At 38.9% G+C, this 60,948-nt stretch overlaps 1 protein-coding gene and 1 long non-coding RNA gene across 7 annotated transcripts; one reads left to right on the top strand and one right to left on the bottom strand.

Annotated features, from left to right (window-relative positions):
- Nucleotides 1–5,332: 5,332 nt before the first annotated feature.
- Nucleotides 5,333–38,601, bottom strand: CEP78 (centrosomal protein 78). 6 transcript variants are annotated; one of them, XM_038527033.1, is made up of 17 exons: nucleotides 38,325–38,601; nucleotides 35,180–35,352; nucleotides 35,011–35,083; nucleotides 33,876–33,979; nucleotides 32,023–32,197; nucleotides 29,846–29,959; nucleotides 28,472–28,536; nucleotides 28,142–28,253; nucleotides 25,547–25,682; nucleotides 24,132–24,177; nucleotides 22,682–22,810; nucleotides 15,561–15,638; nucleotides 14,069–14,235; nucleotides 13,399–13,570; nucleotides 13,035–13,082; nucleotides 12,050–12,311; nucleotides 5,333–7,641 (listed from the first exon to the last, which is right to left on the bottom strand). In XM_038527033.1, exons 1-17 carry the CDS (start codon nucleotides 38,575–38,577, stop codon nucleotides 7,631–7,633), a joined length of 2,118 nt encoding a protein of 705 aa, XP_038382961.1. In that variant the 5' UTR covers nucleotides 38,578–38,601; the 3' UTR covers nucleotides 5,333–7,630. The 6 variants fall into 6 exon arrangements, with proteins under 6 accessions (XP_038382961.1, XP_038382958.1, XP_038382959.1 ...); XM_038527030.1 differs by lacking the exon at nucleotides 5,333–7,641 and having other exon boundaries at nucleotides 11,687–12,311; XM_038527031.1 differs by lacking the exons at nucleotides 5,333–7,641; nucleotides 13,035–13,082 and having other exon boundaries at nucleotides 11,687–12,311.
- A 314-nt stretch (nucleotides 38,602–38,915) lies between these two features.
- LOC111096628 lies at nucleotides 38,916–59,521 on the top strand. Its single transcript, XR_005353171.1, has 3 exons — nucleotides 38,916–39,166; nucleotides 58,206–58,465; nucleotides 59,295–59,521. It is a non-coding gene; the product is annotated as an uncharacterized LOC111096628 (long non-coding RNA).
- The last annotated feature ends 1,427 nt before the right edge of the window (nucleotides 59,522–60,948 follow it).

Genomic DNA, 60,948 nt, shown 5'->3' on the forward strand with positions numbered 1-60,948 from the left:
CTCGTGTTCACCCCCACAGCAGTTTGGTTGGGAGTAGACAGGACAAATATCTGAAGCATTCTCCCCAGTGTCTTCATACCATAGGTCATGACCCAGTAGTGGATTGTGAAACCTACTTAGTAGGTGGCAAAGAGAATTTCCTTTAAAGGAATCAGAACAGAACATACTAGAGTGTCACTAGAAGGGCAGTTAAGAGCTGTTTGATGAAATGTTCCATTCACTACGTGTGCACCCAAGGCAGCTGTGGGCCAGGACAATTAACCTTTTACTTTGCATAAAATATGATTTTTACTGTGGGTTGTGGTCTAAAAAAAAAAGCAGTTTGAATATACTACGTAGGAAGCCATCAGGGTACAAAACGGAGACATTACCCGGGAAAGCTCATTTTCCACATAGATCACAGGACAGGCAGATTTTGAAAAATAAATGGACACAGGGAGTACAGGATGACAGATCATCTATTGGTATTTTCCAAGTTCTCTGTGATGAAGAGAATTTAGAAAATTACTTGTCAACCATAAAAAGAGGCTTACTAAAAAACAAAACCGGGGGGGTCTGATGCTTGATATGAGCTCAGATCTTGACCTCAGGTGTGAGTTCAAGTTCTACATTGGGCTCCATGCTGGGCATGAAGCCTACGCTAAAACAAAACAAAACAAAACAAAAAAACAAAACCTAAAGTAAATAGAGTAAAATACAAAAAGCCCCTTTTGTCCCTCCTCACAGTCCTACTGCCTTCTGCAGAGTCACCATCAACATGTATGTATTCTTACCGAGCATTCTCTAAGCACAGACACAGATGCACACCATATATGTGTAAACAGGTGTTTACCCATATAAACATAAACAGTATGGAATAAGTATCATGGCAGAGCTTGTTTTTCACATCAGTACGTCTATTTTTTAAAATTTTTTTATTTATTCTTTAAAAGATTTTATTTATTCATGAGAGAGGGAGAGGCAGAGACACAGGCAGAGGGAGAAGCAGGCTCCCTGTGGGGAGCCCGATGTGGGACTCAATTCCAGGGCCCCGGGATCATGCCCTGAGCCAAGGCAGATGCTCAACCACTGAGTCACCCAGGTGCCCTAAAATTTTATTTTTTTAAAAGTAATCTCTACACACAACGTGGGGCTCAAACTCACAACACCGTGAGAAAAAGTTGCGTGCTCTACCAATGGAGCCAGCCAGACACCCTGTGTCAGTATGCCTTAAAAATACTTCTGTGTCCATACTACAGAGCTGCTGTTTTACCTGCTGCAGAGTATTGCGTCGTGGGAATTGGTAGGCATTAATTCAATAATTTCCACATTTATGTATAATTGTTGTTTCTAATTTTTTATTATTTCAAAAAATGCTTCAGTACACATTCTTATTACTGACTCTTATTACAGACTCTCTTTATGTGAATATTTCTTTAGTCTGGATCCTTACAATCATGGTTATTAAATCAGAGGCTAGACACATTTTAAATATTGACATGCGCTGCCAAATTGTCCACCCAAAAAACTGTATTGACTTACACTTCTCAACAAGGAGCGTGCTCTTTACTCACATTCTCTCCAGCACTAGCTGTTGCCAGTCATTACATATCTGCCACTTCAGGGACTGAAAAATGGTATCTCCTTTCAATTTTTGATTTCTTATGAAATTGAATGTTTATATTTTTCTTTATAAAAAGATTTTTATATCTTTTGTGCATTTTTAAATGATTTGTAGGTGCTTTTATTAGCTATATTTAACCTCTTTTATGTTTTACCTATTTCCCAACCTCCTGTTTCCTATTTAATTTGTGTACAGAAGTTTGACATTATTTTTTAAAGATTTATTTATTTGAGAGACAGAGAGTGAGTGTGTGGGCAAGCACACACAAGCAGGAGAAACAGAGGGAGAGGGAGAGAGAATCGGAAGTAGGCTTATGCTGAGCTTGGAGCCTGATGCAGGACTCGATCTCAAGAAATTGAGATCAGGACCTGAGCGGAAACCAAGAGTCAGAACTTAACCAACAGCACCACCCAGGTGCCCCAGAATTTTAATATTTTTTAACGTGGTCAAATCTACCAATTTCTCCCCCTTTTGTGGATACTGGATTTTGTGTCTTCCTTAAGAGGCCCTTCTTCATCCCATACTTACTAAAAATTGTTTTCCAATACTTCTAGTTATTTTTATATTTCAATTCCCCACTCAGTGGGGAATCTGTTTCTGCAATGTTTAATTCATCTGCATTTTATTTCTTTTCCATAGTGTGAAAGAAGAAAATGTTTTCCAAGTAATCAGTAATCCCACCATCATTTACTGAATACTTCAACCCTTCTTTACCTATTTGTAAGGCCATTTTTCACATATTAAATTCCTATGTGTACATGGCTCTGTTCCTGGTTTCTCAGATGTTCTGGGCCTTTAACCAATTTGATTATTCCTGATATTTTATTTGCTTTGGCTCTATGGGCTGCTTTGATTTCAGAACTGTTTTGTGCATGGTCTTCCAGATGACCTTTGTAATCAGGTTGTTCTATCCATTTTAAGAACCTTGCTTTGAGGGGCACCTGGGTGGCTCCGTGGTTGAGCGTCTGCCTTCGGCTCAGGTCGTGATCCCAGGGATCACAGGTCCTGGGATCGAGTCCCGCCTTGGGCTCCCTGCAGGGAGCCTGCTTCTTTCTCTCTCTGCCTGTGTCTCTGCCTCTCTCTGTGTCTCTCATGAATAAATAAATAAAATCATTTAAAAAATTGCTTTAATTATATGAAATAGCTTTGAATTTGTAAGCTCTTTTGGTAGAATGCACATATTTATTGCATCAGGACTTTCCCTTAGACAGAAACGTGGCATGCTTCTCCATTCGGGGATTTTTTTTATATCCTTCAACATAGATTTTTTTTATTCATATGGGCCTTAACATTTCTCTATTAACTTTATTTCTACATGAATCTTTTCTTCCACATTTCCTAATCGATTATTGCTGGTATATAAAAAAGTTTTTGATATTGGTGTTGGTGCTATGCCCTGCCTCCTTACTGTTTCTTAATTAGTTGTAATACCATGTCAGTAAAAAATCAGTTTCCTTTTTGTCCCAAATCATTTATTTACAATGACAACTGTCTTATTTTGCATTTTCTATACTTTTTACTACTATTTTTGTATCCTCTGTTTTTTCACCAAGTTTGTTTGCTGTAGATTTCTGATAGGTACATTTAGTCAAGCTACAGAAGGTAAAGTTCCCTTCTATTTCTATATTGTTAAGAGTCCCAGAGGATGGGGTGCCTGGGTAGCTCACTTGGTTACAAGTCTGCCTTTGGCTCAGGTCATGATTTTGGGGTCCTGGGATTGAGTCCCAAATCAGGCTTCCTCTCAGTGGGGAATCTGTTTCTGCCTCTCCTTCTGCTCGTGCTCTCTCTCACTCACTCTCTAAAATAATTAAAATCTTAAAAAAAAAAGTACCAGAAGATTTTTGATTTATTAAACGCTTCTTTTAGCAGTGAAGATGGTATTTCATTCTTTAATCTGTTCATTCAGTGAACTATAGTGGTTTTGCCTCTCTGGTGAGATTGGTTTACAGTTTTCCTTGTGTTTTATTTGTGCAGTTTTGGTATTAGGATTATGCTTTCCACATGGAATGAATTAGGAAGCTCTACTTTTTCTTTCCTATCATTTAGAATGGTTTAAAATACATATACCTTGAAGGTTTGTCTGATAGTATTTGCATTTGTGTGTGTGTGTGTGTGTGTTTATTTATGAGAGGGAGAGGATTGAGAGCAAGCACGAGTGAGGGGAGGGGCAGAGAGAGAGGGGGTAGGGAGAGAATCTCAAGCAGCCTCATGCCCAGCAGAGTCTGATCTCACAACCCTGAGATCATGACCTGAGATGAAAAGCAAGAGTTGGACATTTAACTGACACAGCCACCCAGGCCCCTCAGTATTTGCCTTTTTATTTTTATTTTTAAATTTAAATTCAATTTGCCAACATATAACACCCAGTGCTCATCCCATCAAGTGTCCTCCTCAGTGCCCTTCACCCAGTTACCCCATCCCCCCACCCACCTCCCCTTCTGCAACCCTTTGTTTCCCAGTTAGTAGTCTCTCATGGTTTGTAGTAGAAACCTTTTTAAAAGAAGTTCTCATACCTTTTTAGTTTCTCCTAAGTTACTTGGTCTATTTACATTTTCCACGTATCTGTTCTAGAATCTTTTTTTTTTAAGTCATCACACTTCATCCAGTCTTCCAAATTTATTGGAATGAAGCTATATAATCACATTAGGAGTAAATTGTAAATAGTACTCCCTTCTAATTAAAAAAAGTCTCTATATGTAAGTTACCTAAAAATTAATTCTGGTTATATATTTTTGTTAATCACTTCTTGTTCTTTTTATATTTTCCAAAGGTTTGCCTTTTATGGGTTTTCATTTTTTTTTTTTAAGATTTTTATTTATTTGAAAGAGAGCCAGCAAGAGACAGCATAGGCAGAGTCAGAGGGAGAAGTAGACTCCTCACTGGGCAAGGAGCTCAACACAGGGCTTGATTGATCTCAGGCAGATGCTTAATGGGCTGAGCCACCCAGATGCCCCTATTGGTTTTTACTTTAGAACCTTTCATTGATCAAAATATGTTTGCTTTACAATTCATTAATTTCTGCTTTTAATTTTTTAAATCCCTTGCTTCTTTCAGCTTTTTTTTGTTTCTGAAGTTAAGCTTTATTTCACCTATTTTCAATTTTTTTTTTAAGATTTTATTTATTTATTCATGAGAGACACAGAGAGAGAGAGACAGAGACACAGGCAGAGGGAGAAGCAGACTCCATGCAGGGATCCCAACGTGGGACTCTCCAGGATCTAAACCGCTGAGCCACCCAGGCAACCACTCCCCCCCCCCTTTTTTTTTTAAAAGAGCTTACTTCTATGCAATCTCCACACCCAGTGTGGGGCTTGAACTCACAACCCAGAGATCAAGAGTTACATGTTCTAGGACACCTGGGTGGCTCAGCAGTTGAGTGTCTGCCTTCAGCTCAGGTTGTGATTCCAGGGTCCTTGGATCAAGTACCACATCGGGCTCCCTGCAAGGAACCTGCTTCTCCCTCTGTCTGTGAATAAATAAAATCTTTAAGAAAAAGAAAAAAGAGTCATATGATCCACTGACTGAGCCAGCTAGGCGCCCTTATTTTTGGTTTTCTTATTTCTTGAAAAATAAATCAAAATCTATAAAATTTCTTCTAACATCTTATTTGGCAGAATGTCCCAGGTTTTATTTAAATTGTCTGGAATTTGCTTTGATTTCCCCCATCAATGAGTTAATAAAAGGCAATTCAAAAATTTCCAAGTGAAAAAAATTTGCAAGTGGACAGGCCTTTGTTACTAGCTTTATTACATTTGCAAAGCGAACACAATCTCTAGGATCTTTGCATTTTGCAAGTTTTTCCCCCTCCTATCAATCATTTTTATAGATGTTCCACAGGTCTTGCACAAGAATATGTTTTGTATTCATGGTGGATACAAGATATTATGAGATAACTAATCAGTGGGAGGGGGTGGGACCTGAGTGTTTTGCTTTAACATTATTATACAGTAATGACTCGGAGGGGGTTGCAGTTCCATGATTTTTGACATATGTATGGGTTCATATTACCACCACCGCAATCATAATCACGATTTTTTTAAAAAGATTTTTATTTATTTATTCACAAGAGACACACAGATAGAGGCAGAGACATAGGCAGAGGGAGAAGCAGGCTCCCTGTGGGAAACCCAACGGGGGACTCGATCCCAGGACCCTAGGACCACGCCCTGAACTGAAGGCAGACGCTTAACCGCTGAGTCACCAAGGCGTCCCATAACCACAACTATAATACAGAAGTCCATCACCAAAACACAGACCCTTGCACAGCCCCTTTGTAATCAAACCCTCCCCCTCCCAACACCTGACAACCACAGATCTAGCCTCTATCACTATAGTTTTGCCTTTTCAAGAATGTCAATAGGTGAAATCAGAGAGTATGTAACTTCTGGGCTTCTTTCCCTTAGCATAGGACTTTGAGATTGAGTTGTTATGAATGTAATTCATTCCTTTTTATTACATGTGTGGATACACTATCATTTGCTTATTCACATGCCTGTTGGAAGACATTTTGGGGATTATGAACGGAGCTGCTATAAACATTCAAGTACAGGTTTTTATGTGAACTCGAGTTTTCATCTATTTAGGGTAATCACCCAGGAGTGATGGCTCAGTCAAATGGTATGTTTAATGTTTAGAGACACTGCCAAGCTGTTTCTTTCCTGAATTCCCTTGGATTTTTAAATTCCACCCCCTGTTCCTGGTAATTGGTAGCTATTAAAATTTGTTGACATATACTTACTTCTCTTTCCTTGTCTTGGCACATAATAAGTCCACACTGCGTTGAACTCAGGCATGGCATGTAACACTTTGGCTAATGACATGTGAGAAGCATGTGTGCTGAAGCTTTAAGTCAGTGAACATTGCCTCACTCTTTTTCCTGGGGTCTTGCAAGCAGCAATATTCTAAATAGTGATGCTTTGTCAGCTGGCTTCCTTGCTGAGGGTGATATGGAGCTCACTTTATTTCCCCATATGCATTAATAGTCAAATAGTCTTTATCTGATATAGGTATTTCATGATTATAAAGGGGAATGGCATGTCCCATGGCATCATGGGTTGATTTAAAATCTTATCATGGATTCACTGTTCAGTTTGCTTAGTAATTCTTAGCGAAAAATTTCTTTTAATTGTTCAACAAGAAGTCTGATACTGAAATCTGTGTTGTCTCATCAATTCCACAAGTATTTGTGTACCTACTATATGCCAATCAATTACTATTTGTGCAATTACTATATGCCTGAGTTGGTGGAAGACTCACATTTTTCTTTCAGAATATTTACCTATCCTCCCTTTGTAGGGCATGTTAGGGGCATCTCTTAAATCTTCCTTTCATGGATTTAAGCTCAGCTCGACCCATCTTCTGAGTGTTTTTTCATAATCCTATTTTTAATTTCTAGGAACTAAGTATTTTTTTCCTAGCATCTTATTCTTGATGGATACAGTATCCTTATGCCTCTCTGAAGACCTTAATCCTGTTAATTTTTAAATTTCTTGTTTCTTCTACTACTTTCTTAGGCAGGTTAATTTGTTTTAATTTGGCGTTTCCTTTTACGCTACTGGTTTTCTTCAAATCTGATGCTTCTTGGCACATTTATAGATGCCGACCTAAGGTTACAGTCTGACGTGGTTTTCCTCAGCCAAATAATCGTTTCACTTTCAGTGAACACAAACTCTGATCCTAGGTGCCTCTGGTGATTAGAAAGGGAGTGGCTGGTCACCACAACCAGAGTGAGTGGGTGAGCAGCTGATTATCATTTCTTCCTTGTAGTCATCTGGATAGCACTTTCTCCAATCCACGGGGACTGTGTCCTGCATCAGAATTCCTACCTCAAAGAGCTGCTTTCTTAGCCTTAGCTTGGTGGTAAACTCCAGAATTAGGTGCTTCAAAGGTGTGCAGAATGGCTTGGCTGTTTCACTCTTTAATTAACTGATCCTTCAATAATCTGCTTTTTATCTTCTAGGAAATCCACACTGTTCATTTTCTGGTTTTCCAGCTCTATTAATCTACTTTTAATTTTCTCCAGTCATTTCAATGAGATTCTGGAAGAGTAAAAGAATGTGTTCAGTCATCTCTGTTAAGCAGTCAGCTCCAGAATGTAGTTTATAATCAGAATCTTTAAAAAAAAATTAATCATTGTCGCCTATCTTGACAATCCTCTGAAAATCTTGAGATCAGGGATGATTCTGTAAATATCCATTTGAAATTAGACTGATTGCTGGACACAGTACTGGATAGGCATAGAAAAGTAATTATTGCAATAGTAATTAAGACCAATTGTAATTAAGACCTGGCTTTAAGGCAGGAAGGACTAGGAACTCTTTGCTACAATATCACATCTGACACTGTTTTAAAAACCTCAAAAACTCTTTGCATAGACTGCATATGCTTAATAACTTGGCAAAGGTCCATAGCAATTTCTCAGTAAAGATAAACACTTGTAACTTTCTCTAACCCAGATGAAAATACTGTATTTCAGTGAAGTGACATTGCTTCAGGTGCAGTATTGCAGTTTAACATCAAATTTCTAAAATCCTCATGTTAAGTGACAAAATATCCATACTGATTTTTTTAAAAAAGATTTTATTTATTTATTCAGGAGAGATACAGAGAGAGAGAGAGTGTGTGTGTGTGTGGCAGAGACACAGGTAGAGGAAGAAGCAGGCTCCATGTTGGGAGCCTGGTATGAGACTCGATCCCGGGGCTCCAGGATCAGGCCCTGGGCTGAAGGTGGCAGCGCTAAACCACTGAGCCACCCGGGCTGCCCGATAATTCTTTTTTTTTTAAAGATTTATTTATTAGAGAAAGAGAGTGTGCATATGCACAAGCAGGGGTGGGGGGCAAAGGGAGAGGGAGAAGCAAACTCCCCACTGAGCAGGAAGCCTGATGCAGGGCTCGATCCCAGGACCCTGAGATCATACCTGAGCTGAAGGCAGACACCAACTGAGTCACCCAGGCGCCCCAATGATTCTTAATGGAATCATTGTTTCAAATGATTAAAAACCACATAAACTATGCAACAATTTTAAAACCGTAATTTCTGTAATGTATGTTTTTAAAAAATCTGTAGTAAAAGAAAACAGGTTACTAGTACAAATGATTTAATTTCTACCTCTTCCCAATGCCACTTCCTCCCTAAAACATGCCAGAATTCATCCCACATTAAGAATACAAGTCATTCTTGTATCATTGGCAATGTGAACTGTATGTTTTTTCCTTACCATATTTCCATGTTTTCCCAATTCTCTAAATTACTTATCATTTTGCACTGCATGTATGTGGGCGAGCCACCTCAAATTCACCGAGCAATCAAGAAACACACATCCGCACCTGTTCACATCTCTTTCTTCCAGTCTTAAGAGCACTAACTCATCTCATGCTCTGGCCTCCCTGGATCCTGCTGTAAGGGCAAGCCTCTCACTCCTCAGCATCTTCACAATCTCCTTTAATCGGTTCCTTCCTTTCAACCTATAAACACTTAAGTTGCTCTCATTCTAAAAAAATTCTTTAACTCACTGCTTCCTCTTTTCATCTAAACTCCTTCAAAGCGCAGCCCAAACCCACGCTTCACTGTCCTCAGGGCAGCCCTATCCCCTCAACTTGTCTCAATCTGGCTCCGTCTACCACTTCACTGAATCACTCCCGCTAAGATCACCAGGGACCTAAGAGCCAAATCCAAACACTTACATTGTCTGCAGCATGACACTGTTATGTCTTTCCTCCTCCTTGAAACGCTATTACTTTTCCCCCGCAAAGTCTTTCCTCTGCTTCTGACTTAAACTTTAAGTCCTCACAGGTCTTTGTGACCTCAACCATTTTTACAATTTTAACTACTACATACTCGTGCTAATGCCATTCAAATTTTTATCTTTCCGTGTTTTCACATGCACATTCAGTTATCTACCCATCATCTCCTGGATTCTGCAGGTGCTTTAAAATTCAACACATCCAAACCTCAATTCTTCTCCCCAATACAGTTCTTTGTCCCCAATTGCCAACCTCAATGATATCACCACCCAACCTCAGTCACACAAATGGGAATCCAGCCCCTGCCTCCTACTTCCCACAACCAGGTCTTATTTCATTTCCTAAATAAAATTCACAGACCCTTTTTCCTCTTGCTATTGCCTAATTACCTAAGTTACCAAACTGGTATTTGGTGGAACCAGTTGTTAGACGTTTCTTTTGAAAAAGGACTTTAGGGGCGCCTGAGTGGCTCAGTCAGTTAAGCATCCGACTTTTGATCTCAGCCCAGGTCATGATCTTAGGGTTTTGAGATTGAGCCCCAAGTCAGGCTTGGTGCTCAGTGTGGTGTCTACTTAAGATTCTCTCTCCTTCTCCCTCTGCCCCTCACCCTGCCCCCAACCTGGTACACACACATGCACTTTCTCTCAATTAAAAAATAAACAAAAACAAAAAAGTCTTCTATAATCAAATATATTTGAGAAGAGCTGCATACCCCATGCTTGTCTTGGAAATTCAGAATGACTGGTAGCTTGTAGTAGCCCCGAGAAATCATATAAAGAAACCTGCTTAACTTTATTTAAGCCAGGGTTTCCCTTACTTTTGTCTCAGAACTATTTCAGTAAGGAAAGTGGAGGAAGTTTTTATTTTTTATTTAAAAATAAAAAACAATGCTCCTCAGAAGAGTGCGGCATCATCTTTAATTCCCATGCTTCTTCAAACTGCTGTTCCATATTGAACATTCATGATCTAACATGCAACCGTCAACATGTTTCCATTCTTCAACCTTTTATTAGCTATTCCCTGAGGAAAAAAGAACCAGCTCCATGCAACATGGCTTTTAAGACCTGCTCGCAGTCTTCTTGCTGCCATTGCCTGATGACATTCCACCAATCTGAATCTGATTCTGGCATTCCCCAAGCATATCTCTCTCATACCCTGGGCTCTACTTTTGCTTATGCAGTTCTCTCCACTTTGAGGACCCTTTATCTTCCTCACCTTATTCACCAGTTTCCAACTAGTCCCTCAAGACTTAGCTTAGGTGTTAGCTCTTTAAAGGACTTTTGACCCCGGTTCTCTCTTCTTCCCCAAACACAGGCTACATTCCCTAAGCAGTCCTGTCACAGAATGCAAAATCCAGTATTAAAATCTCTGCTTGTATGTCCTCTACTCTCATTCTACTATTAGTTAAGGGCTCTTTCTTTACTGTTTTATTCCCATAGCACTCAAGCCATAATTTATGAACTCAAGTGGTACTGCAGTGGTCCTTTGCATAACAATCAGGCAGGGTCTTCTAGAATAAATCTGACACCTCAGCTTTCCTCTGATTTTACCTCTCAAGTCACAGTCTGGTTGAACTCAGGACTTATCTATGCATGTTTTACCAGGGAGGCATAATATAGTCTGGAGATGCACATTCATATGCTCTTAAATATCCGACCGGGGGCGGGGGGGGCGGGGGGGGGGAGGCGCACTTTCTGATAGCCCCACTGTGCACTTGCAATGCTCACTGGCTTTTCTCTCCATGGCTTCCTCAGGCTCTTCTTCTCTTAGCAAGGTAATAGGACAACAAAGGTTGTAGATTCTGGTTCAAAGCCCAGATCTACCATTTATTTAAAGATCTGTAATATTGGGCAACTCACATGTCTCCTTGGACTCATCTATATATAAAATGGGCCCAGTAATGGCTCCCTACCTTATATGGTTGCTGTAATCCATAAATATGGCTAAGTACCTCAGTAAATATTTGCTGCTCCAGTTATCATGAATTAGGATATGCCGATGGCTTCCGATCAAGTGATTTATAATATTTCCACATTTAACCAAATGTTAAAATGCTCCCATTTATTATCCATCTCTTTCTAGTGCCTTATCCTGCTCTGTTTATTTTTCTCTCCCTCCAGAGAATATTAGTTCCATGAAGGTAAAAGTTTTGTTTTGTTCAGTGCTGAAAGCAGTAGCACCCAGAATAGTATTGTACATATTAGGCCCTCAGGAAATACTTGTTGGAGGACAGTGGAGAGTAGCAAAAAGAAATCTCAATAGTTTCATTACAATAAAAAGAATGAATAATCTTTCTCTAGTGGCTCCCAATATTATATTTTAAAACACCATGTGCCAGAATGAAAATGTAAGAAATTTATTAAAATTTGAAGGCAAAAACATAATTTCAAAATATTTAGACCTATGTCAGGTGTGATACAGTATGGATGCTTTCTTGAAATTCAAAATCGGATCCAAGAGTATCACTTTCAGAATGTTCTAGTAGATTCAGTTTACTTTTAGTTGTCTTGGATGAAACAGTCACTATTCTACTTTCTTTCTGGACAGAAACGTGTTTTTTCAAAGACTCACTTTTAACTGGTTCATTAACAAAGGGATCATTTTGCTCCATTCCTTTACTTCTCCGATTTACAAGTGAGTCAGAGCAGGAACGCAGGTCCTTTCTGGGCTGTTTTTTAGCATAGCATTTTTTGGTATATTCACCTGTTTTGGTCATTTTCTCTGAAGAAGATCTGCTATTTCTAGACAATTCATCTTCTTTTTTTTGGCTTCCAGTTCCAGACATCACATCTGCTGAAGGAGAACATGTTCTTGCAATGAATTCTTTGATAGAGTCCTGCCGCTGCTCACTGACTGGGACTCCCAGGTTGTCTCTAGAAGTTTCTAAGGGCTCCTGAGTGGAAACAGGGACACGGAAAGAGTCGAGAGGCAAAGGAATTCTAGCATCACCTGTAATTTTCTGAAACTGGAGGGAAAAACAAAAGGAGACAAAACAAAAATTCAGTGATGAACAAAGCCAATCATTAAAAAAATAGTCAATGACTTCAATGCTACTCTGTGATCTTATTATTAAGATAGTCAACTGATTAATCAGAAGAGTTTAGATCCAGTGTTTTTCTAACTATATTTTGCCAGTTGATTCCCAACCTAACTTAGCTTTATCCACAGCAACGTCTAGTACATTTTTAGAGTTTGTGTTTGGGATGATTATCGCCCATTTCCTGTTCCTTCATTAAAAATAATAAAGCCCAGGGCACCTGGGTGGCTTAGCGGTTGAAAGTTTCCCTTTGGCTCAAGGCGTGATCCCGGGGTCCTGGGATCAAGTCCTACATCAGGCTCCTGCGGGGAGTCTACTTCTTCCTCTGCCTATGTATGCCTCTCTCTCTCTCTCTCTCCCTCTCTTTCTCTCTCGAATAAATAAATAAAATCTTAAAAAAAAAAATAAAGCCCTATTCCCTAAGAAAATTCATTTCTTTTCTATCCTCCAGGAACATGTAAGCAGTATCCAATTTGTGAGGAGACTGAAGCTAGCCAAGATCGGAGAGGAAGAGAAGTCTCCAAGGAAGGCCAGGAGAAAAGCAGATGGGTTGTCCCCTCTTGCTTCCATAACTGGGAGGTTAACTATAACATATGATTGCTTCTGTTGGGATTACTTATTTTAAAGAATTATCTGTATCTGTACTTGTACCTTCATTAGTGTTCCTTCATTGTAAGCTGACTGCATACAAATAGAAACCTAGATGAAATATGAATAGAATAGACATTTACACAATTTAAAATTTGGAATGTTTTCTCTAATGTTTCATTTCTTTCTTTACTGAGGATAGCTTGCTTTAAATCGTAAATTTTCATAACACCTTCCAACTTTCTTATTTGTAACTATACAATATCATGAAGTGGGTATAAATGTACTGATTTCAGACTTGGAAAGGACCCCAAGAGGCTCCCAAGCATGCGAGTTATTAGAGATGGAGCATCATTATTTTCTGACTTGGTTATTCCCTTTTGGTTAGTAACTCTCAGGATCATTATGTTCTGTCCTGTCCACTTACCTGGATATTTTGCATCTGTCCTAAGGGGTTCTGCTTTGATTCTGGTTTTTCTTCTTCAAGTGCCTTTTTTTCGTCCTTAGGCGGACTACTAATGGTAGAATTCATCTGGGGACGACCCAGTAAATGAAAATCTGACTGATCTATACCAGCTATTGTGGCAAGCTGCCCAAGCCTGGACAAGAGGAAGAAAGAGGGAAAAAGCAAAGGTTATTATAATTGCATATGAGCAACTTAGATTTCCCCATACCTACAATCATGAAATACCTCTAAAATCTTAAAAGCCAAGACCCTACACCAGACATAAGCCCCCATTCTCTCTCAATCCTCAGCCCTTTCAGATTCATGCTCTGGGATATCAGCCTGTGCGATCGTTGAAGCACCCCCTTTCCTTCCCCAATAACGTAAATGTGTCAGCTTCTAGTACACACCCAATGCATCACCTACCTTTCACCTTACCTCTTTTTTACCACCTTTCCTCCTGTTTCCAAAAACGTGTTTTCCCCTAACAAGCAGCTTTACCATTTTGCATTTCTTCTAATTCTTCATCTTAATAAAACCCTAAATTACATGCTAAATAAGACTATGGAAACTATGAAAATTGCTCATGTTCCTTAGCAAACCATCATTATGGATGTAAAGAGAATAATGCCATCAAGTGAAATTAACTAACCCAGCATCTTTAAGAAGGTCTAAGAAAGCATGGAACTTCTGAAAAGAATTCTCAATGCTGCCCAGAACACCTTCATCATCCAGGATCATGTTTGTCAATGACTGTGCATGCAGGGCTTCAGACAAAGAGAAGTTTATATTTCTTAACTGGGCGTTCTCATGTTCCAGCTATAAAAGAAGGTTGAAAACGTCTGACATGATTATCTTTCAGTCATCAAAAGAAAATAGTTTTTAAGCAACAAAACTTAAATAAGACATTTCAAATGTGACTAATTTGTAATTAAACTAACTTTCTGCTAGTAAAAACAGAGACCATATCACATAATAATCACAATCCAGAGACACTCAACAAAGTTTCCTATCTAACACTCAGGTGGTATATCAATAAACCAAAGTTACTGTTTTATTAAGGATCTTTCAAAAGATCACTTTTTTTCTAGTTGGTTATACTCAAAACAGACCCTCACTTACATTAGAAAATTATTTGCTTACATTTCCCTTTAAATTAGAAATACAGTCTGATTTGAGCAAAGCATATTCTAACTTGGCTGGATGTTTAAGGATTAACTTTACTGAGCAAAATATTAAATGTCTAAATTTAAAAGTCCTAAATCATCCCCAACTTATTAACTCTACGATGACCAATATTCTCCTTGGCTTCTTGAAAACGTTTCCTCCCTTGCATGGCCCCTCCCCCTTACCAACTATTCATCTAAAACTACAGATAAGCCAGACTCTAGTAATTTCTCAGAAAGGCCCTTTTGTTCATGGTGCACCTTTTACCTTAACAGGTGCTCAACCTTTACTGAATGAGGTAAGCATCCTTCAATTCAATACATGCACCTGCAGAAATTCCTCCCTAAACTTACCTTATAATAATAAATTATATTTATATACAACTTTTGAGCTATGTCCTGCACATTAGCTTAATGTAATTCTCATAGTATTTTTTTATCTTTCACTGCATTCTTAGCAGTTTTCTAATACTCTATACTTATTTAAATTATTCAGTGCCAGTAAAGAGTTTCACATCTCACATGTTACTATATATGCAGTATAAGCCTAAGTGCTTTCTTGAATTGAAACATCATGAACAGAAAATAAGCTAATGTCATATAAGAATACATACACACCAAAAAAACCCCTAAGAATTTTACTTTTTTTTTTTTTTAAGTATGCTCTATGCCCAGTGTGGAGCCCAACATGGGGCTTGAACTCTGAGATCCAGGAACTGAGCTGAGATCAAGGGGCAGATACCTAACCCTAAGCCGACCAAGCCACTCAGGTGTCCCTGAGAGTTTTACATTTTAAAAACGTTTTCTGGAATAGAGATCACATGACCACTAAATAACGGTAAATACAAAGGTTCATATGAATGGTACAACCAATTTGCAATATGTTAGTTTTAAAGTTTATAACCTGCATGTGCATGGCTTAAGATCAAATAAAAATAAGACCAAAACACTCAAAAAAATAAGAAAAAACTTGTTTACCTCACTGACTCGTTTATCAGCTTTAAGCCTTATTACTCTTTCTTCTTTTAACTGTTTTAGGCACTCCTCCAGTTTTTCCTAGTGTGAAGAAATACAGTATGTATTACAAACAATTCTTAGTATAATATCCAAAAGCCTTTCCAGTTACAGATCTCACCAAGGATTCAGGCGCAGAGCCAGAAGTAAACTCAGACTTCAGGATTATAGTTTATTATGATATCATACCATGCTAGTGAAATTAATTACCCAAAATACAAAATTAACATATTAAAAATCTATTTGAATCCTATGCTTTCCAAAATAAGTATGTGGCATCTCACCATAAAAGGTCTATGTGTAAAATATACTAAGTCAGAAATAAAAAACTAAGGCCATGAAAGGAAAGTTCTACTTCTATTTATGGGTCCCTTTATAATAGAAAGCCTTAATTAATATAGTTGACCCACCCAAATTATGTAACTATAGATTCAAATGTATTTTTTAAAAAGCAAACATTTATAAAGCACTTTACTAGGGATCCCTGGGTGGCGCAGCGGTTTAGCGCCTGCCTTTGGCCTAGGGCGCGATCCTGGAGACCCGGGATCGAATCCCACGTCAGGCTTCCGGTGCATGGAGCCTGCTTCTCCCTCTGCCTATGTCTCTGCCTCTCTCTCTCTCTGTGTGACTATCATAAATAAAAAAAAAAAAAAAAAAAAAAGCACTTTACTATGTGCCAAGCCCTGTCCTAGTAGGAATTTCCTGAGTATTAAATCATCAAAACCCTACAAGGAAAGAACAATTATTAACTCCATGTCATTTTACAGGTGAGAAAACAGAGACAGAGAGTAGGACACCTAAGATCATGTCACCTAAGATCATTAAGTGGTAGAGCCACATTTTGAACTCAGGAAATTGGGTGCCATGCCTGTTCACAGAAGTGGTAATCTTCCCATTCACTGATGTCAATAAAATAGAAGGCACGTTGGTAACCCTCCTTTGATTGCCAAGAACAAGCAAGTCCTTACAGTGGGGAACATTACCTGTGGCTGGCAGTCCCCCGACTGACAGCCAGCAAAGAAAGGAGGTTCTCTGTCCCACAACTCCAGGAACTGAATTAGGCCAATGAACTGTATCAGTTAGGAGCCGATTCTTTCCCAGAGCCTTATGATAAGAAAGAACACAGCCTGATTGACATCCTGATGTCAGCTTTATGAGACTAAGCAGAGAGCTTCGTCATGCCATACCCGGACTTCTGACCTCCAAAACTGTGAGCACATCAATAGGTGTTTTTTTTTTTTTTAAGATCTTATTTATTTACACATAGAAAGATAGTGAGCACAAGCAGAGGGAGCAGCAAAGGGAGAGGGAGCAGCAGCTCCCCCTCTGAGCAGAGACCCCAATGTGGGGCTCAATCCCAGGACACTGAGCCATCCAGGTCACGACAGGCATTGTTTCAAGCCACTAAGTTCACAGCAATAGAAAATTAATATACTATGCAACCCCCAGGTTCATGAACAAAATAAATGATTTTTATTGTTTTAAGCCACTGTTTTGGGGTGGTTAGGCAGCAATAAATAAATACCTATATTTATTAAGACAACAAGGTATATTTATACATTTTAAAGGCTTTTGAACAATCACTTAAACAAAGAATTTCAACTTAAAGTTTAGTTTACCCCTGGTACGTGTGGGTTGAGGGGGAGGGGGAGAACTCTATTATATGCTGTCATTGAAAGAGGAAAGTAGTAACAGTTTCTGGACAGTGATTTTTAGTACATATCAACAATCCTACACCCAGGAATTTACCAAGGAAATTCCCAAACATGTGGGCAAAGATTTATCTATCAACATGTCATATAGAACTGTTTATAACTAAACCCTAGAAGCCAAGAGCTTCCAAATTCAGTTGCTTTAAATAAAAACAGCATTCTCATATGAAGGAATGCTCTACGAAGCCACTAAAAAACACTGACAAGAGGTCTTTACCAGAGTTAATGAATGGGTTTCAGGAGTTCGATATTCAAAATGTATCTGTGTGTTTTTCTTGGGAGATAGTCCATAAGCTTCATCTAAGAGTCTCTGATGTAGAAGAGTATTTAGCGACACAATAAACTATTTTTGATACTTTTTTAAGACAAAAGGGTAGATTAGGTGTGTGTATAGAGAGAGGTGGTTTTTATTTTATTTTATTTTTTGTTTTTATTTTCTTTAATAAGTTTTTAATTGTTTTAAAAAATTTGATCAGCGAACATACTTTTTATGCTCAGAATATATACTCAAAAATTAAAAACTAGCCTAATAATTTCAAATTCTTTAATGTTTAATCACTAGTTGAAGCCAGCCAAAATTTTAATGGGGACAAAAGAAAAAAAAATTGTAAAACTCCTCTACTTATTTATATAATGGTTTTAATATTTAAAACTTATTTCACAGAAATTCTAAACATAATTTTAGAATAAGTATACATACAAGAAACTCTCACCACAATCAGAGAAAGTGCAGACTGAAATGCTCCATTCTTGACTAGCTCTAACATACAAATAGTACAATGTGCAATTACATGAAATAGCTTCTCCCTCTAGTGGAGGGAGTGAGAATATCATGTTGGATTCTTTTTTTAAATTATTTTTTATTTTTATTTTTTATCATGTTGGATTCTGATAAAAGTATATATACTCTCCTCCTACAAAGTAATTTGTGCTCCTTAAAAAAATATGGGACCAGAACATTAGAAAGTAAAATTGCTTGACATTCTGTTACGTAAATTAGACTAATGATCAAGTTTTGGATAAATTTTCCTTCTTGTCATCTGGCTTTGCTTCCTCTTCCATACAATGGCTAGTTCGATTTTTTTTCTGGAATAAAGCTCCTATCATACTGTATCTCTAATTTTATATTCAATTTTTTTCCATTTAACATTGGATCGATCATTCTTTACATAGTCAGGGGATTCATAACCTTGATTTTTTTTAATGGCCTACAAAATATTCTATTGAGCAGGTCTGTCAGTTCATGTAATCATTCCTTTATGGTCAAACATTTAAATTCTTTCCAACTTTTCAGTATTGTAAAACAAAATAACTATTTTTATGAACAAAGGCTTTTTCCTATGTAGAATAACTGTCTTTCAATAAGTCAATAAAAATGAGTTTGAGCTCAAAGCAAATGAACATTTTGCAGGTTCTGTGATACTGATCTCCACACTGCTTTCCAAAAGATTCCTAAGATTTCATTTTATTCTTTTTTTAAGATTTTATTTATTTATTCATAAGAGACACAAAGAGAGGCAGAGACACAGGCAGAGGGAGGAGATGCAGGCTCCACGCAGGAGCCCAATGCGGCACTCGATCTTGGAACTCTAGGATCACATCCTGAGCCGAAGGCAGATGCTCAATAGCTGAGCCACCCAGGTGTCCCAATTTCTAAGATTTTATTTATTTTTTTATTTTAAAAATTTTTAAAAATTTATTTATGAGAGAGAGAGAGAGAGAGAGAGAGAGAGAGAGAGAGAGAGAGGCAGAGACATAGGCAGAGGGAGAAGCAGGCTCCATGCACCGGGAGCCCGACGTGGGATTCGATCCCGGGTCTCCAGGATCGCGCCCTGGGTCAAAGGCAGGTGCTAAACCGCTGCGCCACCCAGGGATCCCCCAATTTCTAAGATTTTAGACTGCTTTCAGCACTGTATCACTTGGTATATAACTTCTACTATGACTGTTGGCTTGCTTCCTCATTTTAAAATACAAGAAATCTAGGGGACAGGGCGTATTTTATCCCAGCACATGTCCCTAGCACAAAGCACATTGGTAAGTAATCGCTGAATAAGGAAAACCTGTGTCAAAACAAGATCTATGTGTATAATTAATAGTTATATTTTTCTTTCAGAGTATATTTTAAAAATTCAAAATCTCTGGCGCTACCCCTTAGCTATATAGCCTTGGACAAGTTCAGTAACTCTCAGCCTCAATTTCTTCATCTCTAACAAGAAGATAGGTTCCCACATCACACAGCTTTTTTGAGGATTACATGAATTAATGCACACCTAAAACTCAGAACTGAGTGCTTGGTATGTAGAGTATGTTCAATTAGTGCTAATGAGGGATGCCTGGCTGGCTCAGCAGTGGAGCGTCTGTCTGGCTTTGGCCCAGGGCGTGATCCTGGAGTCCCAGGATCGAGTCCCAAGTCCAGCTCCCTGCAAGGAGCCTGCTTCTCTCTCTGCCTATGTCTCTGCCTCTCTCTCTGTGTCTCTCCTGAATAAATACATAAAAATCTTTTTTTTTAAAAGATTTAAAAATTAGTGCTAATGAATATATGTGAATGCAAATAGCAGTGAAGGACTCAAAATGAAATAATCTCAACTCACACATCCAGCCTCCTAGACGCAACGTTTCTTCAGGCAGGTTTGATTTTTTTTTTCTTAAGTCATCTCTACACCCAACATAAGGCTCAAATTCACAACCCTGGGATTAAGAGCTGCATGCTCTGCCAACTGAGCCAGGTGCCCCCATAAGCTGGTTCTAATTGTAAAATATGATATGTGTACTAAAGTACATCTTTACATGCATGCATCCCTAAATATTCCCTTTAGTTTTGTCAACTCCTAACTCCATGTAAGGAGAATCACAGTATATGCAGTCTTCTAGTCAAAATTGTTTTTTTTTTTTAAGATTTTATTATTTTTTAATAAAGATTTTATTCATTTATTCATGAGACACACACAACGAAAGGCAGAGACACAGGCAAGAAGGAGAAGCAGGCTCCATGCAGGGAGCCCGATGTGGGACTTGATCCCGGGACTCCAGGATCACACCCTGAGCCAAAGGCAGATGCTTAATTGCTGAGCCACCCAGGCATCCCTCAATATTGTTTTTAAAAACTCATCTACATTGTTGCCAGTAGCTCTAGGTCATTAAATTTTATTGCTTTATAGTTTTTGCACTGTATGAATACACATAATTTTAAAAAAGATTTTATTTACTTGAGAGTGCACAGGCACACAAGAGCTGGGGGAGGGGCAGAGGGAAAGGGAGAAGCAGACTTCTTGCTGAGCAAGGAGCCTGATGCGGGGCTCGATCCCAGGACCCTGATCTCATGACCTAAGCCGAAGGCAGATGCTTAACCAACTTAACTATAGGTATCCCTGTAATTTAATTTTTAATACTTAATGGACATTTGGGCTGTTTTCAGCTGGTGCTAATGCAAGTAACACACATGTCCTGTTGTACCAGCTAGTAGTATTCTAGTAGTATTCTATTATACTATTCCATAATAGTGTAATACAATCTATTCTATTCTAGTACTAGTACTATTCTAGTACATATACTGGGTGGGCAGGGGAGAGGAAAACTCATCCGGTCACAGGGTATTTATACACTTTCAGCTGATAAACAATGCTGAAGGCTTTCCAAAGTAGCTGTATCAATTTATATGCCCGTATAAGCACAGGGTGTGAGATTCCTATTATTTTCCAGGTCTAGGATTCCTGTTATCAGACTTCTTTTTGTTAATGTAATTGGAATATAGGGATTTCATATTGGCTTTAGTTCATTTTTCTCTAATTAGAGTAAATGAGATTGGACACTTTTCTATATTTATTAGCTGTATGGATTTCTTTTTTTCTTTTTTTCTTTTTTTTTTTTAAGATTTTTACTTATTTATTCATGAGAGACACAGAGAGGTAGAGACCTAGGCAGAGGGAAAAGCAGGCTCCTATGGGAAGCCAGATGTGGGACTCGATCCTGGGACCCTGGGATCACACTCTGAGCCAAAGGCAGACGCTCAACCACTAAGCCATCCAGGTGCTCCTGGATTTCCTTTCTTTTTTTTTTTTTTTTTTTTAATTTTTATTTATTTACTTATGATAGTCACAGAGAGAGAGAGAGAGAGAGGCAGAGACACAGGCAGAGGGAGAAGCAGGCTCCATGCATCGGAAGCCTGATATGGGATTCGATCCCGGGTCTCCAGGATCGCGCCCTGGGCCAAAGGCAGGCGCCAAACCGCTGCGCCACCCAGGGATCCCCTGGATTTCCTTTCTTAATGAGGCTTTAGCCATTCTTATTTTTAATTCTTCTCCATTTCCAAACTTATGTGTTCATGTCATGATGAAATTTTAGACATTAATTTCCTACTTCAATAAATATTAGTTTAACTACACTTTTTCCTATGACCACTACTCTCAGTGAAGTCACATCACCAGTAGTTTTTCCATTGGTCATGACCTCTTCCACTTGCAGTGATATTCTTAAAAGTCTGTATTGTTTATCAACCATAAACTCTCTCAACACCCCATTTTGGGAAATGAAGACATTCATGTCTTTTTCCCTTCTTTCTACCTCTCGGTTACCTTTCACACTCAGCTTTTATGTTGTCAAAACTGATATTTACATTTTGTTGTTTTCGGTTGAGAGACACTAACATCAAATAGTGAGTGGTCCTACCAGGTATCTGTTTTACGTTTTTTTTCTCCCCTGTCAGGTTGTATGCTCTACTCAACTCTCAGGCAAATCATGGTTATTTTCTACCTAGGAAGGAGAGCAGAACGCTTCCTGGAAGCTCATGACTGATTGGCTTCTCTTATGTGTAAGGAGGCAGGCAGTCAATTATAAAAGGGAACCCCCAAATACCCTTGTCTAGAGATCAGGTTTATTGGGCAATATAACACCCTATATTAGGCTATTAATCTAACATAGGTTCTTGAGTTTTCTTATTTTGGGAAGGGAGAATGTCAACACCAAAACCTTATTTTCAACTTTATGCTTATAAAAAATGAAATTGTATTTTCCTTTTAACAAAAAGATAATTCAGCTAGGATTGCCAATTTCCTGGTCTTTACAGTCAGTGCACTGAATCAACTGACTATGTTCATTCAGAACTCCGTTTCCTTGAGTTTATCTAATGATCATTAAGGTTCTCCCTACATCTAATAGTCTATCATCCTAAGGAAAAGAAAATATATTACTGTTGACATGTTTTGATTTTTATTTCTCAGAATTCAAATGTCTACTCTTGACTTAGACAGCCAAAGAATTATTGAGGAGAAGACAGAACCCATGTGCAAGCTCATCCAGTGCCATAATCAGATTTCTGCCCAATAACTACCACCATTGAAAAATAATTTCTGGATCTTTAAAATGGTAACTTAGTACCTGTAGTGCTTCTTGTTTTAAACTGGTTTTCTCAGGTTCTTCTTGAACACTTTCAGAAGAATCGTCGACCTCTTCAATTTCTGAGGAGGAAGGACTCTCCACTGTCACAGTAACAGGAAAATCTGATTGCTTAGAAAAAGAAGACAAGGTTGTCGAAGAGATACCAAATATTACAGGACATTTAACAAAAGTGATCTGGGGTATCAAGTCATTATTTATAAATGTCCTCCACTGCTTAGTTTAAAACAAGCAATGACAAAGTAAAATGACAGTGACTTATTTTTGCTGTCACTGTATAGAATTCTCTCGTTAAGATTATTATTAGGAATCATCCATATTATTTTATTAACTTTCCTTCACATAAACCAAGTGAGGAGCCAGGGAAAACACTTTTCTCAGATCAACTTTATACTGCAGATGAGAAATTTATTTTCCACTGTCAGGCACAAAAAGTCTGGAAGAAAATTTAGTTTTTGGAGGAAAATTCATCAGAAGGGGGCTGATAAGAATTAGAAGAATAATTAGAAGCCAACATATCTAGCAGGAAAAAAAAACATGAAAATTAAAAAAAATAAGACACAATACACAGCTAAAACCAACCCATCAAAAACCTCATTATATCATCCTTAGGCTACCTTGAACCCAAACTACTGTAATGGTCATACAATTCTGTCAAGTTTCGCTGTCACTGGAATGTATGTAGTTCAGTATGCTGTTTCCAAACATTTGAAAACTGACCTGATCACAAACCCATACAAAGTCTATAGGTCAAAAAGAGGAATGCTGGGATTATACAACTGCACAGAAGACAAGTCACTAAGACATCATTTCAACCACGGGCAATAAATCCCACAGTACAGGAAAATTCCAATGGTAGAATGAGGTACACGGCCCTTCTTCTGGGCATGCAGGGGGCAGGGCTCACATCTGGGATGCTGTTCTCTCAATTCAGCAATGTTACCTTACTCAGAGCAACTATGCAGTCTCCCAGGACAATGTGGAAGGAGAACCTGACATTCTGATGGGACTGATGGTTCAAAGACCATGAGGCAGTAGGACAGGAGAATGTATACTCTGGGACTGGCTTCTTTATTTTGCCTTTGGGATCTGGAACTTATACCTTTCTTGAAAACATAAGGACATGCCTGAGAATGACAGCTCCATGTGTTGGGTCCAGAATGGAAGTCAAATTCATTTCACTGGGTAACAGAGGATATATGGACTCTGAGAAATGACTTCCCTGTTTACAGATGAAACCACAAGGTCCCTAGCATGTGTCATACCCACACACCCATAGTGTCATTGGGATAGCAACCAGACAAATTATAAATGGATTTATTTCAGAGAGGGAAATGTTTCCTGTAAGGCTCTGCATAGTTTGAAAAACAAAGAGAATACCCTCCCATCTTTTCCATTTAACCTATATATTGCAAATATAAGAACTACATACCTGCATATGATTATATACATCACGAGTTTTGATTAATGGAAAACCCCTAAAGAAATACCAACAAATTAAGTTATACTTTGATGTGAACATCACCAGGTAACACCAGCTTTAACAAAATTTGCTAGCATTATGTACAGCAATACTATTAATAATACATATGGGGACACCTGGGTGGCTCAGTGGTTGAGCATCTGCCTTTGGCTCAGGTCATGATCCCAGGGTCCTGGGATTGAGTCCCGCAGTGGTCTCCCCACAGGGAGCCTGCTTCTTCCTCTGCCTATGTCTCTGCCTCTCTGTCTCCCATCAATCAAGAAATAAAATCTTAAAAAAAAACATATAAATTATGTATAAATATAAGTAAGTTCAAAATATGGATCTGGGAGGCTATGCTATGGAGAAAATTAAACAGGATTTAGCAGACTAGTTTGTCATAACTCTGAACTGCTGAGGGGCGCTCTCACTTTCTATGTTCAAGATGGTTTCGAATCCAATCTAACTTCTTTGACCGATAATCACTCTCCAATTGACAACTCTTTGTGATCAGAACGGTCTTGATTAGTAAGTGTCATAAAAAGAAGATATGGAATCACAAAGTCATAAACCTAAAATGTAAAGACTGGGGCCTGGGAACTAGAGTTTATGCAATAATAATTCACATCATCATCTGCAATGGAGAGTATATTCATCAATTCAATGTGAGTGACCAGACAGTTATTTTACATAGTACCTGCCTCAAGTCTTCTTTAAAATCAATTCTTTGTTTTCTTAAGCAATTATTAACCCCAATTTCTTGAATACTATACCAAGTAAGTTACTTGAAAATAATCTATAGCAAACAAATTCACTCAGCAGGCCTAAAATTATGGTTTGACCATTTAAAGAGACTTTTATACTTCTAGGATAAAAATTGCTATGCACAGCTAACCCCCTGGGTAAGTAATCAGCTAAAGGTTGTTAAATCTTATTTGATTTCCTAAATCTGATTCACTAAAATGAATTAAGCCAGTTGGCTGAGTTAGACTAAGTATAATCCATACTCCCCATCCATTGTGCAGTAAACTATTCCCCATGCCTAAAATGTCTTCCCTTTTCCTTATATATCCAAGTTCCTCCTCTTGCATGTAGGGCCTGGCTCAATTACACCCACCTCTAATGACACCTTTCTCACCTGTATAAGTGGAGGTAATTTTACCTTCTCCTGATACCCACAAGGTTACATTTGTTGTGACACTTAAGGAAATAACTCCCAATTATAATTATTTTTTTGTTTTTCCTCCTTCGAGGACTCAGTAGGCAGAAGCTACGTGTGAGTTACTGTTTTTCCGCTATAGAAACTACTAGAGACCTCCCACAAAATGGAAGCTCCAATATGAAAATGTCGGAATGACGAAAGACAGGGAATAAATATACTCCACCTGCTCCTGTTTGCACGTTCCGCTGTGCGCCAAGGCAGGTAACCAGACACGCCAGGAGGGAGAGGTTCAGGAGCATAATATTCTTTACCAAGGGAGTGTATTCTTCCATTACTTACAGGTTTCTTTGTGGTCACTCCTATGTTTGTGAAAGCATTAAAGGAAAAAATCAAGATGCACTAAATGGTGACAGCGCAATCCTCACATGTTCACATTTTTAAAAGAATAAAACAGGCACCTGTCAGTGATGCAAGGCCATTAATAAAAGAATCATTTTGTAAAAATGCTTTTACATAGGCTAGCAACGCTTAAAAATATAAGTTCTCATATAGTCATAGATCACCATTTTAACTAAAATATAAGTATATGAGATGTACAAAACATGCAAAAGTAAATAAAAACTATATCCCAGAGAATGAACACTCAGTTGATTGAATCTCAGAATATCTTTGGTATCTCTGAATTTCAAAGACAGAGAAACACTGGTAACATCCATGATTTCCGCCAAAGAGAATCTGAATTTTCAAGACCAAAAGTTCCATTTAAGATTAATTTCTCTGTATAAAAATAAAGTAACAGGACTGAAAGTTGCTAAATGGAAGGTTACCCTCTATAAGTCAACTTTCATTGCTTATTTGATTTCATTTAGAAAACAAAAAAACAAAACCCATTGGATAAAAAAGCAAGATATGGAGACTTAGCCTACATTTCAATACTAAAAAGTCAAGTATTCTTATATGAAATATTTAGTAGCAATAACTAGACTTACATGCTAATATACTTGACTTAAAACAAACCATATATTGACATTTAAAAATGTCAAAATATTGAAATTGACATTTAAATATTTTTTCTGTTACTGAAAAGAAGTAATACAGGTTTGTTCTATTTATTCTTCTAATCTATTTTATGACACTACCTTAGCAGCACTAGGATAGCATGAGATATAAAGCACATATGGGGTCATAGAGGGCCAGTACTTCATATAGTGTAGCTTATTGATAATCACCACATGACCCTGTGTGTTTCTCTGGATAAATCTGTACACCTCTTAAAATACATTGAAGCTTCATTTATCTTGTGCTATTTTTGTTTTTTAATATAATCTCAAGGAAAAAATGTTCTTATACATGCGTTTATATGTGTATACCTTTCCCTTTACTTTCAATAAAATAATGCTAATGCCATCTGTAATTAAATCCAAAAGAGTTCACACTTATTAGGAGATAAAATTCCCATTAAAGTTCCTGTCTTCTTTCTGCCCACATGATTACCATATGAATGTGACACAACTCACACAATTATTTAACCCCTATACTCACCTGGATCTAACTATATAGCCAGACTCTGATTTGGCTTACCTCTATGTCTCCATATAACTGAGGCAAATACAAAAAAAAGCCCAAGAAATAAAATTACTCTTAAAATAGCTCAGTGAGCTTATATTAACTTCAGTCACATTTCCACTTTGTTTAATCATACTAAGAAGAATATTTTCTTTATTCTCATTCCATGAAGTCTTATTATATACTACCAGGTACTAAAATTACAGAAAACATAATATAATAAATGTGTATTTTACCTACATATATATATTTCTATTCCTAATATTTTATCAAAATACCGAGTTCTAAGAACGTTTCACACATGGTGTAAACTTTTAACAATAATATAAAATTAGCGTGACATCAACAAATCTCAACCTCTTTGTATATACTATTTGACTACTAAAATATCAGTTCTAAAATAAAAATTGGTAGAAAAAATTGTTAAGCTTTTGATTTAATAAATATTCTCAACTTATATTTAATATTTTGTTGACCAAACAAGTTAATGGAGAATCAAAAACATTATCTTTTAATAGTAAAATAAGAAATTGTATTTATGAAAATGTCTACAATACCATTAAAAAAATTACAGAATATTTAGGTTATTTTGAATTTTTATCTATCTATCTATCTATCTATCTATCTATCTATCTATCTATCTATCTATCTATCTATTTAAAGTGGGCCCCACACCGAATGTGAGCTCGAACTCATCACCCTGAGATTGAGAATTGCATGTTCTACCAACTGAGCCAGCCAGGTGCCCCAAATTTCTTACCAATTTAAAAAATGGACTGATCAGCTCAATAAAACCTTGTGAATACATTAAAAAGTATGAATCATATAGAATTTTAATTTAAAATGAAGTAAAAGAAGAAAAATGGCAAATTATATTCCAGCTGTGTTAAATTATGTCAATATTCCATCCTGTCACCTGTGTGCCTATGCTGTCTATGTTAATAGATGCAGGAAGAAAAAATGAAAATCTTAGCCAAGAAATACATTCAAAATAACGAACTTTTTATGAAAACAGTTGGTTAATTTAAAAAAAAAAGGAAATATTAGCATCTCGTTTTTAAATTGTTTCTACATTCTACAAATTCTCAAAATCTGTATCAGAACATTTACAGTCCTTCCGATATGCATGTGATTAATATTGGTTGTCACCATTAGTATCATATAATTGGAAGAGTTTCCAATTTTAGCACTTTGGAGTACATATGGGGCATAAATTCTAGTGGTGTTAAAAAGCCAGGAGAGAAAGAGTTACCAATTCGAATAGTAGCCTTCCCTTTCCGACCACTTCCCAAAATTATAGTTCTCTTTTTCTGTCTAGCATTTTTGAATGGCTCCTTTACTGATGGAGAGGTTATCCACTGGTACTGGAAGAGAAATAATAAATAATCATTTCAGTTACAGGTAGTTTATAAGGATTTGATCTCAATTGGAAATTACAGAATTTTGAGAAAAGCCATTTGTGTTGAATTGATTTAAGATGACAGAAAAGAGCCTTGATAGTTTTATTTTATTAGGGAAAAAAAAAAAAAAGAAAAACACCCAATTAAAGAAAAATTCTTCCTAGAGAACTACAACATGTTACCTCTGACTTGGCACTCCTTCCATTCTGGAGAACTTTTTTGATAACTGCTTTCATCACAGAATGATCTAAAGTAAAGTAAATTGAAATTATAGTAATTGCTTCCCAACAATTGGCTATTCCCATTTAAAATAAACACCAACTAATTGATGCTTTTCACATAAAATTAAATATAAACCTCACATTATGTAATTATATATCTATTTCCCTCTTTTGAGTATTCTAATTTCTTGCTCAAAAACCTAAGATGAAACCATGCCCCCTCCCATATTGCCCACAATGACTACTCTTTTGGCAGCAGCAAAGATCAAATCTAAATACTTTGGGTCTAATGTGGCTTTGGATATCTTTGGATAGAAAACAGAGAGTCTGGGCACTGTCCAGATGCTTAAATACCTAAGGGGCACCTAACCATCAAACCAAAGTCCTGACATTCTCTCAAAGCCGCTCCTCTTCTTAGCCTCCCTTTTCACAGTGAGTGGTACCAACCCACTGTATCCCTTCTCATCCAGGACTTCTTTATTACTATTTCCTTCATACCCCACATCTGATCTATCTGCAAGGCTTATTAGCTACACCCTCAAAACGCAACCTGAATTCAACCACTTCACCAGTTCCAACCTTCCATGACCTCACTTCATGTCATGCTCTCCCCCTCTCAGTGCTCTGGCCATGGTGGCCTCTGTGCTTTTCCTTAAACACTCCATCCACCCTGTCACCTATGTGCCTGCGTATGCATGGCCTCCTGGTCCCAGAAAGTGCTTCCTCCAGGTCTCCCATGGCCTGCCACTCTCTTCATTCAGCTTTCCCCTCAAAAGTCATTTCTCCGGTGAAGCTGTACCCTGACATAATCTAATAGAGCCCTACTGGCCCCCTCAGGGTCTTTATTTTATGGTGTTTTCATACTTTCTGCTTTCTAAAATTACACTGCTCCCTCATTTCTACCTGAACTCCTCCACTAGAATGCAAGCTCCACCAAGGTAAGGCTTTTTGTCTATCCGATTCACTGCTACATTCCCAGTGCCTAAAGCCTGTGTCTGGAACACAGAAAGGATTCAAAAATTACTTGCTAAACTGAGAAATGAATGAAATGCTCTTTCCAGGAATGCCGAGGTTCCAGGGAAGGAAATTACTCTCTTGGGGGAAGCTAGCTCATTATCTAGGTTCACCTTGTCCAGTCAGAGTGGCAACCAAGAGCAATTTACAAATATAACTCATTTTCATTAGTAAATTATCTGCTAAAAACACAAGAGAAGTACAAGATTAGGAAAGTATAATATTAGGAAAGCAAACACATTAGGTTTTAGAAACCATCAACACATGAACAAATTCTTTGTTTTGCTATTTGTTAATCAATTTAAAAAAGGTGTGACATACCAACGAGTGGGTTTTTTCTTATATCCAGAATGACCAGCGTTCTATTGGTTTCAAGGGTCCTTAGTAAAGCCTTTGCTCCTTCATTGGTGAGGCCACACTGCTGCAGGTCAAGTGCTTTCAATGAAAGACAAAAGGTCACTTGCCACCTCTACACAGATTTAACATACAGACAATTTTCACGTATTCATGCGTGTGAGGTTTCCGTACAAGAAGTCATGGTAGGTTTTTAATCTTGGGTATTGAAAAAATAAAAACAGAAAAGTATACATACATCCATAATACAAAATCCAAAAAGAAATTCTTGGATGTGCCATGATTATCCTGTTATTAGTACTCATAAGTCACCCAGCATATTTTACAATATGTTGAAGAGTAACTACATGGTTTATGAGTGAAAAAAATCACAAAACGAAGCTCAGTTCATCATCAGCAAGGATACTAGTAGCAGTGTAAAGCTTATATCCAAAACCTAGGTGGAGCTCAAAAACCATGCTGCATTCTTTTGATATGATCTTGAGTTCCAAATCACTCTTAAAACTAGCAAAATAAAGTTAAAAAAAAGCAAAATAGCAGATATGTAATAATTGCTAGTTTTAGAAGAAAAAAGATAAAGAAAGAAGTCTAAGAGGATGTATATAATAACAAATCCAAAGAATGTGTGAATAGGGAACATACGCTAAGAACTTTTCATGAAAGGATAGTTAAGAACACTCTCCTTAAAAGGTTTAAGAACAGAAGAAATGATCATCAACACTAGTAGTTCTGAGGTTGAAGCACCTATTTATTTAAACCAAAGGGATTATCATAAAAGCACAGGTATAAAAAATATTACATAAGTGTTGACTCACATAAGCCCTTTTTAAAAAGTGTTGTGTAAACCATTATATTAAAGTTACTGGGGTCTTTTAAAACCCCAAGACACAGAGAAATAAGCCAGATATATGGAAACAATGTGATGTGATCCTTACAAATTCTTACCACTCATGAGATTGTTCCCAACAACTTTCTATGAATTTAACCCAAGAAAATAAAGAGATGTAGGCAAGAATGTGTTATCAGAGTACTATTTTTAGCAGTGAAAAACTGCAAACAGCTCCTATATCTAGCAAGAATGAATAAGCTGAGTGTCCTATGGCATATTCATGTAATGGGGCAGTCACTAAAAATGATGTGGCAGATGTAAATGCACTGACTTATCAAGACACTCCTATTATTAAAATAAGATGCTCATACTCTATTAAATGAAAAAAAGCTATAAAATTTGGAGTAATCCCACTTGCATTAAAAAAAGGGAGGGCTGGGGATCCCTGGGTGGCTCAGTGGTTTAGCACCTGCCTTTGGCCCAGGGCGTGATTCTGGGGTCCCGGGATCGAGTCCCACATCAGGCTCCCTGCATTAGAGCCTGTTTCTCCCTCTGCCTGTGTCTCTGCCTCTCTCTCCCTCTCTCTCTCTCTCTCTCTCTCTCTCTCTCATGAATAAATAAATTAAAAAAAAAAAAAGGAGGGCTACTCACTTTTGTAGTTTTACAGTTTTTAAAAGTGACACAAGCCAGCCTTTGTGAGGGGAGAGGCCTCACAGACTGTTAAGGTGGATCATAAATTGGCATAGGATTCCTGAATGGTAATTTGGCAACATGCAACAAAAGTCTTAAAAATACATCACATTATAAAGTCCTTCCACTTTTAGTAACTTAATCTATAGAACTAGTACCAATGGTCACAGATATATGTATAATGTGTTCACTACATAATTGTTCCCAATAGGAAAAATACAAACTGTGTAAACCTAATTGCAAAGAATGATTAAACTGCTCCACGTCAATATAATGGAGAACCACAGGATACATGATTAAGTAAGAAAAGAGCATGAAATTTTAAATGTACTGTGAGTCCACTTAGTCTCTGAAGTGTACGAACATATTAATAGAAAAACAAATAGAAGTACAACAAAATGAACAGTGATTACGTCTGGGTATTAAGATTATGGGTAATTTTATTTTCTTGTTACTCTGTATTTTCTAGAAAGAATATGTGCAACTCCTAGAGAAGCTTAAAAGCACAATAAATGGTCTTAGACAAAATAAGGCATTAAAAAAAAATCCTATGACAATGGTATCAAGGCAAAAGCTACACATACTGGACATTTAAAAATTCATTATTTTCCATTTTAGAATTTACCTCTAAGCCATAAATCCTCACTGAGAGATTCTGCAAAAGCACTTGCACCAAGGTCACCAATGAGTGTGTTGCAATTCAAAGTAATGCGCCTCAAACCAGCCATACAGTCCAGATCAGGTCTCCTGTAACGAAGACTCTCAGCCCAGATTTCTTCGTGCCTTCTCATGGTCTGATACTTCAATGATTTAACAGGATGAAATTAAGACGTTTAGATAAGGAAGCAGGGTATGACCACTGAGGATGGCTTACGCCGGAGATTTACAGACACATACCAAGTATATAACCCGATTTAACAGTTGATTCTAGCTCAGGAGTCCAGTGACCTGGGTTCTAGTATGCCAGTGATTAGATTCTAGCCACTGGGAGACCTGTGGCTGATCAGTTACATAAACTCTGATAACCAATTACATTCTAGAAACTTCATTTTCCTTATCTGCCATGTCAGGGAAGTGGTTCTAAATTCTGTTATTGCTGAGGCTCTAAGTTCTATCATTCTGTCCTCCAGTGGTTTCCAAACACTTGATGGGATATCCTGCAAGTGAACTTTCTGTAACATGTATCTTATTTACTGGTAAATTATATATATATAGTTCTGTACATATACTTCATGTACAGTATAAACTACACAAGTACTTTTTAAACAATGCAAAAATAAATATAGAAGTTCTAATATTTTCTTCCTCTAACTTAATGGATCTCACTACTTTAGAGTATGCCACCAACTTTAGAGGCTGGCAATAGACAAAGCCAGTTTGACATGCCTCAAGAAATTGATGGTTTGATTTTTAACCATAGACAGAGTCATAAAGACATACCCAGTTCTCTATATTTTAACAGGGAATACTGACTTTAAAAGAAAGAAATCTTATTACATGCTCAAACAACAAAAGACTCAAAGCTTCTATGCCAAAAGCTGGAAAAAGCTTTGGAAAAGCTTTGGGGGAAAGCCTGGATGGAAATGGAAAAGCAGGGATCCCTGGGTGGCGCAGCGGTTTGGCGCCTGCCTTTGGCCCAGGGCGCGATCCTGGAGACCCGGGATCGAATCCCACATCGGGCTCCCGGTGCATGGAGCCTGCTTCTCCCTCTGCCTGTGTCTCTGCCTCTCTCTCTCTCACTGTGTGCCTATCATAAATAAATTTAAAAAAAAAAAAAAAAAAAGGAAATGGAAAAGCATTGATGCCATTTTTCTATTAACAATAACTTATAAAAGCAACAAGTGGAAATCACAGCAAAAGGCTTACACGGTGCTTATTATGTGCCAGGCATTATTTTATAGAAACTAGTTCATTTAATCCTTATAATAAAGCACAGAGGCTAAGTCATGTGTCTACAGTCACAAGCTAGGAAATCCGAGAGCTGGAATTTGATACTAGGCTATTTGGCTTCAGAATCCATGCTCTTGACTTTCTATATCTGGGGTCAATGGGCTTGTTCTATACAGGCTCAAAGGTAAATTTTCCAGTTTTGTGTACTGGAAGGTTTCTGTTGCAACCTTATAACTCCATTGGTCTAGGAGGAACACAGCCACAGCCACTATGTAAGCAAATGGGCATGGCTATGTTTTAAAGAAATTATTTATAAACATCAGGTGATGGGCTGTTTTCAAGAACTAAAAATACGTGAAAGTACTATTTATAATGTATTATACATTAAGTCTCTTATTCCTAGGATTAAATGGACTACCCTTCCTAAGTGGTAGAACCCCAAACGAAAAGCTGGTCATATTCTTTCAACAAAACTAAAACTACAATCACATGTATCAAAAGACAAAAAAAAGATCTGCCATCTCGTATCAGAATATTCATGTGCTTCAATCACATAATGTTTTCATGAAAGTTTAAACATAAAATCACCTTTAAGATCTTGGCCATGTGATCTGCTCCCTGCCATGTCAGATTACACCCCGTGAAGTTTACTGTCTTAAGAGTGATAGAGTTCTTTATACCTTGACAAATAACTAAAAGGAAAAAAAAAAAAAACCACAGATACAATAAGATGAAGAGCCTATACAGTCTGGTCAATCCTGACTTATTTGCTTTTCTTGAGTCTACTGGAGGTTTATAGCTGTGTTCTTAAAATCACTACCTACAATGTTCCCAGGCAACTGATGGATTGGTGCATTCTAAAATATGTCAGCGATAAAGGGCTATTGCATTTTACAGCAAGAGTTTAATTCTATTTAGATGCTAAAACTGAATACTGCGAACCTGGCAAACTTTATTCCCAACTAGCCAGTAAAGTACTATGTATCTTTTGAGACATAAGGAAAACCTAAAAAAACTTGACTCCTCCTATTTTCATTTCCAATGATATAACTCAAACTCAGTTATTCCATTTAAATGCTAGTTATAAACCCAGTTTTATTAGGTACTATGCTACATGCTAGAGCAATATAAGACAGAAGACATCAAACTTAATTCCCTCAAATTAACATGCAGCTTTCCTTACCACGCTCAGACCACTATTGGACACAGTGAACACACTAACTCTTCAGGACCCCAATGAACAATCATTTTTCTCTGTGATTACTTCTATGATATGCCTCCACAAGCACAACTGAATTTGCTGGCCTTTTATATGTTCCCACAAACATTTTGCATATATTTCCAATTTTAGTACATAATACAGTGCACAATATAAATATGATTGTATACAGATGTTTTAACAATTTAAAGGTAACTTTTTTGTCTTTACATTTTGCTATTTCCCTTCTTCATAATTATTTCTTGAAAAAGATAAACACAAAAAAACAGAAAATATAAAATAATATATATTTGTGTGGCTTATGGCTTAACATGATCTTAAGTAAAACCAGTTTGGAGTGTATCCAGCATAACAAACTTTCAGTGTACAAGCCAGACGAGACCAAAGTTTGAAGAGGCATAGGGGATAATCCAGAAAGAAAAGGGACAGACAGTAATTAACATGCATGAAGGGAAATGTGAGATCATTCTGATGGGAAGAGACTTAAACAAGATTGAAACTTACTTTCTAAACCTCCATCTCCAATTGGACAATTTGCAAGGGACAGGTGTACCAAAGAAGTCGATTTATTCAATCCCTTTAATGGGGAGAAAAAGAGTTAAATTTTTTATTGCTTTAGTTTCCCCTCAAAGCAAATATCCAATGTTTGCAAGACACATTGGAGAAGACTTACCTTTGTCAAAACAGTTAAATCTCTCTCTCTTAGCACTAGTCCATTTAGCTCCAGGTTCTTTAGAGCACTTGAGGCACTTAAACAACATTTGAGAGCTTTACATAACTGGAAGGTCACATCTTTGTTTCTTATTGCAGGAACGCGACTTCTGCAAACTTTACTTCGGTCAGAGCCTAAAGCAAAATTATTGTAAAATACATAGTATCATCATTAGAGAGCATCTGCTCTGTGGTAAGGTACAGAAATGACATCTGTCCTTAAAGCCCTCTTTAAGGAGGGACACGTGTAAACTCAAAATATCAGTCACATGAGATACAGAAATATAAACTATATGTGTACATGTTCCTATGAAAGCAAAAAGTTATATCTAAGTGATGGCTTCAAGATACCCTGAAGCTGAATCTAGAAAGAGAATGACCACATAGTCTGGGTGGGAGGTGCATGAACAGCAGAGAGCCCCCAAGTGCAAAAACATCCAAGCCTGACACCTGCTGGCCACAGGAAAAACTGCAGGTGGGGACGACTAAAGGCCAGGGTTGGTCAAAGCCAGCCTGGGACAGCAAGCCCATTTTACCTCATACATGATGAGGACCAGGGCTACCACTGGCACAGTAAGGGTGCTTCTGAGGGTTAGAAAAAGGTACCTAAATCAGATGAATTAGAAAAAGCTCCCCTTCCTCAGGGCCAACTAGCCCCTTGGCCCTTGGCAGAGCACAGCTCAGATTTCATCCTCTGTGCACAACACAAGCTGTGCAGCCAACATACACTGATCTCGTGCCATCACAAGCCATTACAAGCATTATTTTAAGCATATATTTTCATTTTAGAAGATCACTGAAGCCCAGTAGGCAGATGAACTGAGCTCAGAGGCAGCAACACCAGCTAGAAGCGGGTGAGGTGGGACGCCTATGGGGGTGCAGTCAGTTAAGCACCCGACTCTTGATTTCAGCCTAGGTCATGATCTTGGGGTTGTGAGATCAAGCCCCACATCGGGCTCCCGGCTCAGGAGTCTGCTTGATTCTTTCTCATCGTCTGCCCCACCCCACCACTGGTGCTCTCTAGCTCCCTCTAAAATAAATAAATAAAAATTTTTTAAAAAGGGGGGTAGGGAAAGAAGCTGGTGAGGATAAAGAAGCAAACCTAGGAGGCTGAAATCTATAACCTGGGCCCACTAGGTGCAAGAGAAAACAGAGGTTCAGTGAAGGGATTCTGAAAAGAATGGTCTCTGTGATACATTTTTCTTACATTTAATGTGCAATATTAGGCAAGATTAAGTACAGTCATCGTGACTTTGAGGTCCCTTTCAACTGTAATTGCTTCTGATTTCTATGTTATTACTTTGGTTAAGCAAGTCCCTACAGAGGCATGGAACAGTTCCTATACCTAAATGAGATGTAGAGAATAATCTGACGTCTCTTCACCAGGGGATACATTGAAATGTCTCCGCAGAAGAGAGAGAACAGATGACGTGAAACCCAGAACCTAGGAAAGGGCCAGGCACATAAAGTATTCAGGTTTTTAAAAAATAAATCAGTATCCATTTCCTCTCCTGGATCTTCCTGGTGTGCTGTAACTTTGTCTCAGCTTATAAACACACTCAAGTGAGTCTATCTTAAAAAATATCTTTCAGGCTTAGGATTTTCTAGAACTTTGTAGGTTCCCTCAGTTTCTCCTCTACCTTCAAACCCTCCCCCATAAGGCCCAGATCTGCACCTGCAGCCTAGAGATATCTAGCAGATACACTGCATGCCCCTCATGGCCCTCTTAAAGCATTAAGGATGAAGTGAGATCCTCTCCCCAACCCCAATCCCCTTTTACTGTGCTCTGTCTCACAGAAAGGTGCTGCTATAAATTGTTACCCAAGCTTGCTGCCCTCCTCTTCTAATGGGTCACTAGGCCCCATCCATCCCATCTCTTTCATCTCTGAAATCCAGTCCTCCTTTTCTATATGTATTTGGGGTTCTCAGATTACAATTCACCCTCCTCCCCATCAACTGCCTTCCATATGGAGGGCAGAGCAAGCTTCTAAACCAAAGTCCATCTCTCAGTCCTGGAGTGTCTCCCACAGCCTTTGGGATAAACATCCAGCCAACCATGATAGGACAACCACGGCCCCTCCCCGGGTGGTCCCCACCAGGTTTCCAGTCTCAGCCCTCCCTTCTTCAAACTCTAAGTTCTAGTCCTGTGGTTTTGTTTTGACATATTTTCTTGTATTTCTCCAACTTTTGCACAAGCAATTTCCTCCTGCCATTGGAGAAGCTTCCACACGTCCTCCTCAGAGAGGAGGCACCTCCTCCAAGAAGCCTTCCCTGAACACTCCCTTCTACTGTCCCGGGTTTTGCAGCACCAGAGGTCACTTCCAGAGCACTGACTACTGTGCTTGTGTTTACTTGCTGCCTCCCCCAGTAGAAGTGGAGATCCTCTAGGGCAGAAGCCTTGTCTCCAGCAGTGCTTGGTGCTGGCTGAGCTCATCTGAGTGCCTGGAAACTCTACATACAAACAATCTGCTTAATTCTTTTTTGGCTGTGTGTGTAAAAATTACACACTTATTTATTAAAATTCCAGTGCAGCTACCATACAATGGCATAGTAGTTTCAGGTGTACCATATAGTGATTCAAGAATTCTACACATGTACTCAGGGCTCAGCACAGTAAGCGCACTCTTATTAAACTGCCTACTTAATTCTATGAACCCATGGAAAGAGTGGTTTTTAATGCCCCTTTACAAGTGTGGGGACTGTAGTGCAAAAATAGCCTGCTCAGGCCACACAGGGTAGAAGTCTTGGAATTCAAACCCTGGGCTCCCTTCACGTCTGTGCTCTATCCACACTGTACGATGTCACTAAAAAAATAAAACAGCGCCGTATATGACTCAGAACGAAACGAAGCAAAAGGCCGGGTGAGTCCGTTCTGTCAGCCTAAATCGTTCTTGGGAAAACCAGGTAATATGTGTCCAATGCTTAATGATGTCCCCAGCTGCTCTAGGTGCTCTCTGCCAGTACCGAGCGGGTGCATCCTCGCATCGCCAGGCACAGCGCGCGCGCCCCGTTAGCTGCGGGCCGCCGAGCTGGCGGGTTCTCATCACCGTCTCACGCCCCGCCGCGCCACACCCACTCGAGGGCGGCTGGGAGCGGGAGCCACGAACCTGTTTCGCCAAGCCACGGCTGGAAGCAGCTCTTGATGGAGACCAGGGGCAGATCCTTACTAATCCTGAGCGCGCTCAGCAGCGGCGCCCAGTCCACGCCGCGCAGGCGGTCGGCGTTGAAGTCCAGCACGCCCTCCCGCAGGCAGGCGCGCACCGCGGGCGGGGGCACCGAGTCCTGCAGCGCGCACAGGTACTCGTAGTGCGAGAAGAAGTCGGCCGCGCCGTCGCGGCGCAGCTTCGCCGAGTCGATCATGGCCAGCGGGCGGCCTCGGGCCACGCCGGCGGCGCACACAATGCCCGCTGGCGCCGCGGGCCGCCCGGTCGCCTACGGCCGGCGGCTGCGCTGCGCAGGAGCGGCGGCTCGGACCGCACACGCAGGGTCCCGGCCCCGGCGAGGCCCGGCCCCTCGACGCCGCGCTCCCGCGCCGCCCCCCGCCGCACGGCGCCGGCCGTTGGCTCCCGCCTCACCGCCTTCCGCGACGCGGGGCTGCGGTTCACGCCGGGGGGAGGGGCGGGGGCGGGGCCTGCGGGGGCGGTGCGCCGGGGCGTCAGCGCGCCCGCCGTGCGTCAGCACGCAGGCCCCGCCTCTCGCGAGGAAGGCGCGGCACGACGAGAGGCGGGACCTTCGAGGCGAGGGAGGTGCGGAAGGTCGGCGGCTCTCGGGACTGGGGGACTGCGGAGAGGGTTTCCTGGTCGAATCACAGTGAGAAGTGAACGGAGCAGCGCGTTTGAAAAGTGGTCTACGCTTCTGACGAGGGTCTGCGCTTGCCCCGCCCGGGAGAGGACGTTGGATGTGGGATGGGCGAACGCCTAGAGTGGGTGTCCGCCGCCGTCCGGGAATGGTAATTGCTACAGATCACCCTTCGCTTCTGTTGGTTCTGCTTCCCTCACCCGGTTGTTGGCCTGTTGTGAAGAGTTCCATGAATTCAGGACATAATTGTTGATCGCTAGTAACCGCTTTGTTTTGTTTTCACAATGACGGGTAACTCTTAAAGATTTTTGTGAGAGCGAGAGACAGACGGACAGACGAGTGGGGGGAGGGGCAGAGGGAGAAGCAGACGCCCCGCTGAGCAGGTATTCCCCCCCCCCCCCCCCCCCCCCCCCGGCAGGTCTCGATCCCAGGACCCCGTGATCATGACCTGAGCTGAACAGACACGCTTAAACGACTGAGCCACCCAAGCACCCCTATTAAGCATTATTTTAAGCACTGTTTAAAATAATTTGGGGGGCTCAGTCAAGTTGAATGTACGACTTGGGCTCAGGTCATGATCTCAGGGTCCTGGGATCCAGCCCCACATGGAGCCGGGTGGTCGGGCTCCCTGCTCAGCAGGGAGTCTGTTTGTCACTCTTCCTCTGCCTCTCTCCCTGGTCATTCACTCTCTCTTTCAAATAAATACATACGATCTTTAAAAGTATGAAATAGGGCAGCCCGGGTGGCTCAGCGGTATAGCGCCGCGGTCAGCCCAGGGCCGGATCCTGGAGACCCGGGATCGAGCCCCACGTGGGCTCCCTGCATGGAGCCTGCTTCTCCCTCTGCCTGTGTCTCTCATGAATAAATAAATAAAATCTTTAAAAATAATAATAAAAGTATGAAATATTTTAATTTTCCTAACTCCACAGGGAATATACAATTGTATAGCCACTAAGTAAGTAGAAGTCAGATCTTTGGCCTCAGAACCTTTATTTGTATCCAGTTTCTAAAACAGTGATCATCCTTTGATCAGGTCGTAGGTGTCATGTGTACAGCCTTCCTCTTCCACTGTAGAACCAAACTAAAATAGAGTCGCTTATGTCAGGGACAAAATGAAGATGGTCAATTGCCACACGTAAAGGAAACCTAAGTTACAGGAATGTACAGCTCTGCTCAAAAATAAGCAGAGGACACCAGGCAATCCTCAAATGCCACCTCTGATCATATCTTCCTTGGACTTGTTCCTTGACTCAGCTACCCTGATCCACATAAGATAGAAGACCACTAGGCAAGCAATCAGCTGGAAAAAACAAATAGCGTCTGCATTCCAAAAAAAAAAAAAAAAATATATATATATATATATATATATATATATATATATATATCCCTTAGCCTGTGAGCAACTCAGAATCGGTTGCTCCCAGAACTTTGAGTTTCCCATGTTGGAGGTCAAAAGCCTTGCAATAAACTCTGCTTTGTTTTATTCTATATGTGGAGTTTGGTTTTTGACACTATCCACTGGTTAAGTGGGATCGTTTTACCTCTTACTCACTATACTTCACTCCTAATCCATCCGGACAACAATTATACCCAGACTTCCAACCCAACTTACCTTCCCACAGAGCCTAATGCCACTGCCATCTGCTCATCTCTAACACTGATCCTCTCTGGACCTGCTTTCAGAACAACAAGTTTGTTGGATCCAGTCACAGACCAATGTCAACCTGGTCAACAACATAGCCTGTCTTATTTTAAGTGCCTTGTAGTTCCCATTTCTTTTTTCCACTTCTTTATTTACAGCTATTCACAATGGCTCTTCCAAACTTCCTCTACTCTTTTCATGTTACCACTAGACACTGTGTCTCTGACCTGAAGAGGATACCTCGTATTTCACTAGGAAAATAAGTTTTTAGATGCAGACTTCTTCATCTTCTTTCCACAAACTGTGGCTGCTTTTCGATCCATGCTTCAACATTAGTGCAGCCACCACCACTTTTTCTTTAAATCCTTTCAAGACTTCCCATTGCTCTTAGGATAAAGGCAGTCCTCCTCACAATGGTCTAAAATATTGCTACTCATTGTGGAGTCACGAACTGGCTGCTGGTTGAGAACTGTTACTGTTCTATAAGATAAGGAACTTGCTGCAGAGTGTAAATGCATAAAACATCCTGTTTAGTTCAGCAGGCAAGATTTTCTTGATAAAAGTAGCAGTGTGTTGAGTTACATCCTAGAACAAGCTCCTTATCTCACTGTCTGCTGGCACTTTGAGTTACCTGGTCTGCAGGATAGTGTATCTCCTGGGCATGATGGGGGCGTAATCTCTGAACACTTGTCTTGCACCCTTCTCCCTTTCATTTTTCAGGAGTCCAGCCCACAGTGGACTTCTTTCAGACCTACATATTTCAGTGGTTCACTGTCCGTAGTTTCTCCTCTACATGGAATATCCCCTTTACTCTGCACCTGGTTAAGGTCTCCTCATCCTTCTCAGTTCACCTGTCACATTGTCAAGGAAGTATTCCCTTACCTACTCAACTCATCAAATCCTCTTACCCTAAGCTCTCATAACACCATGTACCTGTCATTCATAGCCTTCACCACATTTCATAGTCATTTTAAGATAGACACTTACCATATGGTCCATGAGGAAGAAATCACATCTGTTTTACTTACTCTTGCATCTCCAGCAACTACCACAGTTACTACATGCTTAACTGTAGCACTAGTTATAATACTTGTTAAATGAAAAAATGAATGTATCCAATCAATGATCAAGCCTTGGCAGTTTTTCCTTTATGGAGTCTCTCTCGTACTTCTCTCTTCTATTTGTGTTCCATTACTCTACCATTTATTGTTTTACGTGTGGATTATGATGATTGCTTCAGAGAATAGTATGTCTTCCTACATTCAGGCTCTCCTTCATTTATTACACGTCCCAAGGTTCAAGGATCATGCCATTGCCCTATTCGAAACCTTCCATAACACCTATTGCCAACACAATAAAGCCCAAACATTTAAGAATGACATTTAAAACTTTGCATAATTTGGCTTTAATTTCACTTTCCAGACTGGTTTTTAATCTATGGATCTAATTATCTCTACATCTTTGCTCCCTTCCAGTGCATATTATAATGTCAAAAATTTTTCTGGTCACTGCCCTTATGTCTCCTTCTCTGAGAAAGCTTCACTGAGAATCCAAGCAAGATATGGATCCCTTCTCTCCTCTGAACTTGCAAACAGCTTAATAGGACACATCTGGAACTGTCATAAGGCATCTACATCTTATCATCCCTGCTGGTATTGAAGCTCTCTGAGAGTGAGGATACATCTCTGCGTTCTGTGCAGTTCTCAGCATGGTATTATACACATGGGTCAACCTGGTCAGTGAATATTTGGGGAATGAACCAATGAATGAAATGAGTTCTCTGACTCTTTCTCTTTTTTTTTTCTTTCTGCTTTTCAAGGTTCTGTAGTTAGTTACATTTGGATAATAGGCTGCTTCATAGCAACATAATAATCAAGCTCACAGAGTGTTGCAAATAGCTGCTAAGAGCATCCCTCTGCCACTTTAGAACAGCTTGTTCTTCCTCTCAAAGGAAGAGAGCAAGATTCTGTACTTATTAAGTGCCTTTGTTTGCTTGGCATTTAGAGACACTAGAGGCATCCTACATTCAACGAAATGCCCATTTTTATTGTAATTTTCCCCTATGAATAGCAGCTATCCAAAGATGTTTCTGTACAATTTTTCATCCTTTTGTATTCATAAAATGCATTTTAACTACATACAAGCAGAAAATAAATAGAAAGAACTCTGCTTTGAATTTGATAAAAGTTTAGGGAGATGTCTTTATGGCACATTACCAAACTTGTTTGGGGAAACTTTAGCCATGTGAAATGTGTTGGAGAGGTGCCAAGAATTCAAGAATTCTCAAAATTTCTGAGTACACAGTTGCCTCATATATAGGCGTAGTGACAGGCATCTATCAGTAACATGAAAGATAGGGATGCTTGGGTGGCTCACTGCCTGAGTGTCTGCCTTTGGTTCAAGGCGTGATCCCAGGTCCTAGGATTGAGTCCCACATCGAGCTCCCCCCAGGGAGCTTGCTTCTCCCTCTGCCTGTGTCTCTGCCTCTCTCTGTGTGTCTCTCATGAATAAATAAATAAAATCTTTAAAAAAAAAGTAACTTGGAAGATATTGTGTTAGTCCTCTTATGCTGTAATAATGTGAACAAATCATCCTAAAACTTGACAACATCAGTAAGAATTTTGGTTTTGTTTTGTTTTTAATCTGGATTAGCTGTAGTGACTCTGTTTTAGACCTCCAGATAGCTGGTTTTTCTCCATGGTTGGATCCATTTGAGGTCTGTCCCACACATCTGATTCCAGGGCCTGAATGTGGGGCACCTAATTCCAGGGCACACTCTTCTCACTTTGGCTGTTGAAACACAAGAGGTGAGCCCACTTAAGCCCACTTAAGACCTCTGCTAGCATAATATCTGCTCACACAGCACTGACCAAAACTTGTCCCAGATCTAAATTGTGTGTAAAATAGGTACATATGCCTCAAGTTCATAGATCTCACAGAATATTGCATCTTGGACAATGTTACCTTGGCACTTTCATCAACATTTGTATACTTGATAAACATTGCAGACACTTTTTCACCTTTGAGAACTTTCTGAATTTGTGTAACAATTTCTATGGGAACAGAGGAAGGTATACTTTAGAACTCAACTATTGTTATTGCATTGCTGGGAGAAGAATTGATGATATTAAGGTCAGTACAGATTAAAGATTTGAGATTCACATCTTCCTTACTAACATCAGTCTATGGAACATTCCTGGGGAACTGTGATAGTAGCTTTATATGATTTCAGTCACATGACAGTTTGCCAAAGCTGCTTAAGTAAAACATACATAATACAGTCCACCTCGCTTTAGTTTTCCCCACCACTCCACAACGTATCATCAATGGGGTACCTAATAGATAAACAGAAACTGAAAGAACTCATTGCTAGCTTACCTGCTTGACAAGAAAAATTAATGGAAGCACATCAGTTGATATCAGACTCAAATCCATAAAGACAAAACAAGACAAAGAATTCCAATCAAAGTAATGATGTAGGTAATTATAAAAAAACAACATAAATTCACATTTCTCTGTTCCTTATGCCTAACATATATGGTATGTTTATATTTCGATTATTGTGCATACAACAGATAGAAATGTTCTATATCTGACAACATGGACAAAGGAGGCAGTGAGAACAAAGCTGTGTTAGAATAAAAATGATGCTAAATCATAACCTGAATCCATAGGAAGAAACGAGGAGAACCAGAAATGGTCAATAAACAGATTAACCTAACAAACTCTATTAATATTAATTTGTTCTTATTTCTTCTCTCAGCTCCTTTGAAAGACATAAAATGTTTTATGGTCATACTTATAACAATGTATTGCTGAATATGTAACATATATATGTAATGAAAACAAAAAGAGATGAGAGATGAGAGGAACATAAAGGTATAGTTTCTATATCTGACTAGAATGAAATTAGTTTACTTTTTTTTTAAGATTATTTATTTATTTATTTATTTGAGAGAGGAAGCATACACAAGTGGCAGGGAGAGGCAGAGGGAGAAGGAAAAGCAGATTCCCCACCAAACAGGGAGACCAATAACATGTAGGACTCAATCCCAAGACCCTAGGACCATAACCTGAGCCGAACCCAGACACTTAACTGACTGAGCCACCCAGGCACTCCTGAAATGAAATTTATATTGGAAGTAGCTTCTGATAAGATGTAGATTGTAAACTCCAGAACAGCCATAACTAAAAAAAAATTGATAGTAAATGGAATTAAATGTTGCACTAAAAAATGTCCATTTGATATATAAGGAGGCAATAAAAGAAGAATAGAGGAACAACAACAAACCCAAAAAACATGAAACATACAGAAAACAAAAGGTAAAATGACAGACATCTATGTTTCCTATGTATCCTACCATATCAATAATAAAATTAGATGTGAATGAATGAAACAATCAAAAGGCAGGATTAACAAACTGAATAAAAAACAAGATATTGTCTACAGGAGATACTCCTTAGATTTAAAGATATAAATATGTTCAAAATAAAAGATGAAAAAATGTACATCATGTAGATAGTAACTGTGATAATGCTGTAGTGGTTATACAAATACTAGACAAAACAGACCTTAAAGCAAAACAACAAAAAAATGATATAAAGAGGGAGATTTTATGGTGGGAAAAGGGTCAGTCTATCAGGAAGACATAAAAATTATGAACACCTACAAATCATAAGAGAACTTCAAAAAGCAAGAAGATGATACCAAGATACATGAAGAATTAGAGAAATAGAGAATTCAACAATATTAGTTGATGACTTCATTACCCCGGCATCAACAATGGATAGGTTAAGTTGGCAGAAGATCAACAAGTAGATAGAACACTTGAACCACACCATAAATTACTAGACCTAACAAAGCGTGTTAATGCTTAACCCAACAAGACTTAAATTTACCTTCTCAAGTGATATGAAACACTCCATGGTAAATTATGTTCTAGGCCAAAGACAAGAGATTGAAAACCATATACACTGCAAATGGGAATGTAAAATAGTGCTGTCATTTTACAAAACAGTTTGACAATTTCTCAAAATGTTGAACATCAGAGTTACTTCGTGACCCCGCACTTCCACTACCAGATAGATACTCAGCAGAAGTAAAAACTTAGGTCCACCCAAAAACTTTTAGGTGAATGTTCATAAAAGCATATTGATAATATCAAAAGGTGGAAATAACCCAAATGTCACATTATTGATCAATGAATAAACAAAATGTGGAATATTCATACAATGAAATATTTTTCAGCTATAAAAAGGAATGAATTATTGGTACATGTTACAGCATGGATGAACCATGAAAGTATTATGCAAAAGGAAAGAAGCCACTCACAAAGGACCACATATTGTGTAACTCCGTTTATTATGAAAAGCCCAGAATAGGCAAAACTGTAGAGACAGAAAGTGATGAGTGGTTGCCTATGGTTGAGAGGGTTGAGGAGAATGGCAAAAGGCTACTGATGTGTCTTGAGTTTTTTGGTGGGGGGATAAAAATCTTCTAAAATTGGATTTTGGTGATGGTTGCACAACTCTCAATAGCATTGAATCGCTTACATTAAATGGGTGAAATGATGGTAAATTATGTATTATAAATTATATCTCAAAGCTGTTAAAATTATAAATTTTAACATTATAATTTTAACATAATTTTATAAATTAAAATATAAATATAAATTTAATTTTAACATTATAATTTTAACATTATGATTTTATAAATTAAAATATAAATTTTAGAAATTTGAAAATTCATCCAAAATTACAATTTCTTTAAAAATGCAATAATTTTCTTTTAAAATGCAAAAATGAAATATTAACAATAACCTAAGAAAGAAAAGAATATCTAATAACTCTAATTAGATACCTTAACAGAAAAAAATTTCCAGGGATAAGTGGCTTTCTTGGTAAATTCTTTAAAATACTTACAGAAGAAATAGCAGCAATTTTAGTTAAAAATCTTCCAGGAAACAGAAATAAAAGAATACACTATTCAAATCCTTTTTAAAAAAAAATGAGGCCAGCATAAGCCTCAGACCAAAGCTGAAAAGAACATTACAAGAATGGAATCACAAGCCAATTTCTCTTCTGAACATGCTTGCAAAGATTGTAAACAAAAGCACAAACTGTATCCATGGTATGTAAAACTAAAATACATCCCAACTGAATTGGTTTTATTCTGGTAATGCAAGGTCAGCTTAGTATTCAAACAATAAAACAGATCTCAGGAATAAATTGAAATGGAAAGAATTCATTTAAAAAAGAAGTCAATAAAAAAAAAAAAAAGCCAATCAGGAGACATACAAGAGTGAATAAACACAATAGATAATGCCTTATGAAAAATAGATGAAAAATATTCCATAAATTATGGAATATTCTAAAATTTTAAAATATAAAAAGCAGTTGAAAAAGATTCAAGAAAAAAAAAAGAAAAAGATTCAAGAGAAGGTGACAAATACTGAATATAGGAAAAAAAATATACAAATGAGAGATGTACCTAAAGAATAAAACCAAAGCAAGGAAATAGAACAAATACTAACAGTATAATTTAAGAACTTTTCTGAAATAATAGTAATAGTAAAAATAATACTAAAAGAAACTGTATATTGAACAAGTACATTACATAGCTGAGAATAGTAAGTCAAAATGATCAACACCAATGTGTATTTATTCATGAGACACAGAGAGGCAGAGACATAGGCAGAGGGAGAAGTAAACTCCCTGTGGGGAGCCTGATGTGGGACTCGATCCCAGGACCCCGGGATCATGATCAGAGCCGAAGGCAGATGCTCAACCACTGAACCACCCAGGTATTCACCAAGATGTATTCTAGAGAAATTTTAGACCTAAAATGGGAAATTGGAATTTTAATCCTAACAGACTAACTTAACTATAAAGGGCACAGACTGTTGACCTATATGCAAGAACTCAGGGTATCTGGATTCCATGAACCCTTCTGAAGGAAACTATTAAAGAGTATAACACAGCCAAAATGACTGGAGACCATCAATGTAAGTACTGCTAGTGAGCATTAAGTGTAGTTACTTCTTATAAAATGAGAAGTAAATGAGGGTTAAACGGAAAGAATACTGTATGCAATGGTTGTTTGCTCTGGCAATATAGGTATCAATCCTATAAATGACAGAAAGACTGAACAAACACCAAATGAAGTTAAAACTGTTTTCAAGCATTGTTTATATTAAAAATAATATAGAAAATGCAATTCTAAGTCTGTTCTCTGAGTAATATGGAATGGAACAAATGAGAAATCATCGAAAAAATAGGATTATTTTTTTTAAAAGATTTTATTTATTCTAGAGAGAGAGAGTAGGGAGAAGAGCAGAGGGAGAGGGACAAGCAGACTCCACACTCAATGGGAACCCAATGTGGGCCTCGCTCTCAGGACCCTGAGATCATGACCTTAAATCAAGAGTCAGACACTTAACCAACTGAGCCACCCAGGCAACCCTGGAGTATTCTAGTTATAACATCTGCTGTGAGCTAGGGAACTAGGGTTCTCAGGATGGAGGAAGTAGAATACAGAGATAATATAAAGGAGGTTAGTAAAAACTGCAGTGCTCAATTAGAATTATCTGTAATTAATAAGGCATTTTAACTATATATATTTTTAAAGATTTTATTGATTTGAGAGACAGCATAGTGCACAAGAGGGGGCGGGGCAGAGAGAGAAGGACTCTCCACTGAGCAGGGATCCTGGCTCAGGGGTTGATCTCTGGACCCTGAGATCATGATCTGAGCTGAAGGCAGACACTTAACCAGCTGAACCATCTAGGCACACCATTTTAACTATATTTATACAGACCTATGTATTTAGGGCTGTGTCTACATCTATACATTTATATATACTATATACTATCTATGTATATAATTATATATGAAAAATGTTATATATATGTGTCAAACACACACACACACACGTATCCTATCTCTGTTGAATAGGCCTAGAACTGATGACCAACCTAGTAGCAAAAAACATCCATAGGGCCCAGATTATGGTCTTGAAATAGTTTAATTAAAGTCTGTGGTGCATTTGTGTGAAATGAACTTGGAAATTTTTGCGATACCAAATAACAAGGAAGTTTTCAAAGCGTACTGGCCACTTCAGAAGGACTCCAGGGACAAATGTTAAGAGGCTTTCTGCGGATAATGGAACAGTTTGAACTTCAGTGGGATAATAATTACAATGAATTGAAAGCCATCAACTACATTTAAATCCATGGGTTTCAAAAAATAAATAAATAAATAAATCCATGGGTTTCTATGGATACCAAAAAAAGTCAACTTATGAGGATAATTTGGAAAAAATGCATTATAATAAAAACTGATTTTTTTAATGGTAGAGGTAGAATTGGGTGGGGTGAGAGAATAACCAAGTTTTTATCCTACCTTTCCATTGTGAACTGTATCAGTGTGCCCCCAAATTGTAGACTGGGCCATAGAACTTCATAAAACTATTTCTGCCAATAAGTGGAAAAGAAGTGATCAAGTTAGAATATAATTTTTCAATCTCCAATGAGTTTATGCTGGACTCTAGCAGAATTCAATTTGGAAACACCTGCATTCTTCAGCAGATAAATTGAAGGGCAGTAGAAGGATGGAAAGGTGACTTACAGAGTAAAAGAGAAAAAGTCGTTATTTAAAACAGCAAAACTAAACCATGCTTTCTAGGGATACAAACTTGGATGATGAATTTATAAAGAAATTTGAGGATAAGTCAATTATAAAATGAGGAAAATGATTACTTTTTGGAAGAAAGAAATTATAATTGAATCAGAACACAAGGAGGGGCTTCAGGCAAAGTTCTATTTCTTTAATTGGGTGGTGATTACAAGAGTATTTGTCTTATAATATCATTCGGCTATTTATGTGCTTTTTGTGGTTTCTTGACTGTGACATTTTATAACAAAAATGTTTTAAGAAAATCAAACACCTAGGAATAAATATAACAAAAAGTTGAGGAAAACTCTACACAGAAAACTAAAAAGCTTTAGTGAGATAAATTAAACCAGATTTAAATAAATAGATAAATCATTGGTCATTGTTTGCATGATTCAAGTAATCTCCAAACTTTCTACAGATTCAGTGCAGTAGGAATTAATCTTTTCTGTGTGTGTGTATGTGTGTCTGTAAATTGACAAGCTGAATCGAAAATTTATATGGAGATTCTAAGGCCACTCATAGTAAGATATGAAAAAGAACAAAGTTGGAGGACTATGTGTCAGACAACATGACTCATTAAAGTTCATGATAATTAAAACAATGTGATATTGATACAAGAATAGAAATAGAGCAATGGAAGAGAACAGCAGGTTTGGTCCCTACCCAGGTAGATAAGGTCACTTCATTTATGACAAAGGTGGCAATACAATGGACAAAGGATTTTTTTCAGTAAATGCTTATGTGTCATTTATGGAAAGAAATTGATATTGATCCTTATATCACTCCATATACAAAAGTCAATTCCAGTTGGATTATTGATCTAAATGATCAACAAAATGATCACTGAAGAGTGAAAAAGCAAAGCAAAGAATGAGAGAAGGTCTTTTCAATATTTACCTGTGACGAGAACTTGGTTCCAAAAAAATACTTGAATCCAGAAAAATACAGACAACCCAACAGAAAAATAGGCAAAGCTTGAACAGGTACTTCACAGAATAAAATATCCAAAATCACTAAAAAAAAAAAAAAAAAATCCATGACAAGGTGCTCATCCTAATGAGGGAAAAGAAGAGTAACTTAGTTAAAAATTTGAAACAAATTAATTAACCAGGGAAATGAAAACAAAATTAAAACCACAATGGGATACCTCTGAGCTGATGAGGAGGATGTAGAGTGGCTGTAACTCCTATGCACTGCTGGTGGGAGAGAAATCAATATCTGCACTTCAGAAAGTGCTGGCTGTAGCATGGAAAGTGTAGGTATGTGTAGCCTAAGGACCTAGCAATTGTACACCAAGCATACACTCAGCACGTGTGTGTGTGTGTGTATATGTATATATCTATATGTTCCAAGAGGCATGCAGAAGTATGTTCAAGGAAGCACTATTTATATAGCCCCAAACTAGAAATAACCCAAATGCCTATCAAGAGCAGAATAAATGGTAACTTCATGCACTAGAATACAATGAAAGTGAATGAACTCTTTGAGCAAAAATATGGCCAAATCACAATTTAATGTTGAGTGAAAGAAGCCAGACATAAATTATATTACACAAAGACATCAATACCAGGATATAGAGATCATTGGAACTCATTTTGAAGTTGCTTACCACCATTTTTGAAGTTCTGAAACAGGTGAAATAACTCCATGATGATAGGAATCAGAATTGAGGCGCTGTGTCCCTACACAGGTGTTCTGATTTGTGCACTTCTTCTGACTGCATGTTACATTTCTACTTTAATATTTACTTAAAAATAAAGAGTTAATTTTCTCACCTACAGGCTCATCCTGCTTATAAACAATTTCATTGTCCCTAATCATGCCTCTCCCCTTCTCCTGGGCCAGGCAGTAAAATGCAAACCCAATTTATACTCTGCCACTTAAAAGCTAACAATTTAGCAAAAATGGAGGCAGCATTGTGTTTGGAAAAAATATGGGTAGAGGGGTCAAGATTAAATTTTAAATACAGGTTTCACCACTCTGGTTGTGCAACTTGGTCTTTATTTTCCTCATCTGTATTTGTAGTGTGCATCGGAGGACTGCATGGCAAACTAATAACTGGAGGGGCACCTGGGTGGCTCAGTGGTTGAGCATTTGCCTTTGGCTTAGAGTGTGATCCCTGGGGTCCAGGGATTGAATCCTGCATAGGGCTCCCTGCAGGGAGCCTGCTTCTCCCTCTGCCTGTGTCTCTATCTCTCTCTCTGTGTCTCTCATGAATAAATAAATAAAATCTTAAAAAAAAAAGCCCTAATAACTGGAAATCATACAATATACATCTATTGTAAAATGACTTAAGTTCCTCCAAAGACTCATAATGGCTTCTTAAAAAAGATTTTATTTATCTACTTATTTATTTGAGAGGGGGTGAGAGACCTTGTGGATGATTAGGGGCAGAGGTAGAGAATCTCAAGCAGACTCCTTGCTGAGCTCAGAACCCATCATGGGACTCAGTCCCTCGACCCTAAGATCATGACCAGAGCTTAACTGACTGAGCCACTGAGGCTCCCTTCATAATGGTTTCTAATTGCAACATCTGTACAATTTCCTCACATTACTATGGCTTTCGTGGTCAGGCTGGCCTGACTCCCAGACCTCTGCTCCTCCTCACCCAGGAAGAATATTTCTGAAACATTCTCTTAGGTTTAACTTCAGGTAGATTGCTCTACTTATCCCCATACATCTTCATCCTACAGCATTGATCCTCTCTCGGTCAGCCTTAGAGAATATACCCACACACAGATCCAAAGAAGATATTTGCTTTATTTTCTCCTCAGGTTTTTTTTCCTTTAGGAATTACTGCTTAATTAACAGGGAAGTAGTTGAAGGAATTACACCCATATCTATTTTATGGAAGTTTATGGGGCCAATAAATATCTAGCAAATTTGTGTATGTTGATGTAGCAAGGTATCCATGATACGTCCTAAAATGAAACAGGCGAAAAGCAGGACAGTCAGACAAGTACCATGCCCACTAGAATGTAAGGTATGCGAGAGCAGAGACCAAGTCCGTTTTATGTATCTGCAGCATCTAGTGGACACACAGTGTAATTACTTGTGGACTGAATGTTAGAGCACAGAAAATGACCTGAAGAACACAGGTCGCCTTGCTATCAGGGTTACCCCTCTCTGGAGGAGCACTTTTTGTTCGCCACATTTCTGATATTTCAAATAGTTATATTAGAATGTATCTATGTTTTATGTTTCCAGCACCTAAGGTGCTTGGCCCTCCAGCAGTCAGCACCTGTGTCTCTTTGTTGCTTGCTATAGTGACTTCAGGCTACAAGAAACAGCTTTGCTTGTGGTGTGGGGAGCCAGACATGGCTGCTCATTCGTGTTCCTCTCCCCACCCAGCTTTTAGCAAACAACTGTCATAAGGAGTCTGGATCCCACAGCCTAGCCCCTGATTGGACAACTCGAAGGCATGCATTTTGATTCTGTGCAGCTCCCCTGTGATTCACCCTAAATGACTTCCCTGGCTTCAGGGGACTTCACTTGAAATTGTACTTTCTGGCCTCCTTCCAGCTCTAGCTCTCTTGGATTGTCCTAGAACAGTTCCTCCTCTCCAAGTCTGCTTCTAGGGACTCAAACTAAGTCACTTGTGTAATTAGAAACCATAAAAACAAGTAGTGCCTATTAGAGGATGAGGCAGATGACCTCCTCACCTCAAACTTGTCACTCTCTATAGCTTTAAATTAATCATAAAATGTGCCCAGGCACAGCTCCATAACTGACAGGGCCCAGGGCAAAGTGAGAATGTGAGGTCCTTTGTTTGAAAAGCAGGAAAAAAGTAGTGTTAGCAGTACTGAAATATAAAAGCTTTTCCTTTTTCCCAAAGTCTCAACTTGTCAGGGTATTTTTTATTTGCTATTGACTGTTGTTCTAAGTAAAGAAAAATTAAAATTTTTCATGATTAGCATGAATTTTTTTCATTCACCTTTATCTTGTGCAATGTGAGTTTTAAGCTCAAAATAAGAGCTTTTCACTTCAGTGCAGAATAACCAAATTACACAATTTATCCTTTATAGATTGTATATGCATATGTATTTTTCTTACCTATGCTATGGAAACGCTGCACAAGGTGAACTCAACAGTTTTTTTTTTTAATTTTTATTTATTTATGATAGTCACACACAGAGAGAGAGGCAGAGACATAGGCAGAGGGAGAAGCAGGTTCTATGCACCGGGAGCCCGACGTGGGATTCGATCCCGGAGTCTCCAGGATCGCGCCCTGGGCCAAAGGCAGGTGCCAAACCATTGCGCCACCCAGGGATCCCTGAACTCAGCAGTTTTAATTTAACTTTTCAACATGTACACTTTCTCCCCTGATTCCTACCTTCAGCTCCATGTTCTGTGAATAAGAAGGAAAGGAAAAAGAACTGTGAGTTGCCCCATCTTTCCTTCTGTGTCGTCATTTCTGGGGTAAGCGATTGGCTCATACAGGGAAGTAAATGAATAAGGAAGGCTATGGTAGGTTCCTTGGTCATTGATGTTTCTCAGAACTCCATTGCCATCCCTGTGTCCAAAGGACCTTGATGAGAATGTAAAGCACAGCCTCCTGCTTACTCAGATGTCCAAGTAATGTGTTTCAAGTCTTGCTGAACTGCCCCCACTGCAGGTCCACCTGCATGCTGTGTACATGGAACATCCTGACTGTGTATGAATGGGGCAACAGGGACAGTGGACATGCCACTGCTTGGGCTACTCTTCTTACATGCATACTCCGTTGTCCCATAGACTTCACTTAGAGAACATGAGCAGAACGATACAATCAAGAATTTTAAGACAGATGAAGGTAGAATATTAAACCAAAATAGGGGCTCTTCTAAGTATGGGACCCTGGGTGACTGCTCATGAAGGGAGCCCTGGCTGGAGCACAGAGGTAAGTAAGGCCTAGGTCTTGCTCAGTCCTGGCAAAAGCCCCACACATCTCTTGGTTGCTGGTTTGGCAGACTTCAGGGCAGCTAGGGCTACTGTGTTGGCACAGCATTCTTGTTTCAGCACCTTAAAAATTTTTATTTAAGACCATCTTTATTTTCTTTTGAGCTGAGTAGGAGATTCAAACATATATTTGCTCCAGTTTATCCAGCATTTGGTATTTTGTGATGGGAGGGAACTTCTTGTTAAGTTCATGGAAATGGACATCAGAGTACATTTTTTTGTCTACTTACAGATTTCACAACCATCCAAGTCTAATTCAGATTTCACAAACCCCTAATGAGTACTTGTTTTTATTGGATGTTTCTTTTTAAAATTATTCTATATTTTATTTGTTTATTTGAGAGAGAGAGAGAGAGAGAGAACCTGACACGGGGCTCCATCCCAGGAGAAAGAGAGAGAGAGAGAAAACACCTGACACAGGGCTCCATCCCAGGACCCTGGGATCATGACCCGAGCCTCAGGTAGATTGGTTAACTAACTGAGCCTGCAGGCACCCCAGTAGTTTTCTTTTTATCCCTGGTTCTCTGAAATTTCCTCTGGATTTGCCTGACTGTGGATCTTTTCATTTTTTGTTCATGATACTCAGTGGTCTCTTTATATTGAGAAGCTTAGTCCTTCAGCTCTGACTACACCATAAGATATGCTTATAAAATAATTTTTCTCTCTTCTCCCTTCTGGAGGACCACTCATTTGGATTCATCTTCTTGGGCCAAACCTCTAGTTTCTAATCTTTTCAATATCTTTTGTCTTTTAATTCACTTATTTGGGACATTTCTTTAAAGATTGTTTTCTGTTTTACCTATGAATGATTTTCCTTTTGGAACTTATTTCTGACTTCTAAGCATACGTTTTTGTGCTATGGCATTCAATTTTTATGATATTATAGTCATGTTTCAAATATGCAGTATTTTTTGTTACTTCCAAGGGTATTAATAGTATAGTTTCATTTTATAGTTTTTTTCAGCTTCCTTTATTATCTCCTTTTCTTCTAAGTTCTATTATTTGTTTTTTTAAGTCTCTATTTTTCATGTTTTAGATTTCTTTTTTGTATATTTTTATTGGAGTTTGATTTGCCAATATATAGCATAACACCCAGTGCTCATCCCATCAAGTGCCCCCCTCAGTGCCCGATACCCAGTCACCCCAGCCCCCCGCCCACCTCCCTTTCCACCACCCCTTGTTTGTTTCCCAGAGTTAGGAGTCTCTCATGATCTGTCACCCTCACTGATATTTCCCACTCATTTTCTCTCCTTTCCCCTCTGTTCTCTTTCACTATTTTTTATATTCCCCAAATGAATGAGACCATATAATGTTTGTCCTTCTCCGATTGACTTACTTCACTCAGCATAATACCCTGAGGTTCCATCCACATTGAAGCAAATGGTGGGTATTTGTCGTGCAGGTGTCCTGCCGTTTCACTGCAATGTTTTAGATTTCTCTTGTGTATGCTGAACTTAGAATTTCTGCCCATCTTTAAAATAAGACCTTAAATATATGGAGACTCTGTGCACAAGTATATTTTACCCCAGAGAAGTTGTGTGGAGAGCTTCTTTTTGGGATTGGACACTCAGATATCTGTATCTGGAGGGCTTTTCTCTGGAATTTAAATTTTTTCATGGGTAAGACACACTGATCTCGTGCCTTGGTTTCTGAAACTGACTGCTGAAGGTTTTGAAGCTGTGGTGGGTGCTTAAGGTGTGTAGTAAGAGGGGAGCTTCCATTCTGAAAGCACTTTCAGGCAGTCCCTGTACCTCACCCCACACTCTGCTTTATTTGGATCCCTGAGCTCAAAGGCTGTTCAGTTCCACTTCTCCAGTGATTGATCACCAACGCTCCACTCTCCTTGAGGCAGAGTGCAAGGATGGGGAAGAGGCAGAAGGAAACTAATTTGGCTGTTTAGTGATGGATAGAAACTAAGGAAGGGGAGGGGATCTAACTACCCAGATCTATAACCAATCCCTTGTTTTTAGGCTCCCTCATTCTTCCTTATTTCTTTTGGCATCTCTGATAAGTCACCTGGTACTTTGTGGGTAATATTTTGAAACACTGTATTTCGAAATAATTGCAAACTTTACGAAAGTTGCATGAATTCCTCTATTATCCCTTTACTCGGTCTCTATATTAATCTCTTTCTTGAGTATTTGACAATAAGTTGTGTATATCATGGTCCCTTTCCCGGAGTCCTTCAGAATGTGTTTTCAAAAGAGACTTCTTTACATACCCACATTAAATTTACCTGCTTTAGGAAATCTACATTAATATAAATTTTATTTAGTCTACTACCATTCTGTCAATTTATCCAGTAATGTCCTTTTTTTTTTCTTTTTAGAGAGATTGAGCACACATGCATGAGGGAGTGGGGGGACGAGAGAGGGGCAAAGGGAGAGAGGGAATCACAAGCAGTCTCCATGCCCAGTGTGGAGCCTGATGTTGATCCCATAACCCTGAGTTCATGACCTGAGCCAAAATCAAGAGTCGGATGCCTAACTGACCGAGCCACCCAGGTGCATCCCAGAATTCCTTTATAGCATTGTTTTTCCTCAGGTCCTGGATCCAGCAAAGATCGCACAGTTATTTAAATATCATGTCTCTGTGGCTTCCCCAGATTTAAAACCCCCAGCCTTCCCTTGTCTTTCAGGACATTGACATCTTTGAGAAATACAGGTGATGGACCATTCCTATAGCCATTTCTTCTCATGTGGAAATTTTCCTTCTGGAGCTAAGCAGAAGGAAAATTCTTCTCTCCTCTCCCTTCAGAGTTTAATCTCTGAAGGACACTTGAAATCTGGGGTACTGGAACTTTTGGGTTTGTTACAGCCACAATCAGGCCATTAATGCCAAAGCCAGAGATGTTAGCATGTATGTGGAAATTTGCTAAGAATCATCTTACACTGAAGGGAGAGGAGAGAAGGTGTGTCTTGAAGGGTAAGTTCTTTAGAGGATGGCTGATTTTGTGGGAGAAAACAGGCAAAGAGCCTTCAACCTGTGTGGAACGGAAAGGTTTGGGTATCCTAATTGTGGCTGATCCATGAAAATTAGCAGGAGAACTGAGGAAATCAAAGCAAAGTAACGATATGGTGCTAGATTTCAGCAGTGTAAAATCTGAAGGAAGTTAGAGGCATCACAGCCCCTGGGGAATGAGAAGAAGCCACTAGGTGCAGAGCTGTCAGGGATGCATCTCCAGGCTTTGTTCACTTCCTGCCTAATACCCTCTCTCTCCCTGTGAAAAGGTGCTTATCAATGACCTGTTTTCTCTCTATCTCAACCTCAGTGAGTCTCGAGCATCTAGTGATGACACAGGTAGGAGAAATGTGTGCAGTAACCTCAGCTATCTCTAGTTGGGTACTGTAGCCCAGATGAGGTGAAGGGGTAGTCTCCTATCTCCCCTCTTGTGGACCTCAACAGGAGGATGCCAGAGGATGAGGAGAAGGGAAAGTGTCACCAGAACTGCAAGAAGAAGGACGTTCCAGAGTTGAGCAGGAAATATTTATGTCTACAAGTAGCACTCAGGCCACTTTAGAACTGGATTCAAGCTGCGAACATGATGCATTTCGCCTCCTGACCTGGTCCAGCTCACCTGACTGGCTGCCCTTGATAACCATACAGTGATAACCATGAGTACTGAAGGGTCTCAGGGACAAGAACATTTTGTTGAAAACTTGTCACTGTTCTGCATTCTAGCAAAGGTAGCTACTGTCCAGTGACTACAGATCTGGTGAGCTTTGGGGGAATGGTGTGTGTTGTAGTGTGAGTGTTGCCCTGGCTGTGGCTGGGAAGCTTGGGGCAAGGCCTAGGAGTTGGACCTCTTGTGTCTGGAAAGCTGTCTGAGAACCCACCTGCACTCAATCCTAGATCCCCTGCTGCTGGGTATCTTCTCAGAGAGGAGACCCTCTGCACAGAGTCTTTCCATGATGCCTGGCTTGGTGATTTCATGCAGGACAAAGGCATCACTTATCCATCTGTGATGGGAGTGTTCCTGGTACAGCCACACTTGAAGGAATTTGGGGGAAAATGAAACAGAGAATGAAGGGAGGCTTGATGGATGTTTGAGTTGGAAAGAATGAAAAGATAGAAGACTGAAGAAGCAGATTGGATGGAATTGGAATGTCCCGTCCCTACTCAACCCTGGCTCTCATCTACCCTCTTCTCCACCCACCCCCAGCCTGACGCAGGCCACAGGCACAAATGCCTGATCAGGTAAGCGTGCAGCATTTAGGTCAAGTGTTGCTCTGGCTGTGGCTGGGAAGCCTGGGGCAAGTTCCATGTTCCCTTCCAGAGCTTTGCTAGCCTCTACCAAAGGTGGAAGTCTATTTATCTTTCCCTTAAAGTTGGATGGGACTTCCTGGCTGTTTCAATGAATGGAATGCAGCAGACACTAGTGTGTTCCTTTTTTAGGGTTGCCATACCAAAATATCTGGGTGAATTAAACGACAGAAATGTATTCTCTTACATTTCCTAAGCATAGAATTCTGAAATCAAGGCATCATCAAGATTGATTCCTTTTGGAGAACTCTGAGGGAAAGTCTGTTCCAAGTCTTTTTCCTAGCTTCTGGTGATTGCCAGAAAACCTTGCCATCCTTGGCTTGCAGATGCATCATTCCTATGTCTGCTTCCATTGTCACATGGCAATCTTCTTTGCATGTGTCCCTGTCCAAAATTTCCTCTTCTTTTAAGGACAGCAGTCATTGGATTAGGGCCCACCCTAATCCAATATGACCCCATCAAGACCCTTTTTTTTTTTTTTTAAGTAGGCTCCACACCCAACATGGAGCCCAGTGGGGAGCTTGAACTCATGATCCTGAGATCAAGACCTGAGCTGAGATCCAGAATCAGATGCTTAGCCTACTGAGCCACTTAAGTGCCCAAGACCCAGTTTTTGAATAATGTCACATTAACTGGAACTGGGGGTTACAACTTGAACATGTTTTGAGGGGACACAGTTCAACCCACAAGAGTGAGGTTAAGTGATTTCTAAGTATAAGTGATAAGAGGCAATCCAACTTCTGTCTGGATCTTTTGCTCTAAGGTTATTCACCTTTGGAACCCAGCCACCATTTTGTGAGGAAGCCCCAGACACAAGAAGAGACCACATTTGAGTGTTCTGGCTGCTAGCCCCAGCTAAAATTCCAAGTCACAGAATCACCAGTCATGTAAATGAAAAGGCCTTCAGATGGTTCTAATTTCAGCCTTTGAGCTGTGCTACCTGATACTGAGATGAACTGTCTCTACTGACCCCAGTCAAAATTGCAGATCCCTGAGCAAAATAAATGTAGTTGGTCTTTTAATCCATTAAGTTTTTGTTGTTGTTATTGTTGTTGTTTTGTTTGTTCGTTAATCATTAAGTTTTAGGGTAGTTTGTCACACAGTGTTAAATTACTGGAATACCACCAAATGTCCTCTGCCCTACTTAAGACATCTGAATCTTCTGTGCTGGAATAAGCCTCTTTAATGAAAATGTGGCCTTGGGATCTGGCTGTGAGTTTGTTTTGGGTTTATCATCCTTCTCTTGACACAGATGAAGCAGGCCGACGATAGATAGATAGATAGATAGATAGATAGATAGATAGATAGATAGATAAAATCTGTTTCAGTGTGGCTTAAGTAAAATGTAGCCATGTATTTAAAGGTTTTATTACTGACTTTGCTTGTGAGGCATCTCTCCCACCCTTTGGAGTTCCAACAATTGTCATTGAAGAGTAGCTCTGATGCTTACTAGTTGTGTGATCTGAGCCAAATTACTTAAACTCTTCAAGCTTTAGTGTCCTCGTCCATAAAATGGGCATAATGATACCTACCTCCTTTATGTAAGCTTGTAGCTCAAAGTCTGGCCCATTGTAGGTATTCAATAAGAAAAAGGTGACTGTTTTGATTGAAAGTTAAAATGTTTAAAAAATTTTTCTATGTAAAATAATCTTGTTGATGGAGGTCATACAAATTTGTAGAACATATCCATAATTTGTACCTAACTGTAAGACTATACTACTTTGAAGTCACAATTCTTCAGGATCAAATAAAGGACAGTAAATACTTATTACAGCAATATAGTCTGTGTTGCTACAACTCACAAGGACAGATTTATTAAAATTGGTGGCACTAAGCTAAGAGTGACTATAAAATTGACAAGTTGAAAAGAGTTTTCTTTTTCCCACCTAGCTGCAGCCCCCTTACAAAAAAAAGAGAAAAACCTACATCAAATGCTTGGGAAATTCTAATTGGTTTCTCTTTTCTGATGGCAAGATTTATCCTATTAGAAACACACATGGCATGAGACTGAATTTTTGGTGGGATGAGTTTGAAGACTACAGGATTAGGTAGATTTGGGGGGAGCATTTAATTGGCCCTGGAATCTCAAGTGGGAGCCAAGCTTAATGTTTCCAACACATGCTGTTTTTATATGTGAGATTCTATTTTGGTTATTTTTATTTAGCCTTTTGTTTAAGTCAGGAACCTGGACATTTCATGAATTGCAAAATAAATATGAATTTTATCCACATAGCTTTTGGCAGAAAGAAGTTTCTTTCAACAAAGCCTATTTAATTTTGTTTGTTTTATTCTCATACTTACCAGTGCATACGAAAGGGAATCCATTCTTATTGATATTACTGCCCTTTTTTAGAAATCCTTTCCACTTTTCACAAACCTGGACTCTACTGGTAAATGACTTTTTGTCCCTGCATTCC

The sequence above is a fragment of the Canis lupus genome, chromosome 1, assembly GCF_011100685.1.
Source record: "Canis lupus familiaris isolate Mischka breed German Shepherd chromosome 1, alternate assembly UU_Cfam_GSD_1.0, whole genome shotgun sequence".
Lineage (NCBI taxonomy): Eukaryota > Metazoa > Chordata > Mammalia > Carnivora > Canidae > Canis > Canis lupus.

What these genes read in the sequence shown, in the direction of transcription:
- CEP78 (XM_038527030.1), bottom strand. Translation starts at nt 38,577, where the DNA reads ATGATCGACTCGGCGAAGCTGCGCCGCGACGGCGCGGCCGACTTCTTC. An exon ending in ATTTAACTGTTTTGACAAAG is followed by an intron (nt 35,084 to 35,179) that starts GTAAGTCTTCTC and finishes TCCCCATTAAAG; the next exon opens with GGATTGAATAAATCGACTTC. An exon ending in CTGATAAACGAGTCAGTGAG is followed by an intron (nt 14,236 to 15,560) that starts GTAAACAAGTTT and finishes CTTCTTTTATAG; the next exon opens with CTGGAACATGAGAACGCCCA.